Source organism: Crocodylus siamensis, chromosome 5 (genome assembly GCF_052110815.1).
Source record: "Crocodylus siamensis isolate JL-2025a chromosome 5, ASM5211081v1, whole genome shotgun sequence".
In the NCBI taxonomy this organism is placed as follows: domain Eukaryota; kingdom Metazoa; phylum Chordata; order Crocodylia; family Crocodylidae; genus Crocodylus; species Crocodylus siamensis.
Window position 1 is genome coordinate 51,969,302 of NC_143399.1, and position 70,180 is coordinate 52,039,481.

The 70,180-nt window shown below is 46.1% G+C and overlaps 4 protein-coding genes across 20 annotated transcripts; 2 read left to right on the forward strand and 2 right to left on the reverse strand.

Moving 5' to 3' along the window:
- Positions 1–10,236: 10,236 nt before the first annotated feature.
- Positions 10,237–17,282, forward strand: LOC149864097 (uncharacterized). Of its 6 annotated transcripts, none has more exons than XM_090049437.1 (2): positions 10,237–10,257; positions 14,381–17,282. In XM_090049437.1, exon 2 carries the CDS (start codon positions 14,494–14,496, stop codon positions 15,649–15,651), a length of 1,158 nt encoding a protein of 385 aa, XP_089905563.1. In that variant the 5' UTR covers positions 10,237–10,257; positions 14,381–14,493; the 3' UTR covers positions 15,652–17,282. The 6 variants fall into 6 exon arrangements, with proteins under 6 accessions (XP_089905563.1, XP_089905560.1, XP_089905561.1 ...); XM_090049434.1 differs by lacking the exon at positions 10,237–10,257 and adding an exon at positions 10,831–10,898; XM_090049435.1 differs by lacking the exon at positions 10,237–10,257 and adding an exon at positions 10,958–11,201.
- Positions 17,283–21,492: 4,210 nt separating this feature from the next.
- On the forward strand, positions 21,493–28,125 carry LOC149864098 (uncharacterized). 5 transcript variants are annotated; one of them, XM_090047934.1, is made up of 4 exons: positions 21,496–21,674; positions 22,023–22,173; positions 24,745–24,919; positions 25,881–28,125. In XM_090047934.1, exon 4 carries the CDS (start codon positions 25,987–25,989, stop codon positions 27,148–27,150), a length of 1,164 nt encoding a protein of 387 aa, XP_089904060.1. In that variant the 5' UTR covers positions 21,496–21,674; positions 22,023–22,173; positions 24,745–24,919; positions 25,881–25,986; the 3' UTR covers positions 27,151–28,125. The 5 variants fall into 5 exon arrangements, with proteins under 5 accessions (XP_089904062.1, XP_089904061.1, XP_089904060.1 ...); XM_090047933.1 differs by having other exon boundaries at positions 22,023–22,093; positions 24,712–24,919; XM_090047932.1 differs by having other exon boundaries at positions 22,023–22,093.
- A 4,628-nt stretch (positions 28,126–32,753) lies between these two features.
- Positions 32,754–47,296, reverse strand: ZNF648 (zinc finger protein 648). Of its 7 annotated transcripts, XR_016442406.1 has the most exons (4): positions 46,891–47,296; positions 42,642–43,996; positions 36,014–38,347; positions 32,754–32,987 (listed from the first exon to the last, which is right to left on the reverse strand). XR_016442406.1 is itself a non-coding variant. In XM_090047929.1 (3 exons), the coding sequence occupies exons 2-3, from the start codon at positions 43,924–43,926 to the stop codon at positions 38,118–38,120; spliced, it is 1,515 nt and encodes a 504-aa protein (XP_089904055.1). In that variant the 5' UTR covers positions 43,927–43,996; positions 46,891–47,296; the 3' UTR covers positions 33,565–38,117. The 7 variants fall into 7 exon arrangements, 5 of the variants coding, with proteins under 5 accessions (XP_089904055.1, XP_089904053.1, XP_089904056.1 ...); XM_090047929.1 differs by lacking the exon at positions 32,754–32,987 and having other exon boundaries at positions 33,565–38,347; XM_090047927.1 differs by lacking the exon at positions 32,754–32,987 and adding an exon at positions 44,543–44,688 and having other exon boundaries at positions 38,213–43,996; positions 46,891–47,295.
- An 803-nt stretch (positions 47,297–48,099) lies between these two features.
- On the reverse strand, positions 48,100–55,802 carry LOC149864100 (uncharacterized). Of its 2 annotated transcripts, XR_016442407.1 has the most exons (3): positions 55,517–55,802; positions 53,761–54,891; positions 48,100–51,756 (listed from the first exon to the last, which is right to left on the reverse strand). XR_016442407.1 is itself a non-coding variant. In XM_090047937.1 (2 exons), the coding sequence occupies exon 2, from the start codon at positions 54,760–54,762 to the stop codon at positions 53,818–53,820; it is 945 nt and encodes a 314-aa protein (XP_089904063.1). In that variant the 5' UTR covers positions 54,763–54,891; positions 55,517–55,801; the 3' UTR covers positions 49,177–53,817. The 2 variants fall into 2 exon arrangements, 1 of the variants encoding a protein (XP_089904063.1); XM_090047937.1 differs by having other exon boundaries at positions 49,177–54,891; positions 55,517–55,801.
- Between the last annotated feature and the right edge of the window lie 14,378 nt (positions 55,803–70,180).

Genomic DNA, 70,180 nt, shown 5'->3' on the forward strand with positions numbered 1-70,180 from the left:
GAGCCTTCCCGCGCTGTCTGAAAGGCCCCGAGTGGCCGTGGGACGTGGGAGCGTCCCCGCACTGGCAGGAAGGGACGGCTCCGCTCAGGTAGCGCCTGCTCAGCCTGGACGACCTCAGTCAACAGCCAGCATGGCCACAACATGGACCACGAGCTGGAGCTGCTTGTGCCCTGGGACAGGGGTGAGCTTTAGCCTCTTCCTAACATGACTCCTCTTCGTCCTTTGTCTTGCAGGGGAAGCAGTCAGAAGATCAGCTCCTCCAAGCCTGAGCCCGCGGTATCCCTTAAGAAAACCCGACTCCCTCCAATTAACAAATAAACCGTTAGTTACAAATTGACCCGCCTCTGGACATCATTGCGGACAATGGGTGGGTACCACCTGGCAGGGAGTGCGTGGTTGTCACCACACCGGGCCTCAGGGCCCGGAGGTGACAAGAGGGGAATGGCAAGTCAAAGGAAGTTCCACAAAGATGGTCAAGGGAACGGAGACTTTCTGGTTTGAAACAGGATGCCCCTTACTCGGAAAGTAAGTTAATAATCATCTGAAAAGGGGGCAACATGGCCATATTCCGGCATGAAGAGTAGAGTAACGCACAGCTACACACTGGGCTGATGCGAAGTGGCTCGTCTTTGCTTCGGACTTGGATTCAGCCGAGTCTGGGGGACAGTGATTCGAATCACAGTCCCGCTTTGAGTCCGCCGAATCTGATTCGGAGATTCGGCGGCAGCCATATCTCGGAATCAGCAGGCCAGGCCCATCCCCCACCCCTCTCCCAGCCCAGCAACGGCTGCCCCCGTTCCTGGCACTTGTCAAAAAAAAGTCCTGCTCACCAGGTGCTGCTGGGCAGGGGACGATCCCCACTGCCCGCCACCAGAGCCTGCGGGCGGCCCCCACTCACTGATGCTTAGAGGGCGGACAGTGTCTGCAGGCAGTCCCTGCTCCCTGCCACCACTGACACTGCCGCGGCCACCTACAGGCAATCCTTGCTCAGCCTGCCCTCGCCGCCCCATCACTGCATTGTGCCCCCCCCAGCTTTTGGGGGCATGCATTGTTCATGCTCTAGGTGTTGCCAATGCATGTTTCTATAGTTGCCATTCTCATTACAATAGTGCCCTGCGCTTCTGTGTACTGTCTGCTGTTGGTGAGTACCAAACTGGTCTTGTAGAAGTGGTAGAAATCGGTTGGGGGGTCTGTACAGCCAAGGTCTTGGAACATATCCCTATTTCTTACGTTGTAAAGTGGGTTTCTTTTATGTGAATTCGAGTTATGCGTCATTTTCCAGAAACACATGTACAGCATAAAGCTAGGGAAACCTGTACTGATATTTTCTGGAGTGATGTTGTAGAAATTTACTAACAAAATCATAAATAATAGTGTAGCAGGCTCAGTGCTTCAAGGACAGGCTGATAAGACACAGGCCTTGTCGCCTTGAAGTCTGAAGCAGAGATACAGGCCCCCCCCCATTAGTTAACACGCAGCCAAAAACCAGTTTTGAAACAATTAAGAGTTTTCCCACACTGACCTAACATCTTGTTTTCCTTCACAGTGGAAAATTCCCACCTGCGCACGCATCTTGTCTGTAAACTATAAATCGCCTCTAAGAGTTTTATTCGGGGCCTCTGAGTTCACTCAGAGTGCCCAGCATGCTGAATAAATTTTGAGATTGACAGTGACTCTGTGTCTTTGGGAATAGCTCCGCAAGGGGTCACGAACTCCTCAACAATGTCACATGAATATTGCTTTGTCACACACCATGTCAAGTGTGACAGCAACAGCAACTGCAGCTGGCCTGGCAGCAGTGGTGGCTGCTGTTCTTGTGCCCTTTCTAAGTGGACACCCAGGGCTGGTGCCCTGGTCACCGACCCCTCGTTTTGCTACTGGCCTCCAGTTTGGCATCTTGCATGGCACGGTCTAGAGAAGAGCCTGAGTGTGGAAACTAGCTGCAATGTGATGCCTCTACACATGCCTGAGGAGAAGCTTCCCTCCCACTAAGGCTGCCTGCTACTGTTTAACATTGACCTGGCATGGGCTGAGACTGCTGGCCTGACAATAGTGATGCTTCATCAAAAACATGTTTTGTTGTGTTTAATAATATTCTGCTGAAGTTTCCAAATTCTTTCCTTGAGATCATGACCTAGATGAAGCAGGCAAATCCTCTGACTACTATTTGCAAAGGTGATGAAGACAGGGCAAGGCTGTGCATGTAACACGCACTTTCAGTCCCACAGTGTGCATATGAGCCTAACACTGACAATAAATCAGCATGCCATTACTTAGAATAATCAGTTTTATTTTTTTTAACTTACAATATAAAAGTATCTTTAAACATATTTAGAAAAGCAGAACAGACAGTGTAGGATTTTCTTTCATCTATTACCACAGAACAAAATTCAAAAATAATTTTTTTAAGACGTAGTCCATCATTTAGAATGGCTGCATTGCTCCTTTTAGATTTATTTCCATGTCTTAGCATTAATTTGTTCTCAAGCCATCTTTGTCCCTTTCATTGAAAAGTAGAATAGAAATGTCTCTGTCTTCTCCTTTCAGCTACCATTGTGATGCTAGAAAATAAGAATTCTCAATATTTTTATTTCCACAAGCAAAATATTGTGTTGTCATAATAAAAAACGTTGTTGTCACTGCATCTTCAGCACAAGTGTGAACAAGACGGCAGGGAAACATGAACACACTTTCACCATATTAATCAACAGTCAAATTCCTTCTTGAACAAATCAATGCAACCTGCAGCCTAGTTTCCTTTTTGGGGAGGGGACGTGGACATGAAACTCATGACTGGTTTTTTATGTTATTCCTCCACAGAATAAGAAGGAATAGAGAAAAAAAATGCCTGGACATTCTCTTTGCTAGTATATACCTCAGTAAACATTATAAATATTGCTTCAAAAATGACATAGTGAAGTTTGGTTATGCAAAGAATGGCAGATCCTCCCTTCTTGTCTTCAGTTTAGCACTGAAATAACAGTACGTTATATGGCAAGTGGCTGGAAAAGAGCACTGGCACATGGCTGGAAAAGAGCACTTTCCCCGCCAGCTCTGCCATACGTGATTCCTCACCTCCACCTCGCTTCCCCCTCTCTTGCCTTCCCCAGCCAGCGGCTCAGGAGCTCCCTGCCGCCTGATTTACCTGCTGGCACATGCACCTGTGTCCTCCGGGGGGGCTTGAGAGAGAGGTGAGGGGAACATCCCAAACCTCCCCTGCTCATTCTCAGGAGGAATAAAACAAAATAGCCACGGCAGCACTGGAAGTCCTTTGCATCATCAGCCCGGCTGGTGCTGCTGCTGTCTGCTCCCTGCTGTTCCCAAGAAGCAGGGCAAGGGCATGTGGGAGGGAGGCAGCTACACTTCTCTCCCCTCAGCAGCAGGTAAAAGTAATCTTTGTAAAAATACTGTCCAGTGTTTGGATTGTGTTTGCTTCTGTTTCTCTTTGTAGGCAATTGGGGGTTCAACTTGTTAAAGATGTGTTACTACCAAGTTATTAATGCAATAAACAAAAATCTTCTTGAAGATTATTCTCAAAAGTGCCCATATTTTGTTGCTTTGATTAGTTTCCACTCTGCCTGGTATCTTTTCCACATTTCATCTGTCACCTTGCATTATGCTTCTTTCATTCATTGAGAAGTGAGTAGAAGTGAAAGTGTTTATCTTAGTTGAGTGTTTGGTATTCTTTCATTGTTGCTTTTATATTGTTTTTATTTTGGATTTTACACCACATTTCCAGAGCCATTTTATTGTCACTTCCTGCAACTTCACTGGTGTCAAAGGTCATGTGACATCACTTCCTGATGTGATATCGCTTCCTGTGAGGTCTTTGAATATGGCTCGCTGGCCCACTGGGTGATAAAAAGTTCATGATCTGGCCCCACATTCAAAAAGGTTGGACAGCCCTGGTTTAAAGTTACCCTTCTTCAGAGACAGAACTGATAGAAAATGTGCTGGGGGTGACATCCCAAACTGGGCCTACCAGAGGCACCTGCAACAGGTGATGGAGCCCCTGACTGCCTGGTAGAATCTGAAGTGGCGGGTCATTTCAGGCTCAGTCAATTATATTGTGTTTCTGGAGCAAAGTACCATCAGTTGGCTGTAACTTTTATTCTTCTCATGCTTTGCTGTTGAGGGTATAGATGTTGCTTTCTTAGAAGGGGCATCAGAACTTATTTTTCTACATGGCTTTAGAGAGGGCATTTCAGTTCTGCAGTGCAGCTGTTATTGGGTGAGTTTTCCTTGCTTGCAGAACTGAAGCTGCAGGGCTTCTGTACAAGTTTCAGCCTTTTGATGAATTTGACTTTTAAGATCAGGCCCCAGACTTTGTTCCTATATAAAGGTTAGATTATGCTGTCAAATAATTTCAGTAGTAATTTTATTAGAGTATCTTATTTATCCACTGGCTTCTTTTATCCCACACAAGACCTGCAAGCATTTTTTTTCTTCTAGCACTACAAAGACAGTCTGCTATTCCTTAACCGAGTTCAGCTATATATAATTTAACCAGTTCTGACTCTACATTCTCCAAAATAACAATTTTATTGTATTGGATTTACAAAGCTTTTTTGGGGGAAGACTATTATTCTTATTTTTTTTCAAGGTTGATCCATAAAGTCCGTATGTTGCAGAATATTTCTATTAGGTGGAGATTACTTCAGACAGTATCTTATGTGGGAGACATTTATGACAGCTCATATGCATAACGCAGGCAGCATACCTCTGAGATGGTTTAGTACTGAGTCCTGGCTCTGCAGTCTGCTCTGTTAGCTTTGGTAGCTCACTGATCTGTATTCTGAGAAAGGTAACCCTGAAGTTAGTTTGTTTTACTAATTTTTTTTCCTAGAAAAAATTAATTGTTCTCCTTATATAATTCACATGCTTTAAACTGCTGCATTTAACTGGGGATCAAATAAAGGGAAAAGTGATATGTATTTTAGCTGGAATAAACTGTTTTTGCAGAACATAGGGGAGGGCAAGTCAGCTAGAAGAGACCAGAAATATCCAGAATTAGGCTGTGACTGTCACCAGGCTTGTATTTCTTAAGAGAAAATTGGCATAGTGGGTAAACTGGTCAGCAGGTCATACCCAGTCATCCTCCAGAAACTGAAGCAAACCAAACAAAGAGCAGAATTGGGCACCCCTCCTTTTAAATTTACTATTGTCATTTTCAGCAATCCATCAAGTTGAGAATGATCTCTACCATAGTTCGCTGATGGTGACTTAAGGGTCCAGTCTTCGAGCTACAGATCCATCTGCAGAAGTTATAGGTCTTTCTGCATGGGAAAGTAGGCTGCAGGCTTGGCTTCCTCTCCTTTTCCTTCCCCTACTCTCCTTTCTCTGCTTCAAGGATAAGATGCTTTACCTTGAAACAGGCTGCTGCTTGGTTGATGTTGTAACACCATTGTGGTCTGTTGGCAGCCAGCTCCTCCCAAGTCTTGATGTCAGCATCCATTGTCTTGAGGTATGCCTGCAATGTGTCCTTGTAGAATTTCCTCTGGCCATTGGGAGATTTCAGGCTGTTACTAAGATGGGAATAGGGCACTTGTTTTGGGAGCTGGGAGTCAGGCATCCATATACGTCTGGTCCAGCAAAGTTTGTGCTTGAGAATCACCAAGTCAATGCTGGTAACCTTGGCTTCGGCAAGAATTCTGGTGTTCGTGCAGTGATCTTCCCATCTGAGTATTTTCCAGAGGTATTGTTGGAGATTTACTATAACTTCTATGATAAAGGCAGCCACATGGACTACAAAACTGATTAATATAGGACTAAGAGACGTGTGGACTTGATCTCAAGGTCTGTATTTGGATACAGACTGCAAATTTGCTTCATCAGCAATTGAGGATTAGTTTGTTAAGAACCCAGTGTCTGAAATGTTACTGCTATGGAGACTTTGGGCTATAAGTTTCTAATAACTGTGAAGCAGTTGGAGAGATTGGAGACGCTGCTACTCTTCTCAAAATCTAGGATCTAGTTGAGACCAACTGCATATTATGGCCATACTCTAGAGCAAGACACCCCTTGGTAAACTCAAGGCACCTTTTGGAAAATGTTGGCTCTTCATTTTCACTTTTTTTCCCCTTTAGAAAAAAAATGATAGTAATTTTTCTCTTGCAAAGACTTCAGAAGAGCAACAGAGCTCAGAATGTTTTTAACACTATGGACTCCTGTTTGAAATCTCTGGCCGTGTCCAGATAAATGCGGCCGTGCAGTATGCGGCACAGCAGATACGTCTGCGGTGCCACATACTTCACATTCAGATGTTTTCCATGCTGCAAGGAAGTGCTGCCCATGCTTGCACTACTTTGCTTTTTGTCCCTGCAGGATATCCAGGGGTCAGAAAAACCCGCTGTGAAACCCTGGTTGAGAATCACTTTGCTAGAGACTGAGAAATAATTTTAGAAAAAAAATCACTGGGGTACTTATGTGCATGTGCTAAAGTATAGCAGTATAAATATTATGTTGAAATTTTACATTTGAAAAATGTAGCAGTAAGAGTAACAAAGTGGTGAAAGGAACACCAGCAGATTTATTGTTGGTAAGCTTTTGTTTAAAAATTACTCATAGTATGATGAATTTGGCTTTGAATATTCTATGTGTGTATTGAAAATTTGTTTTTCCTAAGGAACTGTATAGAGTATTCTGTCTTTGAAAGGTAACCGTGCTCTATTTAAACCTGCTTTTCTGGGTTTTATGTACAAATTGTTCTGAGGTTTTACTTCATTCTGTGCTTTTTAAAAATGCCTGAAAAACTTTGGATTGTTTTTTAACAAGGGGTTAAGCTGAGGTGCAGGGAAATAAGGCATATAATAGAATTATATGAAATATTCCTCAACATCTTTTATCCCATTGTGTATATATATCCTGTTTATTTTCACCTAGCGTTTGACAGACTTTACAGATTTAATTTGTTTTCCATTGGTTCTGCCTTACAGCAGTATCAAATGAAGTCTACTATGTCCTTTTGAGCCATTAATTTACTTTTAAGAATACAGGGCAGACAATACCTTATCTTCCTTGTGCGTGCTTGTGGAGGGGTAGAGAGATTGCTTGTTTTGATGTTTAATTAAATATAAAGATCTGATTGATTAATTTCTTAATTGCTTAAAACAGACAACTGATTTATTCAAGAATTTTATCCTGGGATGCTACAGGTGTATATGTTCATTTTCCCACTTTAAGTATCTGTGAAGTATCCAGATTAATACTTTGCCCTGAGACAATCAAAGCTACTTCAAGGTACATGCCATTCAAGCTGCACATGTAAATGATTGTCCCTGCCTGTTCTGCTGTGAGTTAAAACCCGGGACAGTCTGTTTTTAGTTTTAATAAAAAACAAATTTCTCTTACTGTCAGATACCTTACTGGGCAGGGTGCATGTGGCTGTGTTTGCCTCTGGTTCTGTCAGGTCATGGGTGAGGATCTGGTCTCAGCGTGTGAGGGCCTTGTACCTTATGCAGCGAGCTATACAAATGTTGATTGGTGTTGTGGTACCTTGGAGTTTGAAGCAGTCACACCCTTATCTTAGAAACCTTCTCTGCCTGTCCCTCACCTGCACATCTGTGACTTGCCACTAGATGCCTGGTGAGCAAGGCCAAGAATAGGAGCTGTAGCTGTGAGTTGCTACTAGGGCTAGGGACAGACATTCAAAAAGCTTGAGCCTGAACTGATTCAATCTTTGCAGGTTAGTCTCACTTGCAATGCTTGAACTGATTTGGAGGTGGATAAACATTCCCTTTTCATTCCAGAAATGCAGGCACATGCCTGCAGTGGCTCAGCCAGGGGATGCTATAGCAGACTTCCCCTTACTTCCACAGAGCAAGGTGAGAGGGGTGTGGCCAGGCCCAAGCAGGATGCTCTTATTATTCCCATGTCCTGAGCTACCCAGCAGGGAATGTTTATCACCCCTAACTCAGTGTTTATCAACCCATTAAGAAAACAAAGCCTCTCTCCATTAACTAATGGAGCTCTTCTTAAACTAAGCTCTTCTAAGGAAGGACTTTAAGCTACCTATTGATTAGCTTGGCCTTTGTCTTCTCCCACAGCACTGACTGTAGCCAGCATGTGGTCTGCTAGCTAATACTGAAGTGTGTGCATAAGGCAGAGGGGAGTGGGGAATAATCCCTGCTTAGCATGGAGAAGCCAGGCAGATGCTCTGTGCCTGTAAGTCTCTGCCAGAGCTGCAGCCAGTGAGCAGAGGGGAGGGGCCAGCCCTACTGTGGATCAGAGAGCCTCACAAAGCCCAGCCCAGAGAGCATGCCGGGATGCTGGGGGAGTCTGATTTATCCTAAACCAGCAAGGGGTCTGGGACAGACATTGCATAAACCAGTTTGACCCAAATCAGTTAAGTCTGATACTACTTTCAACCAGGTTTATCTCAAACTGGTTTCAGCCATTTTCAAACTGGTTTATGTGCACTGAACACCTGTTCTGTTGCAGGTTTAAACCAGGTTCTGATCACTTAAACTGGTTTATATGTAATGTCTGTCTGTAGCCTAGAGGGCTGGTGAGCCAGGACAGGCTTCTATCCCTGCTCTACTGGTGTGGGTTTGAGAGATACTGAGATACTAGAGGACTTCAGCTAGGATGGCACATCTATGGGAAGTGGCCACACCTTAAAAGAACAGGAGCTGGGTAGACACATCAGAGATAATCCTGCCCTGGAGGAGCATAACTTTGAACTACATGAGTGCTTAACAACACTCTTAACAGGGGTGACTGGTGCATCCCGAGTCTGAGAGGTCACAATTTGCAGGAGGGCCCAGGCGTGGGACAAAAGCCCTATATCCACTCCTATACTTCTGTGCCACAGCTTAGTGCCCCTCCTAACATGTGGCAAAAAAACTGCCCTATCCTGAGCAGTGCCAAGTCGGGGGTGAATCTCAGGAGGGGAATGGGTGACTGGTGCTGCCTTAGGAGAGGGCACATGTCCCCAGCAATCCTGCTGACTGGGGGGGAGGTCCCCTGCCGCCAATCCCACTGAAAGGGGAGGTCCCCCCATGTCCAATCACTGCAACCGCTTCAAGGAGTGACTGTGGCCACTTCCAGGAGTGCAACGACACTCCACTCCCCGGCCAGTGCTTGAAGGGGGGGTAACGGTACTCCTGCCTGCTCCCCTTGCCCATCGCCTAAGCGGCAAGCGCGGCCAGTCAGCAGTTGCACCGGAACTCTCAGCCCCGCGCACCCCTAACTCATCACCACTGAGGGGGGCATGTACCCCGCCCCGTGCTCCCCTACCAGTTGTTTGTGACTCTTAGAGTGCTAAAGTGCAGACAATCCAGTGGTTAAGACAGAAGTGGGGAAAATAGAGCCTGCAGGCTGGACTGACCTGCCAACTGACTGGCTCCAGCCCATAGGCTAGTGCCTGCCAATTGTTTGTATCCAGCCCGTGGCTCCACATGGGGCTGAGGCCTCCTTGCTTCTGCCCAGGGTAGCCTATGCCACACCCCTGCCCATCCCAACCTGGCCAGCATGCACAGCTTCCCAGGCAACTCGGGTACTTCATTAAATCCAGCTCTCCCCACCTCCACTGGCTCCTCTTCTGCCTCCTCCTGCCCCTGTTAGTATGAGGAAGTGAGTTAGTATTGGGCAGTTTGTATGGAGAAGTGACGGTGGCTGTGGGGATGCATGCTGGGCAGCAGATGCCCAACCAGGTTGAGGGTTGGGGGCGAAGCTGCAGCCAGGTAGCTCCAGCCCTGTGCACAGGGCTTCAGCTCCTGCTCTCACTCCTGCCCCGCACAATGAGCAGCCACCTGTGGGTGACCAACTGGGTAGAAGGCAGCTGAGAGCTGGAGCTGGAGTCCCCTGTGCTGGGGCAGGAGCCACCCAGCTGCAGCTTCCCCCTGCCTGGAGCAGCGCAGCACAGGCAGGAGGATGAGCCAGTGGAGGCAGGACCTGAGTAGTACCTGGGAGGCTGCTGTCACACCAGGAGTAGCCCTGCCAAGAAGCTGTGCATGCTGCTTGGGGCTGGGGCCTGGACCAATTCAGGCAGGAGCACGGCACAGGCTGCCCCTAGTAGGAGTGGGCAGGGCTTGGCTCTATAGGGAGCACCATGGGGGCAGTGAACTGCACCTGCACCCACACTGCACTGCCCGGGTGAGCTCTGCTGCAGGGGCTCCCTCCTCCCGAGCAGCTCCTGGGACCTGGCTGCGGGCGTTTCTGCGCCACCATGCACAACCTCCCCGCCCCCGCAGCACACAAGGGTTAGACTTTGTGAGTGATGATGCAATCGCCTCTAGACACACGACTCAGAACAAGGTAAACCAGGACACAACATACTTATTGAAGCAAAATTAATTGTGTCACGATGGATGTTTGGGTTTTAGTTCACGATTTTTCACCTCTAACGTGTTACGGTGACATCTGAAGAGCCTGTACGGGCGGCGCCGGGGCAGCGGCCCCCGCGGGAGGACTTGCCCAGCCCTGCAGGGCCGAGAGCTGCAGGAGCCGCAGTGGGGCAGGGGCCAGCAGGGCCCTCTGGAGGGCTGTGGGGGCGGCTCTGCGCCCGGGGATGCGCGACGGAGGACGATGCAGGTGCGGGCCGGCCCGGGGCCGAGACTCGCTGCCACCGGGGCGCGGGGTGAGCCCCGAGGGGGCGGGGCCGCTGGCAATCGCGGGGGTTGGTGCCTAGCGCTGTCAGTCAGAAGGAGTGGGCGGTGCCTCTGCGTCACCCCCCGCGCAGTGTGACGCGGCAGGTCTCCGGCCCTGCCAATCACCCCGGGGGCGGGGCTGAGGCAGTGGATGCGTCACCCCGGGGGCGGGACGGCGCTGTCCGCCGGGCTGGGGGCTGGGGGCGGCCCGCACACTGTCACTCACAGCGGCGGGTGGGAGGGGGGCTGTTTTCCTCCTTCCTGCAGATGGTCCCGGCAGAAAATGGCTTCCGCCGGCCGGGATGGGCTGTGAGTGCCGCCCTCGTTGCATGCGGGAGCCCCGGGGCCGAGCCCGGTTGCTGAGGGCGGGGGTGCGGGTCCTGAGCAGGCAGGGCGGGGGTGCTGAATGCAGGGGTCAGGACAGGGGCACTGCGGCGCTGAGCTGACCTATGGCACGGGCAGCCCCCCTCCCTGTGCCAGTGTGGGCTGAGGCAGCAGTAGGGGCTGCTGTTGTAGGCAGGCTGCACCTGGGGCGGGCGGTGGCAAGATCCCATGGGCAGGCTGGTGAAGAGGACGGATGGCGAGTGGGAAGGAGCAGTCTTGCTGTAGCAGGTGGGGATTGACAGGCTAAGGGAGAGGGCTGGGAGGGAGGAAGAAAGCTGAGTCCCGCAGCGGGATGCGCTGGCAGTGCCTGCTAGGTTCTCGCCCTTCACTCCACGCAAATAGAAGCAGATACAGCCGGGGGATGTCCCTGCAGGTAGCTTGGGACTGATGACAGAGAAAATGTGCACTGGGTGAGCCTGGCCTCAAAGAAGGAGGGTAGAAAAACATTCAAGCTCCTATTTTTGGAGTAGGTTTTGCCTCCTAAAGTACAGGCTTGGTTTGTTTGGGGTTTTTTTAAGCTGGAAGAAAACGAATAGCATAGTATGAATAGTGACTATGAATAGCATAGTCAACAGCTTTTGGTGGGATTTGGATCAAAAGCATTAAGAGGAAATGGGGAGATGGCTAGGACGAAAGGAAGGAGGAGGAAGAACATACGAGAAAGCATTCATCGACGGGGAAAGTACCTTCCGCAAGCAAAGTGCTGCTGGGGTGACAGTGAAGGTTATGTGTTAGGAGTAAATATGAGACTTGCAGTGCTGGATCAGACCTCCTCATTCGTGTAGCCTAGCTACCGCCTCCATCAGGAGCTTGCAGCTGATATTTCAAAGGAAAGTGCAAGAAACTGCACAGTGGATGTGGGTACTCTGCCCCCTCCCTCACCCACAGATGAATTCCTGCTAATTTCTGATGGAGAGTAGGTTAAATGAGCAGTCTGGGTGTAGCTCAAGATTCCTGCTGCTGGGACACACGACTTTTCTAAAAGGGGCGGGCAAGGAATGTCAGAAATGGAAAGAAGGTGCAAAGGCAGCAGGACAAGTCTTAGGGCAGGTAGAAGAGAAGTCAGAACGTTTCTCTGAAACTGAAGTCTGTAGTCTGGGGGAATCTCTGTATGTTCAGTCATTCAGAAAACCAATACCTATTCCTAGTAAAAGTTGTTTCTCTGTAGATATTTCCACTAGGGGGAAAACTAAAAGAAATTCCGTTTGATTATAGTAATGTAACTATATGCCCATCCTGTTTAAATTAACCACCATTTAATCCAATACTTGTGCTATTAAAAAATTCAAACCAAGAATGTGGTGATAACCCTTTAGCATATAAGAATTTCTCAGCCTCTTAAAGAGTTGTAGTTGTACATCGTTTGGCTTTAAAAACAAGCATCTCAAAGGTGTACTTACATTAGGAAGAAAATGTTCTCCCCTTACATCCCTTCCCCATAACTCCAAAAAGTTAGTGCAGAAGTGACTGAATTTACTCTTTATGAAGTTGGCAGAGGTGGTCCTTAAAGATTCCTTAATAGTTTCGGACCCAACTCATAAACGGACCTGTTGGATTCAGACCGTGGTTATTGGCAAGATGAGCTCAGAAGTACTTGCCTTGGAAAGCAGCTAAACATGTAAACCTGCACATGAAGGATAATACTGCAGTTTGAGAAAACAGTGTACTCGTGCTAGCGAGCTCACTGTCACTTGGCCATAGTTTTCTAGTCATTTCTTTAGTTCCTCAAACTGTTTCCGTCTCTATGTGGCTTGGCTTTAATTTTTTGTAAGTATACCTCCAGGTTACCCCTCCTTTTCTCAATTCGTTAATTGTTCCAAAATGTGCTCACCCCGTAATGTCAGGTGATTGTGACCCAGTGGTCTAGAACAGTGGGGGCCAGCATTTCTGATGGGACTCTGGAGGCCACAAGTTAGCTTCATATCCTTCTCAAGTCCCACTCAAATCCCTTCTACTACCCAATCTGCTGCTCAGCTTTCTGCTTCTTTCCTTATGTTCTGTCCAATCTGTTGTTCCACTTTCTGCTTCTTGTCCTATCTGCCACTGTGCTGCTTGTCCATTCCCTGGTCTGCTGTGTGCCGCACAGAGGCTGCCTGTGCCAGGTATGGCACACATGCTATATGTAGGTTGGCCACCTTGGTCTAGAAGATCCTGGAGAGGTTCACAATAATGAGAATTATGATGATGGGCCAAAAGCAGTTAAGGAAAACAGACTGCATCTTTGTACCTCCATGTTTGAGAATAAATGACAGGAGATTTTGCAGTTTCTTTTATTCCCATCCACTTTCTCAGCTGTTCATTGCTAGAGAAACAGCTTTGTAGTCTCCCTACTGCAGTTGAAATTTGCTGGTATATTATATAAGAAATGTCATGGAGAAAGCCCATAATTACAAATCTTTGTAGTGTCACTCACGAAAAATAACTCTAGCAAAAAACCCCGAGTTTAATATAAATCTTCTGACAGGGTGAGCCCTGTGGGGGATCTTGGTTGTCCTCTGGGAGTTAGTCAACCTTCTATTTTAGGAGTTGGAATATCTCATTCCAGCTCATATTTAAAGAAGGAACACGTTGGTTTTTTGTTTAGGATAGACTGGGACTCTGTGTAAATTGCAAAGCAGTGCTAAAAGAAATGGACCAAATGATGCAGTAAGAAACTACATAGCCAAAAGGGGTGCCAATCTGTACAGAATGCACTTTAAATTATTTCATAATTTGTGTAAGCATGAAGTATAATTTGTACAGACAAGCAAGGAAAGATTGTATCTTTGGGGAATTCTCAAAGTAGGAGGGTACAGCTCTGTTTTTGTATCTCCCAAGATTTTTTGTAAAGTGTCAGAACCTAATTAACAGTGAATAAATAATAAAATGTAGTTTGTTCAGATAAACACACCACAGATAGGCAAATATTTTATTTAGTATAATTGTTATGAGGGGAAGAGAGAAAATAATTTTAGATTCCAGGACAAGAAGTTGGGACTAATAGGAAGAGATTAAAATGCAGAATTAACAGAAGTCTTATTTGTATAAATGCAAGCTGGGTATGAAGAAGTCCTGAAAGAAAGGTTTTTACATGAGGAGGGGCGGGGGGTGAGCAGCACAAAGACAGTGAAAGCATAAAGTGCAAAACATAAAGAGAACTGAGTATTTGAACTGGTTGCCCCTGGGACATCCAGATACATGTCTGAATTTAAAAATATATATATCTGTTTTGTGGTAAGACAGAAGAGACTCCCATATATTTTGAACAGCCTTTTACATATGTTAGTTAAAAGTATTTCCTGTATGCAAGTTTTTAGCAAAGCAATAGGTTATTCTCTGGTGAGAAAGTAGGCAAATTTCTTAGTGCCATCCCTGACATCAACATATGCAAAGGTAGCTAATAAAGTTGCCTCTGTTTCTTTTCCAAGGTGTCTGTAATTGGAACTGAGAATGAAAGGGGCCAATCATGAGAAGACATAGGTACTTGGTATTCTGGGCTCTACAGTTACTCATCAGTAAGTGCCCTCTATGATGCCAGAGGATGGATGTGGAGGTAGACTTGGAGTCTGATAATGACACTTGTGACACAGGTGAGGACCATTCAGATGATTCCAGTCAGACATCTGAGAGGGTGGGTCGCAAAGCCAGCCTCCAGCTGGAAGTCGAAGAGGATTATTCACCACCATCCAGTCCTGACTGCAACCCTGCTGGAACTTCAGGTAGGCAAGAGCTTCCTGTAGAACTGCAGTGTGAAGAGGAGGAAACTTACGAGACCTATTACCAGAAGCGTAATTCAACCACGCCTGGGGTCTTTGTCACCTCCAGCACCAACTTTGACCTGCAATGTGAAGATGAGGATCTGGAACTCTATTCCTCAGAGCACTCTGAGGAACCTCAGGGTGGACTAAGTGAGGATGATGAAAACATCATTCTTATTGATGCTTTTGATGAGGAGGAACTGGACCCAATCTCTGGAGAAGCTTATCGATGCAAGAAGTGTGGTACCTCTTTCCAGGACCTTAGTGAATTACAGGAACACCAGCAGATTCACCCAAAAGAGAATTCATACCAATGCCCAATCTGTGGCAAAGAGTTCTTCCGAACTGCAAACTTGCGAATGCACATGCTCATTCATTCTAGTGACAGGCCACACAAGTGTCCAGAGTGTGACAAAGGCTTTATCCGCACAGCAGATGTCTGGAGGCACCTACGCAATGTACACAAGATTGAGCGTTCAAAAATTTTGGGGAATGGTATGGTTAGGAACCCATGTTCTTCAGTGCACAGGAACCAAAGCAGTGGAGATACCTATCAGCAATGTTCAGCAGATCAAAAGCCTGGAGAAGAACAGTCTAAACCTTACATCTGCCCAACATGTGGCAAAGGTTTCCATAAACCTAATCTGCTGTCCAAACATAAAGTGATCCACCGGCAGGACAAGCCGTATGAATGCCAAGAATGTGGGAAGTCCTTTGTTCAGCTGCTCAGGTTGAAAAGACACCAAAAAACTCACTCTGGAGAACGCCCTTTCTACTGTGAGGAGTGTGGAGGGACCTTCACACGTCTAGCTTCTCTACAGCGGCACCAACGCATCCATACTGGAGAAAAACCCTATTCTTGTGCTTACTGTGCTCAAGACTTCACAGAATCAGGCTCTTTGAGGAGACATGAGCGCACGCACAAAGTGAAGACGGCTTAATGTCTAGAAAACGTTGCACTAGTAGGAATGTTGTTTCTTATCTGACTTAAACTTGTCCGTGCTGCTTGAAAAATGTTCCCACTCCCATGAGAAAAGCCGGTTAAGAGCCTTCTCCTCTAGGTCTGACTGGCATAACCCTAGTAAGAAGACATTTCATAAGTAACTGCATGATCTCTGCAAATAAAGACAATGCTGAGTGGCTCTGCAGACTTACTTAGCAGTTGACAGAGGAGATATCTTCATTGCCATTTTGTAATAAGCACACAGAAGTCTACTGATATAAGTAGAAAGTAAAGACCCTTGAAGGTATATGACAATTTTATAGCTAGTTGGACTTTCCCAGGGGGTGCCTCTAGGATTGATGCATTAAATGAAGGCCTTTCACATTCATGGTCTCTGAACTGGTTGGTGTTGCTGTCTGTAATGTGACTGTTCTCTGGCATTGGATTTGGAGATGTCATTGTTAGGCCTGCATAATACAGTCAGAGCTGGCCCATCCATGCCTTATCTCTGTGCATTCTCTTTTTTTTAATGAAGTATTTTATTTGGAAAGAAAGCATCACAGCACTTGTAAAAATGGACAGTTAACATCTACACTGCATACATATACCTACCGATGGAGATACTGATCCATTGTGTGTTTATACATAACTAGAGTTATATATGTATATTGGTAAATGGAGAGAGGGCTGTATGGCTGGTTGTGATGGTGCATGTGAATGATCTGTCTGGATCTGTGCCACTTGTGTCTAGCTGGAGGAGAGCCTTTACCCTGCCCAGCTACTGCATTACAGTAACAAATATTTGAGAACGTAAAATCAGAAAAAACAGTAATAAAAATAAGGAAAATACTTGCTGTTGGTTTCTGCAGTGTGTAGTAGTTTGAATTAATTTTCTTCTATCTCTATCTCTTACTCCAGAAGAGGCAGTGCGCTAGGTAGCATGCATTTTATCACAAATTCTAGGACTATTTTTGCAGAGATACTGTGAACGAAGTTATTTTGTGAACTTGCTAATCTGAGAAAAAACCTGCTTTGCAGCTTCTGCTTTCCTATAGCATCTTGTCTTGAAATTTAAAAAAAAATCTTTATAAATAACTTGCTGGTTTCTAGCTCCCTATTTTAATTACCTTTCAAATTCTCATTCATTGTATTCTCTTACGACTGCTGCCTCTGCACTCTCCATTTCAGCTCTGCACCTGCTGTTATTGGTAAGAACCTATTTTTTTTCAAAGACCTAAGAATGTGTAACTCTCTCCTCTAAATGGTATCTAATAAAAAATTAAAAATAGGAATAATCTTCTCATTCAGTTATAATCTCAGGGGTTACCTATAATAAGAATGAAATTGACAGATGTAATTACTATAGAAAACTGACTGTCCCTATGCAGTTGGTTCGTTTGACATAAAAAGCTCTACACAATGTAAAAGCAGGTAGGGATTTCAGTTAATGAGTATATAATCTGTAAAAGTCTATTTCAGCTACACCTCATCTGCCTGTTATTTTGTCGTCTTGCAGCCATGATCATATAAGCTATTCCTGTAGCAGGGTATGTTATGAACAGGGATCCTGGTTTTCTCTGATTTAAAAAAAAATCCCCAATTTTCAGTTAAAGTAAGCCCAAATCCACATTTTTCTATGATTAAAATGAAACATCGCTATATATATCTATATATTAGTGGTGTTTTATTTAAATCATGGGAAAACATGCATTTGGGGTTACTTTTTATTTTTTTAACTAAAATTGGGGATTTTTTTTAAATTGGAGAAAACTAGGATCCCTGGTTATGAGGAGTGTTGGAACATGGTAATAAAGTCCCTGCTCAGTTTTAAACTTGTTTTAATTTGTTTGTTAGTATCCTAATTTCAAAGAGTTGCCTGCTATCTTAGCCCTGTGTGAACTTTTTTGTTCCCATTAGAGATGTGATATTTTCATGGGTAAATTAAGTGTTTTGTTTTTTCCACTCCTAATGCTCCTCTCTTGTTCTTCATATTACCACCCTCTGCCATCCACCTGGTCACCATATCATCCAGCTCACAGGGCTCCCCAAGAGTATTGAAATTAGGCAGCCAGGGAGCAGTGGCAGTGTTCATTGGACCCATGGAGAACCCCATGGGCATGGGATAACATGGTGTTGCACACTAGATTGTACCAGTGTATAGCCAGATATAGGTGCATGGCCATAAAATAGGATTCAGCCTGCTGGGGCAAAAGGTTGGGTGCTCCAAGTAAAAACCATGTCAGTATCTATCAGGGAAAACATTTGCTACTGTCCTCTTTACTTTATCTCTGTCCTTTGCTGTATTTACTCTTTTCCCCAGGTTAACATGTATATACTGATTTAATGGCAATATGCAGGGATGTTTATTTTTAAAATTGAAAACTTTTTTAATTGAAGACCATGTCTAATTTTTTTTTAATTGAAGATGGTTCCTTATGTGCAAGTCAAGGGAAGTGACTCTTCTGCTCTATTCATCACTGGTGAGGCCTTACCTGGAGTACTGTGTCCAGTTTTGGGTCCCACACAAGAAGGTTGTGGGCAGTTTAGAAAGATCCCTGTGGAGAGTGGCAAAAATGATTAGAGGCATGGGAACCATGACTTGCAAGGAAATGCTTAAAGAACTAAGGTTATTTAGTCTGGAGAAGAGAAGCTTTGGGGAGTGGAGGGAGGGTTTGGTAATACTGTTTTTAAATACCTGAAAGGCAATTAGAGAGGATGAAAACAGACTATTCTCTGTGGCCATAGAGGACAGAACTAGGAGCAATGAACTCGAGCTGCAGCAGAGGAAATTTAAGTTAGAGATGAGGAGGAGCTTTCTGTAAGGGTGGTCAAGCATCGGAAGAGGTTACCTAGAGAAGTTGTCCGAGTAGATGTGATATCTGTTATTAGACCAACACAGTTGGTCTAATAACAGATACAACATCTACTCAGAACCGTGCCTGCCTAATGTCCTTAGACCAACACAGCTACAATAAAAAACCTAGAGAAATTGTGGAATCTTCATCCTTGGAAATTTTCAAGGTTCGACAGATACTTGGCTTGGATGGTTTAATGAGGGACAAGCCTGCCTTGAACAGGGGGTTGACTAGATGACCTTATGCAGTCCCTTTCAACCCTGCTTTCCTATGATTGTATGTGCAAATTTGTGTGATGTGACCCTAATGGAACTTTACTGCAGATTTTAATACATGCCTTTTTAAATGCTTTTGCATGCCATGGGGAATTATTACCGCTTTGTTTTCCTGACGATAAAATGGAAACATGAATAGTTAGGATCCTAGAAACTACTGCCACCCAACACTTAACACCTCTGGAAACTAGAAAGACAAGGCCATGTGGAATCATTGATATAACTGCTTGAATATTTTCCAGATCCTGTCTTTGGCATACACCTAACTGAAAATAAGCATTTGTATCAAATGGCATTCTATACCTCGGTTTATGAAGAAAAGAGAGGTAGTACCTATTTCCTTCAGTTTCTAGAGTAATCTTTTAATGAAAAAGTAGGAGGTACAGCTAAATAAAGGTATCATAAGCATAAGATTTCTGGACCAGAATTTTACAATGAATAGTTTAGATTTTTTAGCATAACACTTAATATCTACTATGCAAAGCCTTAAAAGAGTGGGAGACTCTATGATCAAAATGTTAAATGTTATATTCATATTCAAACTTGCTAATACAGTCCTCGTTTTGCAAAACTGGGGAAAAGTTATTTAAGGACTGGGGTTTGCAGTTGGTGACAGGTGAGGAAAAGAGCCCTTAGACTAGAGGAGAAAGGAAGCTCAAGATCAAGAAGACTAGAAGGCTACTCGCAGTGTCAGATTTGTCATGAGCTAAATCCTTAAAAAAGTTCACGGGATAAGAAGGGCTAACAGCTTCTCCGTGGACATCACAACGTGAATCTGAATGATTATTTTAAGATTGCATCATTAAATCTGGCTGACAAGTGGTAGGGCATTCAGCCACTCACTAAACCGTGATTCAAAGGGAGATGTGTGTACATGTCAATCCCGGGATATCTCTCTTGAGAAAAAAGCAATGTCTGTTCCTAGCCCAAGACACCTCTTATGTGTAAAGCTGGGAGTAACCAAGTTAGAAAACAAGGAGTATTTGTCCTAGGAGAAAGACATGTATTTGAACTAAATGCCCCCACTGAATTTCTGAAACGGCAGCCATGATATATTTAAGGACTGCACTGTTTTTTTCCCCCCTCAGAAATAGCAAATCCTACAGCCTGTAACCAAAACTGCATCCACCACCCTGGTCTCCTATCCTACTTCATGTTTCTCCTTTCTCTCGCTCTTTCTTCCAGTTACTGCCAGGTTCCAGCTACCTTCATTTCTGCTGCTGGCCCTTGGGGTGAAAAACCAAATCCATTATGTTTGTGGAAATGGCAGATTGTTTTTCTGTGTAATATAAAAAAATGCTTTAATTCAGTTTGGACTATGCCTGAGCTTTTAGCTACCTTGGCATTTTGAAATAGCTTTACCAAAGCAAGACTTTTAAAAATGCATAAAGATTAAGCAAAAACCTTTTATTTTTTTGGCATGTACATGCATTATTCACAGCGTTCTCCTTTTACTCTTGAACTAGCCCTTTAGGTGGTAGAATCTCCATCTCCGTCCTCGGAGGTTTTTAAGGCCCAGCTTGACAAAGCCCTGGCTGGGATAATCTACTTGGGGCTGGTCCTGCTTTGAGCAGGGGGTTGGACTAGGTGACCTCCTGAGGTGCCTTCAGACCCTCATTTTTATGATTATAGGTACTGCTCTGACAAATAACATGGCTGCATATCTTGAAATTTTGCCCATTGTCTTAAAACAACTCTTCATGTATTCTGGTGACTTAATTTGTGGTAACCTCCTCCAAAGTAAGGGCAGTCTGTGAGATGCATGCAGCATTATTACTCAGTCCTGTGCTGCCCTCTGGTCTCACCCCACAATTCCCAGGATTGGCTCTTAAGTCCAGTATGCAGAGGAACTAAAATGGAAAATGTTGTACTCTCTGCAGGCTCAACCCACCCTGGGAAGAGGATGTGGGAATTGTATCCAGAACCAGAACTTAAGAAAGTTGTCATTTTTGCCAGGCAGTAAGACATTCCTTCATTAAGAAATGTCATTTTTACCAGGCAGACCAGAATCAGAGAGGAGGGTTGGAAGGGATCTCAGGAGGTCATCTAGTCCAGTGTTTCTCAACCCATAGGTCCTGACCCAAAAGTGGGTCACAGGAATATATGAAAGGGTTGCAAACAAACTTTCAAAATGGATCAGTAAAATTTAAAAACGGATTCTGCTTTACAGGAGAAGTGTGGGAAGCTGTGGCTTTTCCCTTGCTGGCTGGCAGAGCTCCTGCCTGTGAAGGGCTGCTCCCTACCCCCGCACTGGGGGTAGCAGGTCAGGAGTGAGGGGCGCTGGGTTGGGACCAGCTACCGCTGTTTACAAATGGGTCATAGTACAAAAAAGGTCAAGAACCGCAGCTCAAAGCCGGACCCTGTCCAACTAGATCATCCCAGCCAGGGATGAGGATCCCAGCCTACGCGATCTCTCCCCGCACCCCGACGCTGCCGCCCTCGCAACGCCGGTTAAGTCCCGCTAATAGGCTGGGCAGAGGGCCCCTCCCGAGGGACATCCCCGGCAAGAGGAGCTGCCCGGGCCAGGCTGCCGCGGCAGGGAAAGGCCCAGACCTGGGCCCGGGTGAAGCGGGAGCAGAAGGTGCAGCGCTGCCGGGTCACGTCGAGGCTCAGGGTCCCGGCTCGGCCCGAAGCGCCGTGAGTCCAGCTGTGGCATCCCCAGCCCTGCAGAGCACCGCAGCTCCAGGCGGAAGCAGCCCCGGGCCGGCTTCAACACGGCCAATACGCCTGCGCCGCCCCTCGGCGCCTGCGCGCTGGTGCTCGGAGGTGGTGGCCCCTCCCGTCCCCGCCCCTGCCGGCGGCTGGTGCGAGGCGCCCGGCCTGGCCCGGCATGAGGGGGCCGCCCCGCTACCAGCGCCGGGCCCCCCTGGAGCTGCGGACGGCAGCGCACGGTGAGCGGCCGCGGCCTGCCTGGGGACCGTCGCCCTCTCCCCACGGGAGCGGGATGCGCGGGCGCTGAAGGGCGGGGCCTCCCTGTCGGGTGGGGGCGGGGCCTGCGGGGGGCTGGTTCGGGGGCGGGGCGTGGGAGGGGCTGGTTTGGGGGGCGGGGCGTGAGGGGCTGATCCTGGGGGCGGGAGGTGTGGGGGGGGGGCCGATCCTGAGGGTGGGGCGTGGGAGAGGGGGCTGATCCTGGGGCGGGGTATGGGAGGGGGGCTGAGCCTGAGGGTGGGGTGTGGGGGAGGGGTTGATGGTGGGGCGGGGTCCACCCAGCCCTCTACTCTGCCCTGTCCATCCCGCAGGCCTGGCGATGCAGGGTTCCCGCCAGCAGATGGAGCAACCGGCAACCAGTGCTGCCAGGCCGTGGCCAAGGGTGAGAACGTCATGAATCCTGTGCTGCTGGAGGCTGAGGGAGGTTGTTAGCGGCAGTCGCCCGAGGCAGGGCTGCATGGGGTAGGCAGTACTCAGCTCCTCACCCCGCAGATGCTTGGCTTGAGAGTGATGTGGACGGCAGCAGGCGTTAACACGTGCTCACGCTTAGTCTGAATTGTTGCACGGTCCTGCCAGCCACGATGTACAGGGCTGGAGCCGTCTGCACAGTTAGCCAACAGTTCTTTCGTGGGCCAAGCCCTGGCATCGCACCAGAGCCTTGAGTCAGCTGCATTGTGGCACTGGGCAGTGGCTCTTTCTTAATCCCACAAGAACCTTTTATCTCTTTGGAGCAGTCTCACAACAGCTGAATGCGTGCGACTTAAAACCGAAGCTCTGTCTTTGCTACACATCCTTTACTGCTCGAACGTGCAGGTGCTGGTGCTTCAAGTGCAGTTAACACGTCGTAAGTGTAACACATGTCAAGGCACTCCGATTAACATGGTCAGAGAGGCATAAGCAATTGTAGGTACCAGCTATTGCTTTGATAGAGAAAAGCTTATGCCTTTCTGAATGTGTTAGTCTCTAAGTTTCTACTAAGAGCAGAACCCTCAGCAACTCTGCCCTGAAAAACCGGACCTAATTCCTACAGTGGGGAACAAGCCATGTGCATCATTGGGTCAGGCAGGTTCAGGGCAAGTTCCTACAAAATGAAACAGTTTACCGCTTCGGAATATGTCCGGTGAAGTGTTTGGCTGTGTAGGAGGAGATAAGACAATAGCTTGAAGAGGGGAATGAGGAAATGAAAAGACCATAGAAAAGAATGCAGTAGGAGGGAAAGAAGTACATGTAGGGAAGCATAAGTATTCAACTGAAGGGATAATTGACAGGACATGCATATAATGGGGGTTTATGAAAACAAAGCTAGATTTATCTCCGTATGTAAAGAAAGTTTGTGAAGTTCTGTATTGATTACACGTGGTTCCAAAAGCATATCCATGGATGAGGATATATTGTCTCTTGGTACCTGGAGGTAATGTTTCAATAAATCAGGTTATCGTTGAACTTCATCTGTCACCAGCCAACTTAAAATGGAAAGTAATTTCAGTTACTTGAAATTCCCAGTTTTGGAAGCAATATAGCCACAGGAATGTGGTGCTGGGACCAGTTTGGTGAGCACTGTTTCCTAGTTCATGGCTGTCTAGCTGGTAGACCATGGCTCCTAAAGGGTTTGCATGTAACCTGTGGGTTTCCAGCTGCCACTTCCCTACCATCAGTTGCTCCTGCCCCAGTGGCCAGGAGTGAGCTGGAGTGCCCGAGCTGCTGGCAGCAAAGGGAGCCAGGCTGCCAGGCTCACCTGCGCTGCAGGTGAGTAGTACATGAAGCCAGGAGAGCAGGCATGGTTGGGTTCTGTGCACATGGCATGTATGGGGATGTGGGGGTTGGGGAAGGTGCCTGTGTGGCATTCATAGCCAGGGGTAGATCTAGGCTGCTTGTACTATGTATTCAGCATGGAAGGGGTACTGGGCTGCCTGACTTCCCTCCCCACTTCCAGCTGTGTACACTGTGCATGCAGACCACTCTCCCCAGGTGCTGTGTGGGTAGGGCCAGGCAGGCTGCCTGTGCTGCATGGGTGTGGGGGAGCTGTGCAAGCAGCCTTGTACAAGAAGGGTCAGGCAGAACACTCTTCAGATTGCATGTTGGGAGGGAACTGTAGAGCACCTGCCCACCTGTGTACGTCTGTGGCCTGTGTGGTGTGTGGCTCCTATGTCTGTAATCTCCAGCTTCCCGCAAAATTTAGATAACCCTGACTTAGATAGTCAGGGCACAGTACTGCACTGATGTCGCTATACTGCTTCTGTTTCCAGGGTTTGCTCTGATGTCTGCACAGCACTGCCTTATGCCATGCAGACATATCTTGGGTGACTATGAGACCACTCATCATCAATGGCCAGTCCTGACACATTGTCCCTCACTCCCAACCCACCTAGGCCCCTCAGTGTTTGGGGCAGGGGAGGCACCAAGCAACCACTTACAGACCAGAACTCTGACACCTTGCAAGAGAAAAGCCACAGTCTCCCACATTTTTCTCCATTTTTAAAGTTTGTTGACCCATTTTTAAAATTTGTTTGTGACTCTCATATATTCTTGCAACCCACTTTTGAGTCGCGACCCACGGGTTGAGAGACGCTGTTTTAAACTACACTTGATATCACCACATTCCTTGCAAGAATTTCATGTAGTTCAGAGAGATTCCTTTGGACCAGTTCAGACAGCTCCTGTCCAGTGCCATTTGTAAAGAGAGCATTTCCACGAAATTTAAAGATATTCTGGGTGGCCAGCTGCAGAGAATTCTTATGCCTATAGTGTGTATAGGGTCCGACAGAACAACATACAAGAATAACGGCCTTAAAGATTATTGTTATTTTTCTAATGTCAAATTCTTGATCAAAACACCTCATTCTGAGGAATGAATTTGTCTTGTATTACCATCCTCATCTTACTTTGCCAGCTTTTCACCAAAATTATTTGCCCATTGCAGCCTAGCCATTTCCTGTAGTTGTATCTGACTTGTATTATTTCTGTACTTGTACCTTTTTCTCTGACAAATTATTTCTCCAGAATTATGTCTCTTTCTTCTCTATATGGTGCCAGCTGATTGTTGTCGAGTGGTCTGGAAAGTCCTGAAGAGCTTCATAATTATGAGCTGTGGTGATGGGCCAAAGCAGTCACAGTGCTTCATTGTCTCAGATGACCTGTAAGGAAGCAGTATGTGCACATACAGCTTCTTTGGGCTCCGCCTCCACATACAGCTGCTTATTGCTACAGGGTTGGTTATTTGATCTACTTACTATTGCTGGATCTCTCTGCGTGTGTTATGCAATCAGCATCAGAAAGATAATGCCTGTGGCTGTTACACCTAGTTTCACTCATGGAAAATCCATTCTCCCTTGCAATGTAAAAACAGTGCTAATATTAACCTTCAGGTGGGGCATAAGGTGATGAACCTTAAGGTTTCAGTGTATTGAATTTGAATATCTCAATTCCAAACCTTCTTGAAAGAAAAGAGAAATCTGTAGTTTGCTCATGGGAACCTGGAATTATCTGATGTTTCTGCACCAGAATAAATAGGCCAAATAATATACAAAGCAACATAGTCAGTAAGGACTAGCATCTTGAATGGACACAGTTTCAATTATTTAAAACTTAAATTAGACTCCCATATAACTTGAATGGGCCAGAAGTGGGAAAGCCTATTTTAGGAAGGCATGGGGGAAAATCTAGACATGCAAGTAGCTCAAAAACCAACAACAACACATGTTTCTGCTATTTCCTCCATGTATCCTGACCAAATGTGCATTGCTGTTGGGCATTTTTGTGTGTCTGGGTCTCAGACCTAAGAGAAGTCATATCTGATGGCAACATAAATGTGGATAAGAGTTGAGTACAAATAAATGTGGGAATAATTTCTAAATTATGAAAGAAGGGGAAACTCAAGACCTAATTTCAGATAACCAAATACTCAGAGTAGAAGATGCATGCTAAATCTTTTTTCTAAGGTGACATCAGCCAGAAATGGTTTTATTATATTTTTTAATTTGCAGTAAGATCCAACTAAGTAAATAATTTAATGTTATGAAAGTTTAGAAACATTCCATATGACCATAGCCATAGAATGAGTCAATTTCTTCCATGGTGAAACTAATGCACATATTCATGATACTACTCTGTTCACCAGAAAAGGAGCTCTACTACAGTGATCTCTGAAATAATCCTATATTTTTTTTTAGGGAAGGCTGTGATATGAACTGTGGACCAGCCATGAAAGACTCTTAAGTTCCTAGTGAGCTTACACCCAACTAAGCCATATGTGAAAACAGTGCATGACATCACAGGATGGATGTGGAGGCAGACTGGGAGTCTGATAATGACACTTGTGACACAGGTGAGGAGCATTCAGATGAGTCCAGCCAGACCTCTGAGCAGGGAGCTTGTAAATCTAGCCTTCAGCTCAAGGTTGAGGTAGACTACTCACAACCATCCAGTCGTAGTTGCAGCCCTGCTGGACCGTCAGGTAAGCAAGAACTCCCTGTAGAATTACAGTGTGAAGATGAAGAAACTTATGAGACCTATTATCAGAAGAGAGGTGAGACCACAACTGGGGTCTTTGTCACCTCCAGCACCAACTTTGACCTGCAATGTGAAGATGAGGATCTGGAACTCTATTCCTCAGAGCAGTCAGAGGAACCTCAGGGTGGATTAAGTGAGGATGATGAAAACACCATTCTGATTGAAGATTTTGACGAGGAGGAACTAGAGCCCATCTCTGGAGAAGCTTATCGATGCAAGAAGTGTAGTACTTCTTTTCAGGACCTGAGTGAATTACAAGAACACAAGCAAATCCACTTGACAGAGAATTCATATCGATGCCCAGTCTGTGGCAAAGAGTTCTTCCGAGCTGCAAACTTACGAATGCATAAGCTCATTCATTCTAGTGAAAGGCCGCACAAATGTCCAGAGTGTGACAAAGGTTTCATCCGCACGGCTGATGTCTGGAGGCACCTACGCAATGTACACAAGATAGAGCGCTCTATGGTAATTTTGGGAAGTGGTATGGTTAGGAACCCATGGTCCACAGTGCACCGAAACCAGCATGGTAATGGGGACAGTGATCAACAGTTTTCAGAAAACCAGAAGTCTGGGGAAGAAGAGTCAAAATGTTATATCTGCCCCACATGTGGCAAAGGTTTCCGTAAACCCAATCTGCTATCCAAACATAAGGTGATCCACCGGCAAGACAAACCATATAAATGCCAGGAATGTGGCATGGCCTTTGTCCAACTACTTAGACTAAAAAGGCACCAGCAGACTCATTCTGGAGAGCGCCCTTTTTATTGTGAAGAGTGTGGAGGGACTTTCACACGCCTGGCATCGCTACAGCGCCACCAACGGATCCATACTGGGGAGAAACCCTACTCTTGTGCTTACTGTGGTCATTCCTTCACTGAGTCAGGTACTCTAAGGAGGCATGAACGAACACATAGGATGGACAAATCTTAGTGTGCAGGCCTCTGTGAATGCAGTCTCAATTATTTCCCTTTACCTGAATGAGACCTGTTCAGCTATGTTAGAAGATCTGCCCCATGCTGCACACAGAGGCCAATCCAGAGCCCCCTTCCTAAAGATGGCCAGTATAACCCTAGTAAAGATACACTGCTGCATAAGGAGCTATATGATCTATGACCACAAAGATGGTGCTGACTGTTTTTGAACCCATCCTTATCAGTTAAAAAAGGAAATAGCTTTCATTGCCATTGTGTAATGGAGGAGATATTTTAAGCATAGAGTCCCTTACAAGTGCTATGCATTGTCATAAATGACCCAACTGGTGGGTGGGAATCAAATTCAGCTTTTCTCAAGGATTTTATTAGTTAGATAAGTGATTCCCAACCAGGATGCCTCCTGATCCTTTCAAGGGTGCAATATTAGCACGTTTAGGTGTGCAAACGTGATTCACAAGGCAAACCCAGAAATTTCAAATAAGAATCCATAGCTTTATGAATATTCTACTCTGTTGTCGTCTTTTTGAGGTCTTTGCAGCAGAAGGATTGCTCTATTATTTTTTTATATTCAAAAAAAGTGAAAACTAAGAATTTCAGGGATATAGTGTATAGCTATATATAAAACTAAGAGCTGGCATTTTACACAGAATGCCACAAGTCTGTTGAGGGACACCTTGATTCCATCAAGGGGTGCATCAGGTCTGTTGAGGTTGAGAACCATTGGCTTAAACAGAATTCATCTGCAGTCCTCGTCTCTGAATTGGTTGGTATCGCTGTTTAAAATGGGATTGCTCTCTAGCACTAGATTTGGAGATCTGCAGACATTTGTGAACACTGCACAGTCCACTTAGTTGGAGTTGGCCCATCCACACTTTCTCTTTGTGTGTTCTTTCATGTTTTTTTAATGAAGTATTTTTATTTGAAAGAAAAGCATTGTGTCTGTTGTTTTAAAAAAGAATTCCAGGTTCTTAATAAATCAGACAGTTAACAGATGTGCCTATACGTGCGGCTTATTGCCTAAGGGGATATTTGGGGTTGTGTGTCTTTTTGATGAATGGGAATAGGATTGTGTGTACAGAATGAATGGTCTGTATGGATCTGTGCTACTTTGTGCGTTATGTAGAAGACAGTATCTGCCCATGTGATTCTCAGCCAGGGTGCCACAAGATCCTTTTGAATGTTGCATTGGAGTGTGAGGAGAGAAGCAAGATGCAAGGAGATAAGCAGATAACCTTAGGCTTAGGCTTGTGCCTGTCTGGCCACCTGCAAAGTTTTGCACTATAATATATTCGCTACTTTTTTATATTCAGTGCCTGTCAACCCATAAAACTTCTGGGGGGTGCCTTGAGTCCAAAAAAGGTTGAGAGCTAGTGATATACCCTTTCTGCCTACTGCAATACAGTAACAAATGTTTGAAAATTTAAACTCAGAAGTGGCAAGGAAGCAAAAAGTAATTCACCTTTTACTACATGCACTATAACATTATAAAATTTTAATATTTTTGGTTCCTTTATATATGAAGAATTTTATCCTAACAAATCACTGTTTGAGTTCATAGCCTTCCACAACACCTTCACAGAGGGCTCTGTATACTATGCAAAATGTACACTTAGAAGCTTAACTTTCATTGAGAATTAAGTGACTAGACTCAAACGTGTAAATAAAACTTTCCTGGAAGACTTGCCTGAACCTGAAATACTTGAAATAGTTCTTCCAAAAGAGGTCTCAATTGCCCAATATATCTTAGTGGTTTACTGCATTTGAAACCTAATGATGGCACTTAAAATGTTAACAGTAAGTGTTTCATTGCTCATCTAGCAGAAACCTCCAGTTCATATCCATTTCTCACAGTCCCAAATCTTGTGTACCAAAAGATCTTTTCTTTTACCAGCTGCCAAATTCTCTGGTTTTCGTTTGACAACTTACACACTTCACTGAACACATATTCAGTATAAAGTTCTGCAGCATGTTAAAAATAAGTGTGATGTACTGCAACACAACACTTAATCTGATGTAAAAAGGGATAATATACTGGTCCTACCTACTTGTAAACTTAGTGTAATATTGGTCTTTACATTAATCTGAATAAAGGTATTGTTTCACTGGACTGCTGTGGGAATCAGGCCAATATCTGTAGAACTTAGGTCAAACTTTCTGCAAAGGTCAGGGAACCTTTCTTATGCAACACCCTGCATCCACACAGCAGCTAATCAAAGTGTTTTACAAGACCTGATTGTATCACACTGTTGCAATGCTTTCTATGAGCGTCTTGGCTCAGAATAAGGGTGAAGTTACACATTACACTTAAACAATACTAAAGACACTTTAAATGCAAGTGTCCATATATTAAGGCTTGTTAACTTATGCTACATACCCTCTAAAAATTTCAAAGTTACACCACTTTAGGTGAAGCGCTGACTCTGGGCTGAGCTTCCTAGCTCATGTTAGGGTAATAGCAGTCTGCTCCACAGAGATAAAGCAATTTGCAGTCTTCCAGCATCCCAGGATGCACTGCTCCCAGAGAGCAAAGATAAGAGCACAGGTGTCCGGGCTCCTAGCCGTGCTCTAGTGGCAAGTGAGAGCTGTGCAGGTAAGCAACAGTATTAACCCTTAATGTACAACTGTTCTCAGCATGTTCTCATTTTAATGAGGCTTAAAGTTTGGCATTTGGTATAGTCTAAGTGCAACATGTAACTTCAAGTCTAACTGCTTTAACTTGTATCTTTTGACTGCAGATAGGAAGCCAGTTGTTACAGCTTCACCAGTTCAGTTGATCACTTTGAGCACCTGTACACATGTTGGGTGTCTCCTTCAAAGCTTGCTAATTAGTATGCTCCAGCAGCCTCCATGTCATGTCTATTCAGTGTCCCTACACTTCAAAATGGCAGTGGGGGCACCATTCTCATTAAAAAACTGGGGGACTGTGGTGTCAACACCTACACAGTCAAATGGGTCGCTAACTGGCTGGAGGGCTGCACCTAGAGAGTGATGATGGGTCATTTTCGACCTGGAGGGATGTGGGCATTAGGGTTCCCTGGGGCTTGGTCCTCGAGCCTGCACTGTTCAACATCTTCATCAGCAACTTGGATGAGGGGGTAAAAAGCACCCTGTTCAAATTTGCTGATGACACTAAGATGTGGGGGGATGTGAGTATGCTAGACAGGAGGAACAGGCTGCAATCAGACCTAGACAGGTTACAGGGGTGGGCGGATGAGAATGGGATGGGATTCAACACTGACAAGTACAAGGTGATGCACCTGGGGAGGAAGAACCAGCACCATACCTACAGGCTGGGGGACTCCCTTCTCATCAGTGCAGAGGCAAAAAATGATCTTGGAGTCATTATTAATGCCAAGATGAACATGGGCCGACAGTGTGGGGATGCAGTCAGGAAGGCCAGCCACACCTTGTCATGCATCCACAGATGCATCTCAAGCAGGTCCAAGGAGGTGATCCTCCCCCTCTATGCGGCACTGGTCAGGCTGCAGCTGGAGTACTGTGTCCAGTTCTGAGTGCCGCACTTCAAGAGGGATGTGGACAACATGGAGAGGGTCCAGAGGAAGGCCACTCGCATGATCAGGGGGCAGTAGGGCAGGCCCTACAAGGAGAGGCTACAGGACCTGAACTTGTTCAACTTCCACAAGAGAAGGCTGAGGAGGGATCTAGTGGCCTGTTACAAACTAGTCACAGGGGACCAGCAGGCACTGGGGGAGTCCCTGTTCCCCCGAGCACTACCAGGAGTGACTAGAAATAATGGTCACAAGCTGGCAGAAGGTAGATTCAGATTAGACATCAGGAGGTGACATTTCACTGTCAGGGCAGCTAGGATGTAGAACCAACTTCCAAGAGAAGTGGTGCTGGCTCCTACCCTGGGGGTCTTTAAGACAAGGCTAGATGAACACCTTGCTGGAGTCGTTTGACCCCAGTACTTTTTCCTGCCAAGGCAGGAGGTCAGACTTGATGATCTGCTCAGGTCCCTTCCGACCCTACAAACTATGAAACTATGAACTAAAGCTCATTGAACGAGCTTTAGTTCTAGCACCCCCACCACCAGTTTGAAGCACAGGACACTGTATACATGTGACACTGCATATGCTTTAATTAGAGCGGTTCTCATAGCCACTCCAATTAAAGTGCCCCTCACCTCTACCCCAGAGCCCATGTATAGATGCTCTAAAATTTCATTCAACAATGGAGTTCGTGTCCTTAGAAGAATGACCAATAGCCCATCTCCTAGAAATGTTATGGAAAGTTGGTTTCAAGGTTCCCCAGAATCAGTAATAAATCTAGGATTTTATGGTTTGCTACATGTTGATATATCAAAAACAGTGATGCCAGACAGGCTTGCTTAACTGCTGCAGGGACAATGTGGCAATCAAATGCTCTGTGTAGTCCATGTCACTGAAATTATCCCTCTCTCTAATATAGGCAAATCTAAACATATAACTTGCAGTCTTATGTATATACCAACTAATGTATTTGTTACAAAAATAGAGGGTCCTTCTCCAAACTCAATTCTGTGGTTAGTGCCAACAGTGTTAAATAAGGGCAGGGGGTAGTTTAGCAGTTGGTCTACACTCAGGTTTTCCCTGACTGAACTGAAAACTAGATTTAGATACATAGGTGCAGCATTCTAATGTGGATGCAGTATTATTGATAAAAAGATGTTTTGGTATCCAAGCCATATTTACCAGTATAAAATACCTTTCTATCTGTACAGATGCCTTTCTTTAAGTAGGTTCATTTAGTTGTCAGCAAGATCTGTGCAAAAAAGTGAGGGTAGATAAGTACTAAGAGGCTCTCAAACCACACTCAAGCAATTTGTGTCAGATCAGATGTGAAATTGTGGGTCTCTCTCACAGCACTGTACCAGTGTGCAAAACCTGCTGCTATAACTTATCAAAGGAAGCCATTTATGTCCGTCTTGAAATATCAACTAAAATTTGTTACTATTCTGGCTTGCCAACATTTTAGTTACCCAACTAACAAGTTACGTTATGAGTCAAATGGCAAACGTTTAATGCTATTAAAATATGTACATTAGAGTTCTTAATGATCCTAGGAGCACAAAGGATGATCCTAGGCTCCTAGGTTTCTAATGATCCTAGCAGCCCAAAGGAAGTCCATTCCCTTTTCTAAGGAAGGCAGCAAAAGGGCTGGAAGACCCCCTTGGCTCAAAAGGTAAGTCACTGACCTCCAGAAATTTAAAAAGAGAAGCTTATAAGGGATGGAAGTCAGAAATTACCACCGAAGAGGAATTCTCAGCAATAGCCAGCACCTGTAGGGATCAGATTAGGAAAGCAAAGGCACAAACTGAATACAAATTGGCAACTGGAATCAAGGACAACAAAAAGTCCTTCTTTAGATAGGTAGGACATTGGTGAAAAAATATGGGGAATGTAGCGCCCCTGATGAACAAAATGGGATAGCTGATAACCGACACTCAGGACAAAACCAAACTCCTTAACGAATACTTCACATTGGTATTCCTCCAGGCCAAGGGTGTTGGACTGCTTGACAGGATACAGCATGAGCAAGGTGGAGGTGATCACCCTCCCATAGTTGTCAAAGATCTTGTCTCTCAAGGGGGGACACCTAGAGAGGCTGAACATCTACAAGTCAGTTGGACTGGATGAACTACACCTGAGAGTGCTAATAGAACTGGCTGACATAATTGCGTGACCTGTGGCCAAACTATTTGAGGACTCGTGGTGCTTGGGAGAGGTCCCAGAAGACTGGAAGAGGGTCAATGTGTTGCTTATCTTCAAGAAAGGGGAAAAGGATGACCCAGGGAATTACAGGCCAATCAGTTTGAGCTCAGTCGCTGTTAAAATCCTGGAAAAAAATATCAAAGAATCGATTATGGATTAGCTAACAGAAGGCAGTATTCTAAAGGACTGACAACATGGCTTTGTTGCGGGCAGGTCATGCCTGACCAACCTCAACAAGGGATGGGGCCCATGTGATTCGTAGATTCAGCTGATTCGGCAGCAGCCAAATCTCTGAATCAGATGTGGCTGAATCAATTTGGGACAGTGATTGGAATCACTGAGTTGAATCACTGTCCCCCAAATCAGCCGAATCCAAATCGAAAGTAAATGCTAGCTACTTTGCACAGGCGCAGTGGGATGATACGTCTGAGACCCCAGACTACACATAGAAATTGCAGTGATTTAACTACATTAATATAGTTGAATTAGCGCATCTTTATGAATGAGCACTTGTACATTTGGCTATGAACTGAAGCAAGCTACATCATTACTAGTTATCCTCAAATCTATTTAACAGTATCCACAGAGGGGCTGCCCGTATCTCACTAATTGTTTTTGTTAAGTAGGTGTAACTCCTCTGTGTAGAGAAGTCCTTACGTTCTAAAGAATTCAGTGCACTGTTGTCTTGCACCTTGTATAGTCATTTACATAAGCGGGTTAGCAATACAGTCTAAATAATATAGCAGTGTTTTACATCCATTTTCCATTCACTCTATACTTGTGTAAATTACTGTGCAAGATACAAGGCAACAGAGAATCAGCCCTTGATTTTATAAATGCGTTGCGTGCCTGTACATAAAATATGTATAAACAAACAGTTAAAGTGTAAGAGATAATTTGTATGTTCAAATTCACAATTTTCATGGTATTTTCTAGTAACTGCACATTCAGAATAGGCATATATTTTCCAAACTCAGACCCTAAAAGTTAATAGTCTTACTGCACAGTGGTGGCCTAGCTATGTAATTGTATTCTCCATCCAGGAGCTGTTAATAGACTATGTAAAGACTTCAAAAGAATCCTTGATTCTTACAGCAGTACTCTAATGTATTATAATATACTTATATAATTATAAGTATTCTAATAGCTAGCCTGAGGAAGTACTTTCAGCCCCAGAGAGGGGCAGCTAGGAAGAGACTGCAGTGTTGTGGGGCAGAAGACCCTGGAGGACTCTCCCACTTGTGCCAGTGTGCATCAGGCAGCAGCTGAGGAGTACAAGCAGCAGGTAAGGGCGATCAGAGGACTGCTGATCAACCCAGATACTGAGGGGCGGGATGTTGGAGCTACCATCCTGACCGCAGTTGATTGCCGCAACAAGAGTAAGGTCAGAGGTGGCACGGGCAAGTTGGGAGCCAGGGAGGGGCTGCCCAGCATAGAAGCCTCCTGTACCAGGTCATTCTTTGTCCAAAGACCAAAAATTAATTGATAAGTGAAGTGACCCAGCGGGTATTTCATGGACTGAGCACTCAACCTTGGCTCATAGATGAGGAATTAATTGATGGAAATATTTGGGTTTTTTTGTTGGTTATGACCAATTGAGTCCTGAGTTGATTTGTTTTGTTGAATTTGGCCCTTGGTGAGTGTAAGGACAGTTGGCATGGGACATTGACCCCAAACACAATGCTGGCCCAGTCAAATTAAGGCTGGTTGGGGGGAATTGGGTAAAAAAAGAAAAAAAAAATGATGTAAGTTTGCATGTGCCTTCTCTGTCAGCAGAGAAGAGGGTTTTGCCCCCAGGATAAGTGTGTCACACAACATTGAGGAAGTGGTAACAGTGCGGTGTAGGGGAGGTGGAGCCCGATGAAAACACTCTTTTGGCAGGCCCAAGGTATAACCCAGTGGAACTAGCTTCCCAACAGAAGTAAGATCAAAGTCTTGGCAGGTGAGAGAATAACAACAAAAAGCAGCTGCGTGATCGCGTGGCTCCTTTCACCTTGCTGTCACTCATCAGGAGGGTATCAGGCCAGAGGAGACACAGGCCTTACAGCACTTACCCTTGATACTCCTATAAACAGGGACGATCATGCAGCCAAACAAGTCAACCATTGAAAAACAATCTAATGGAGGATAGGGTTTTCAATCTGATCTTGAACACCTCCTCATCTTTTCCCCCATACATATGAAGTGAAGCTTCATTATGTAGGGATCTTATCCCAAGTTTGCACTGTTGTGCAAAGTCTCTTTACACTTATAGCAAGGGTTTGATTTCTTTTGAAGGCTGAAACTCAATTGCAGAAGAGTCGTTCCAAAGAGAAGGGAGCTAGCCTGTTCTCGGTGGTGGCAGATGACAGAATGAGGAGCAATGATCTCAAGTTGCAGCAAGGAAAGTTTAGATTAGATGTCAGGCAAAACCCTGAGAGGTTGTGGAATCCCCATCCTTGGGGGTTTTTAAGACCTGGCTAGAAAAACTCTTGGGTGGGATGATCTAGTTGAGGATGGTCATGCTTCGAGCAGGAGATTGGCCTAGATGACTTCCTGAGGTCCCTCCCAACCCTAATTTTCTATGATTTTTATGCAATTTGGTTTGATGATTCTTGCTTTTTTAAGAGTTACAAATGACGTGTGCTCCCTTTTTATTTTTGAGAGGCAAGGATTTTCCATAGCTTTTATTAGACCAACTTGATTAGTTAGGAAAACTGTTGAACAAGCTTTGGGACATGAAGTACCCTTCTTCAGGTCTGTAGCCAGTCTACCATTTTATTTAGTGAGGACAGGAAATCAGGTGAGCATCCAACATTGTTCTTACCCATCAACTCCAGACTTCAAATTTAAATGTAATGGGTGTCCTTATCTCTTGAGGGTAATAAATAGCATTTATATAGTAATGCACACATTCAAAAGCTTTGAAATCATTAACTATACTTGATTTCATCTTTGTCTCTTTTTCTTTTTGAACAAGAACAAACTTACCTGCTTCCTAGACTCTGTTCACCACCTTTGTGCAAAAACCAGTTCCAGGAGCCTGAAAAAGAAGGCTCTTTCTAAAGTACAAATATATCCAGGCTCTGACTTGTGTACTGAGACAATCACATAGTTCATTGAATCCACACGGCAGCATTTTCCTTGGTACAATGACATGTTAGTGCTTACCATGCTACAAACCATGATTGTAGTGGGGAAATCTGGACACTTATGCCACACTGCCACAGTTGCTGGTGCCCAGTCCAGAGACTTATGGGTGTTTTTCACATGGTGTCATGCACTCTATGAGAGGCTTCCTTCAGAGACCTGGAAGGTAGGAGCACAGGAAAACCTGGGTACAGAGAGATGGTTAGTTGGTGCCATTTACAAAACTGAAACATCATGTCTGAATCCAGATACAACCTTACAACTATGTCACATCACTTATTGTGATCAGGACATAGGCAACTCATAGGAAGGGCACCGGGGGGAGATAGGGGGACGGGAGGGGCACATGTCTCCCTGAGATTGGCCGCTGCTGCTGGCTTCTGCGGGCGGTCGCCTCTTGCCCCCCATCCCGCTGACGCCCACTAATTGTGCCCCGCCCCGAGTCTTGGGAGGCACCAGTCATTCATGGATCCGAATGAAAATGATATATAGTCAGGAACCATGTCATCTATGTTGCGGCTGGTCACTAAGCATAGAACCAGCATTGCTACCACCTGGTTACAAATCTACTTAAAAACCTGCCCCTTTGAGCCTTTTATAGCCGTGCATACCAAGACACAGCAGTGGGTTATATTTGGCACCTCGTGTTCATGTCTGTAAACTACAGAAACACAACTATGGTTACTCACATGTTTTCATGGTCTTGTGCACTTCTGAACATGCTTAAATGCATATGCTATTGTGGACAATCTTAGAGATTGAAAGACTGTGTGTCTGTAAATACACCCATATTTAATAAGGCACACAGCAAAACATGTCAGCTGAAAGCATGAGAGCCTGATTCCTTTAAGGCACTCATGGGGATGCCTGAGTGGTAATAGGTATAAGGTATATTAGGTTGAGACATAACAGCTTTAAATAGCTTGGGCATTGGGGAGTTCATAGGAACACAAAACAACATCCCCAAGCCCTGGATACATTATTTTCCTCTTGGTCCACATCATATCTTACAGCATCTGTTTGTAATGATCATAAGCAGCAGCCTTTTCAAGTGTGAAAAAAATTATAACTAGATTCCCCTTCCACCCCCAGCCAGTCCTTGGCAGTGATTACACTGTTACAATACAAGCACATTTATTATTATTGCTATCATTTACAGATATTTACATGCCTCAAACAGCACAGTGTATCCAAGTAGTCCAGTCAGGGGTTGGTTCTGTGCAGTCCCCCACCTGAAGGGCATGAAGGGCAGAATTAGCAATCCATAGACAATGTGTTAGAGGAGGAAGCCAGGAGCGTTCCTCCTCAGCAATAGTACCTGGTAACTCAGTTCTGACCTATGGGCAAGAAAGAGCCTCTGTCATCATCCTCCCACCTGGGAACAATTAAAGTTATTTCTTGGTAGGGTCTGGCTTCCTTTCTCGACCCTTGTAAGGGGAAAATGAGGCTTGTCTTCATCTGTCATGGCCTCTTTCTCTCCCTCTCTATTGAGGAGGCATTTTTCTCTTGTGGAGGGAAATTGTTAGCAGTTTTCACTGTTTCCTTAATGGAAACTCTGCACGGAGTGGTCAAGTTAATCTGAGGTTCACCATGAACTTTCCTTTCTTTTAACCCTTTTTTTCCTTTGATGGTTTATTCCTGTTGATTCCTGATGTTCTTGTGATCATTTGCTCTATTCTCATCAAGAGTTGCACTCATTAAGAAGAGTTATCAGTCTAAGCCTGTTTTTCTGTTGTGCAACTCATGCAGCTTTGCTCTCAAGATAAACACATGGAACTATAGTAAAACGGCCTGAAGGATCCCACCATACCTTCAAGAATAGACGGAGTCACTTTAGTGCCCTTCTTCCATATATTTCCAGTTTTGTATAATATGCCATCCCACAGGATCTTAATTCTTGAGTACAGCAAAAGAGCAGAAACATAAAGGTGCAACAAAGGAATACAGAGGTTAGAGCAGTATGCATCCACTATAGTGTTGGCCTTCATTCTTGGGCTACTGATATTGTGCAGGAGGTAGTATATGTCTTGCAGCATCAGATTCCCCTTGCTCTCTTCTAGTAGATGGCAGTGATTCCAAGAGGTTCTGCAGTGCCTTCCAGCTTCACTTTAGAGCCAAAAAGTAGTCAGTAATGGCAGAGAGAGGAAATAAATGAAAGCCCCTCTTCAGTGAGGTGAGCTGATAGTTGTCTGAGCAGAGCAATGCACAGCCAACTAAGGGACTTAAGTTCTGAACTCAACCTGGAACCTTTAACTTCTGGTGCAGGGGAGAAGACTGGAGCTCTTCTAGGTGTTGTGTGCTCTTTCTTCCCACTGAGTGGCTGGGTAAAGAACTGCTGCAGATTGTTCATCCTTTCTGTCACAAAGCAGAGACAGAGAAGTGTTGGGGCAGCTGTAATGAGAAAGGCTCCATATGTACATCTGCAAAATGTGAAAGAGGAACGTGGGCGGAGAGGCTCCCTAGAGTGACAGTACAGCACTGAAAAAAAATTACTAGCTGGCGGTACATGCACCAGATGAAGGGACTGTTGCTTACAAGATGCAACTCCACAAAGTACACAGTTTGGGAAAGGAGCTAGGATTGTTTTACCAGGTTGTTTCCTTGCACCCTATTTATGAGGCAGCATTGCTTGGAGGTACCTGATAAATTTGTCCCCCTCTTTAGCTAGTGGAAGGGACAGAAAGTGCTTTGGCTATTATCTGACTGCTCCAGAATCCTCTAGCTGTTGCAATAGGTAAGTGTCTGATACATCTTGCCTAGTTTCCTAGCTGCTGCAAGGAGGAAGAGAGCAAGTGCGTTTCCCACAATCTCTTTCTTCTCCCTGCTGAATGACTCCAGTGGAATCTCTCTTTTATTCCATTAACAGCTTTCCCAAGAACTGTAAAATTGACAAAATTCCTGACATTTACACTGCTGCCCACCAGTTTCTGAAAGAGCAGTGGATCCCCCCTGCCCAGCTATCCAATAGAGCTCTAAGAAGCAATAGTGCACACATTCATGTTGCCTCTCTCCAGACTGGTTTGAATTCTGCTGGTTTATCTTCACAACCAGAAAGACAGATATTCTAATATCCAGTTGACTTTGTGCATCTGCTTAATTAGGGGACCAAATTATGCCAACTGGTTAGTACCAGTTGGCCTAATTTGTAGTGAAATTTCACCGCCAGTGTGAAATTTTGCCGCCAGTTTTGTTTCAACGCTGTTTTGACCCGTTTCAAGGTCAAAACAGCAAAATCAAAATGAACAGATGTAGTTGAAACAGCCTCAAAACAAAACAAAGCAAGTCACAACATTTTGCTGTTTTAACGCTTTGCCCATAGGCTATAATGGGGAAAATTTAAACAGCCTATAACTTTGTCATTTCTGGCCTGATGTGGATGAAACTTGCTGGAGTGGTAGCCCTGTCTGAGGGCATGAATCCTGTCAAGTTTCAAGGACATAGGTGCAGGGGGTTCAGGGAAACTGCACCCCAAAGTTTTGAAAGCAAAACTTGTGTCATGTGTACATGTTAAGCCACAGTGGGGTCAAAACTGCAGGCATGCTAGCCCCTGTGGAGGCCACAAAGTCTGTTAAGTTTCAAGGAGCTCAGTTGTGTATTGAGCTGGTCCCTGAGTGAATCATGATTGACGTAACACAGTAGCTAGCTAAGATAACGAGTTAATGAGCAAGAATTAACACCTAGGAAACCACACACTAAGGAGAGGGAAGAATCAGTACAGAGCTGGAAACTGCTTCTGCCCAAAGACAGACATGGTCAGTTGCACAAGCACCCATGTTGCGAGTTTTGCCTGTCAGCAGCTAGAGGTGCAGGGCCCCAGATCCCCCCTGCACCTATCTCCTTAACAGCTGGCAGGCTTTGTGGCTGCATCAGGGGCTACCAGCACAGCCTCCAGTAGTTTCCCCACCCCCTGTGCCCCAAGACAGACATGGTTGCACAAGCAACCATGACATGAGTTTTGCCTGTCAGCAGCTAGAGGTGCAGGGCCCCAGAACCCACACGCCCCTGCACCTATCTCCTTGACAGCTGGCAGGCTTTGTGGCCGCAGCAGGGGCTAGCAGGCTTGCAGCTTTCACCCTGCTGTGCCTTAACACACACAATGTCACCCATGTCACAGCTGTTTCAGATTGAAACAAAATGCTGGTCGAAATGGAACACTGCCATTTCGCACAGCCCTAACTGGTACCTAATTAAGCAGACTCAAAGTCAACTTGCTATTAGAGTCTTTTTCTGGTTGTGACGTTAAACCAGCAGAATTCGAACCAGTCTGGAGAGGGGACTTGAGACATCAGCTTAATCAGGAAGCTACGACTGCTTAGTTGAGATTGCAGTTGCACATAAGAGCCTTGGGACATACATGTTATGAAAGCAGAAACACCAGGAATTATGAATACTACACATGCAGAACTGAGCAGTGGGAGGCTGCTGATGCACCCGCTGATATAATTTATAGAGCTGTCTTTGGTTAATCTAGTGTCTGATCCTGTGCTATTAATCCCAGGAATTGGCCATGTCTGTATTTGCCACCAAATATCTCTGCTTTCATTAGAAAACTGTTGTATAAAGCATCAGGGAACATATCACTTATTCACCCAACTGGAGTCAGCACAGCTACAAATAGTACTTTCTTCCCTCTGCCTCCCTTTTCTTTATTTTTCCCTTTCCCTTCCCCTTCCTATCCTTTCCTTTTTTTAACAACCGACTGGTAAGATCATAATGTTGTCAGTGCTTTAGTTTATAATTATCCTATAATAATACATATGTACCATATACTTTTGCATTTGAAATTTCATATTTGTAAATGGTGCCATATGGCAGGTATCTGGAAAGCAGCTTATATCAAGAAGTTGTACACTGGGACATCTTTTTAAGGAATGTATCTCTATAACAACATTGCAAAGTGCAATTCTGCTTTGAAAAGTCTCTCTCCAAAAATGACACTATGAGATTCCTTGTTTATAGTCTGTTGGTGAACTCCATGTCTAATGTGCTCAATTAAAAGTGTTGTATTTTGTAGTTGTAGCCTTGTAGATATCACCTGGGCTCTCAGTGTTCAGAACATTTTTTTTTCTTCTTGTGCGTTTTTGCCAGTAATCAACAGTAACAAAGATGTTGGCCATGAAACGTGTCCCAAGTAATCCTTGTTCTAGTCCATTTCTTTCCAGGGCCTTTCACTGGTGAATTGAGATCTTGCCTACTCATCACTTTAACTGGTTTGTTTGTTTGTTTAAATTAAATCAGTGAAATCTGTGTAATCTCTGCATATAGAGTAGCCCTCATTAAATAATTTTGCTAGTGAAGCATGAGCTATGATAGACTACAGTTCACAGTTCCTTAACTGAGCTGATCTGGAGGGCAAACAGGTGCAAAAAAAGTGCTGTTTTGTCACTGAAGTCTGCAGATGCAGTTCTAAATCAACACAAAAGGAGAAGCACTGCCTTTTTCTTATCTAGTCACTTTCAGAATAGGTCTACATTTAGGGGTACAGAAGAATGGGCATGAGATCATCTGGAAGAAAAACAAGTTTGTGGCATATCAGTCAGTGAGTGATGGGTTCTCAGACCTTGCCCATCAGGGAGATCTTGGTAGAGAACTGAATTGTATGACTGGACAGATGAATAAGGTGTAAACATTCTTTATAATTGCTCTCCTTACTCCCCTGCCCCTATTACAGGTAGGCAAATGCAGCTTTGATTGGGGTCTTTTCCTGTGCATTGGTGAAAACAAATTCTCTGGTTAGCAAGCAACTACTTTTGAGAACAACCCCTGGTCTATACTGCTGTACACAGTTCACTCTCCTACTTATCTCTACCTGGTTTAGCTCATTTTTGTGGCATTCAGCCCTGCATTGGGAGATCGTCTAGTTCAAGAAGCTTTATTTTATGCTGACACTTATTGCTCCCTGGCTTGTCTGCTGCCTTAAAAGAGGAGGAAGAATGAACCTCCAAAGCCTGGTTGACCAGGATCTGCACTGGCTTGCCTTCCCATCTGTGCCCCAGTTTCATGGGGTTCAGTGGGGAAGGATGAGACCCCTCCAAGCAATCAGGAGAGAGAGAGAGAGAGAAAGTAGTATCCAAAGCAAAGTGCTTCTCTAGTGTAGGGAGAGACTAATCCTGCTGATGGGGAGCCAGCCTCCTTGTGCTGGTGGGGGAGGAGGCGTCCTGCCCCCAACCCCCCTCCAGAGGAAAGAGGCTCATTCATTCATTGGAGGAGAATGGCTCCCCTTTCCCGATGCCATGCTTGGCCTGGTGGCGGGCAAGGTGTGTGGACTGGGTGAAGGCCTTGCTGCACTGGGGGCATCTATAGGGCCTCTCGCCCGTGTGCACCCGCGCATGCTGGGTGAGCTGGGAGGCATGCCGGAAGGCCTTGCCACAGTCTGAGCACAGGTAGGTTTTCTCCCCGCTATGGATTTGCTGGTGCCGCTTGAGAGTGGAGGAGCGGGCAAAGGCCTGGCCGCACTGGGCACAGGAAAAGGGACGTTCCCCAGTATGGATGCGCTGGTGGCGGATGAGGCGGGAGGACTGGGCAAAGGCCATGCCACACTCAGAGCACTTGAAAGGACGCTGGCCTGTGTGCAGCGTCTGGTGCTCGAAGAGATTGGAGGACTTGGTGAAGGCCTTGCCACAGACAGAGCAGGAGAAGGGGCGCTCACCAGTGTGGACCCGCTGGTGCTCCACCATGCGACTAGCCACAGCGAACTCCTTGCCACAGTCAGGGCATGGGAAGGGTTTCTCACCCAGGTGGGTGCGCTGGTGGCGCAGCAGGGACAGTGGCTTGTTGAAGGTCTTGCCACAGTCTGGGCAGGGAAAGGGCTTGTCATTGCTGTGCATGTTGCGCTGGTGCTTGCGCAGGTCGGAAGAGCGCACAAAGGCCTTCTCACAGTCCAGGCACTGGTAGGGCTTCTCGCCTGTGTGCGTGCGGATGTGCTTGCGGTAGTCTGAGGACCAGGTGTAGGCTTTGATACAGAAGGGGCACTTGTAGGGGCGCTCACCTGTGTGCAGCCGCCGGTGCTGCTGCAGGGTGCCCTGGTGGGAGTAGGCCTTGCCACACAGCTCACAGGCATATGGCTTGGCCCCACTGTGGGTATCGATGTGGCTCAGCAGGTTGCTGGATTTCTTAAAGGCCCGCCCACATTGCACACACTTGTAAGGTCGCTCATCTGCCTCGCTGCCTGTCACTTGAGTTGCTATCTGGATCCGCCTCATCGCAGCTGCCTTCAGGGCCCCGACACTGCCTGCCACCTCGCCCAGCTTTCTGGTGGCTTTCAGGGGCAGCCGCTTCACTGCTCTCCTGCCTTTCAGGGAAAGGTCTTTGCTGCCCCCCGGCTTGCTGGAGTCCACACCCAGGTTTCCTGGGAATGCCCCTGCCTCGGCTTTCCTGGGTGTGTAGGTCTGAACGTTTTCTGTGCCGTTGCACAGGCTGTCCCCAGAGGGGTCAAAGTCACTGTCTAAGGTAACTACAGTATCCACGTAGTCTCCAGAGCTTGGCAGCCTCCTGCTGAAGTGCTGGATGCCTTTGCTCATTGGCCTGCTCGGCCACTTCTGGTATGGTGTCTCCTTACCAGTTTGCTCGCCATCCTCCTCACTCTGGGTGCGAAGACTGACCTTCATGTTCAGCTGCTTGGCCACGCCATTGGCATTGATGAGTGTGAAAGTCTCATAGAAGACTTCGTCTTCCTTGCACAACAGGTCCTCTGGCATGTTTTCTCCATGTGCAGAGCTGCTAGACACAAAATCTAGTCTTTCACCGTCCTCCCGCAAGCCATCCCCAAAATAGCCACTGAAGCTTTCCTCAGCTTCTTCATCCTCCTCACTACCTTCATCCTCATTTCCATGTGGCAGGTGCATGCTCCTCTTCCTGTCCTCATAGGATCCCTGAGCCAAACTGGTGCAAGGGTATTCCTCATCTGGTCTTTCAGAGCACTCTATACTTGTCATGGTCCACAGCTACTTCAGAATATCAACTTTCAGGATGCTTCAGCCTGAGGCTGCTCTCAAGATAAGTTACCTGCATTTTGAACAAGAGAGGAATGAACAGCAGGTAAGAATGTTTTTGAAGAAGAGCAAGCATCTAGGCATTATTGCTACACTGTCACTCAAGGGGACTAATTGGGCCTGGAGTTTACTGTGGTAGGCACTAAACAAAGAGGGGTGGCATTATGATTGCCCCAAGGAGTGGGTTAGAGCTGAAAATGGATAAAATGACAGACAAGCCACTTGCCAGGAGTTATCCTAGCTACACAGCTAGGTAGAATTTCTTAATTTCCTACTTATTATCTTCACATTTTTCTTAGACATTGTCTACCCAGTGGACACACCTACACAATCATTAATGCACTGTGGTTACTGAGCATTTAATTTACAGCCTGTAATAACAGGTACTAACTGAATACGCAGTAACCAGCGCTACAGCTTTTTTGAGACGCTACTGCGCAGTAGACTAATTCTGCGGCACATTTACGCATTAGCACAGCTTTTGCCATGACACACTAATCCACAGTAGAATTAGTCTGCACATTTAACATCTCGTGTAGATGCGCCCAGTGTTACTGACCTTGGTTTGACTCAGGGCTTTGTTGATTTAATTCTGAAGCTGGGCAAAAGGCAGGGCAGTGTGACTCCTTATAGCAGGGGTGGGCAAAATGCGGCCTGGGAGCTGGATGCGGCCCTCCAGGCCTTTCTATCCAGCCTGCAGGGCCCCTAAAAAATTTAGAACATTAATATTAGTCTGCCCTGGGCTGCCTGTCATGTGGCCCTCAATGGCTTGCCGAAACTCAGTAAGCGGCCCTCTGCCCAAAATATTTGCCACCCCTGCCTTATAGACTACCTTGTTCGGAGACCCATGAGATATAAAAATAGGCTACAGCCTACTTTATCAGATGCTACGAATGGACATGCAGAGACCAGGGGTACTAATTAGAAAGGAAGAAGGTAATTTAAATAGAAATATTTATTTACTGCCCCTGCTGTCTGCAAGCCCATTCATGAAAGCTCATGTCTCTCCTAACAAGTTAGTCTTTAAGGTGCCATATTGCCCTGCCTTTTTCTTTCCCATTTTATAGTTTAAGACCATTGCCTCTTTTCTGTGTTTTTATAATACGTCTACCAGTATTTGTCTACTCTTTAAATATAGAAGCACCAGGAACTAAACTGCAGATGCTCTTAATTATGTTGCTGTATTATGATACTAGAAATCAAGCCACTATTACTCTTGCTTATCAAGGCGCTAACCTGGCAGACTGTGCATTAAGGAACCACATCTCTTTTTTGGAGGTCTGACATGGGAGGACTAGGGATCAAACAGGAGTCTTCCTGTGTTATGGAGAGGCAGATACTATGATGACAAGATACTGACAGGGGCTGCCTGCCGATTCCAATTTTTCTTTTAGAAATAAAAACAGTAAGTGGGCAAGAGATCAGAGCAGTGTGTCTTAGAACCTCAGGAGCTCTCAATTTGCCACTTTTGCATGCTAGAATTTCTCCTCCCCTGTCTTAGTGCAAAATGCAGGTCAAAAATGGACTGCAGAACAGGCTGTTTAAGCTGCCTGCCTACTTGAATTCTGTGGGGTTTTAATTACTCTGCAACCTGAATATGCAATGCCTCTAGCTCGGTGTTTCTCAATTGGGTGCCAAAGCACGCCAGGGTGGCTTGCAATCCTTTCAAGGGTGCTGCAGAGTGTCACACAATGTTAACACTGCTAGGTGTGCAAACATGATTGACAAGACAAAGCCAACATTTTCAAATAGAAATCCATAGTGTTAAAAACATGATGCTCTGTTGTGATCTTTTTGAGTCCATGGCAACAGAAGAATTGCTCTAGTATTTTTTGTAGTCAAAAAAAAAAAAGAGTGAAAACTAAGACCTGGCATTTTCCTAGGGATGCCTCAAATCTATTGAGGGATGGCTCAAGTCTAAAAAGGTCGAAAATGACTGCTGTAGCTGGAGGCAGAATCTGTAATGGAATAAGTTCTTGAGACTCAAATTGTACACCGCTGCCGGGAAGGGTGTAAGGAAGGACTGAGGAACTCAGCCATTTGAGAATCTGTGCTTTCATGAAGCTCGCAATTTATTTGCAAGAGATCATGCATATGATTTGGGACTCTGCAGTTAGAGCACCAGGTGCAGTGGCACACAGCAGTGCTGAAATAGTGAGATATTAAGCCCCCAGCACTGTACAGTGATATGAAAAATATGGCTTGGCTGACGCAAATGAGCAATCTGTCCTGCCGGTGGCAAAAGTAGCCCTGAACTGTGGAGGAATGGCAAAGAAATGCTACTCCCCACTGACAGTGGCAAGTACAGAAAATTCCTCCTCTGAGATGCAAGCAATGCAAAGACGCTGATATTATTGAAGTGTCAACAAAAACAGCCCCCCTCACTTCTTTCTTTTGAATTTCAGTGCCCCAGAGTTTCCTCATTTACTGGGACTTTTTATAGTCAATTGGCAACAACTCCAGCAATTTTAATAGAGCTTCTTAAATCTCCACTACTTTCAGGGATTTGTGAAACTCTGGGCAATTCTGAACAAGTTCTATCAGTACCTATGATAAACTAGGCCAGGAGGGAGAACAGGTTGTTCAGGTCCCTGCATCCCCCAGGTGCAGGGAGATGGAAGAGAATAGAGACCTGCACAGAAACTTAAAGACGCTCATTTACAGGGTAAAGATGACCCTGCTGTCCTGATCCCCAGCAGCCTGGAAAAACAGATTGAGGCTCCAACACAATGTGTGGACTGTCTGACTGCAGCAAGTACCAGATGCCAGGCCTGGAGGGCCCAGCTGCCTCCAGCCTGCCCCTCTTTGGGATTTTTTTTAAATAGCTCCCACTTCTCTCTCCCTATTGCTTTCAGGGCTTCCTCTCCCCCTTTCCCACTGAGCCCAGGTTTAGTTGCAATGACTTACCTTGATATTTGAGTACAGGAGTATGGGCTGTCCCAGCCAGCTGGCCCCGTGGGGTTGTCTGCTCCAGCTTACAAAAGAGGAAAGGAAGGGAGTTTGGTGCATAGCAACACTAGCAAATGTGCCTGTGTCTGTCTCACCCTTTTGTGTCCAGTCTAGCAGCTGCAGAGCCTCAGGAGGTGGGGCCTGTTCAATATACACAACCTTCCTGCCTGCATCACAGAGAGCAGCCTGGGAAATACAGCAGGGCTGCCCTGTCTCAGTGCCTGAGCTGTTCTTCCAGTTTACTCTTCCTCCTCCCCTCTCACAGATTCTAGGGATGGACGACACCAAAGTAGCCTAATAGATCACCACACTCTCAAAGCAGGATTGGTCCTTACAGCAGTAGCTGCACTCAGTTTATCCACTGTGAATTTTAAATGTGGTTTCCACTTCTGCTAGATTAGCCCACCCCCTGTCTGAAAGCTCTTCCTGATAATCAGCCTAGATGCTCCTATAATGATTTCACCCCATTTCTTTGTTATGCTTAGTTGCATTATACTAAATAATTTCTCTTCTTTCTTGATACACATTTCAGATATTGCATCCCCGATTTGTTTGGTCATTGGCTATAGTATACCCCAGTACCTCCAGCCAGATCATTGCAGTGTGTGTGTTTCCAGATTTGTTTTTTTGTTTGTTTTTTGAGGGGGTTGGTGTCCAGTCCTATAGATCTGTATTTTCTCACTCTTACTGCTTCTGTCACACATGCTACTTAGCTTTCTGTCTATTGCAGCAGCAAGCTTTTCCTCTTGTTTATAGGAATTAAATAGTTTTACCCTTTGTTTAAAAGCTCTGGAGCCTTCTGCTTCCAAAACTTTTCCTCTCTAAATATGCCACTTTGTACACATTCATTCCAGGGTGAAGAGACAATGTGACCGCAGCTTCTTTTCAAGGGGTTAATGCCAGATAATACAGTTTACCTTCAATCTAAATTATAGCCATGAAACTCCCTTCCATTCCTTGTTTCAAAAATACTTAACTTGCTCTCTAAAGAGGTCTGCTGGTAGCACTTGGTATGGGACTGGCTATGGATCCTGGTCCCTTTCACTTCCAAAACACAGATCAGATATGGCTCATTTTGGTATACATTGAAATTACATATCATCCAACGGATGTCCAGTGACCTTTCATTGCTTCAGTCCAGTTTTTAATGGTTATGTATCAGGTTGTCACTTTTCACAGCAGTTTTATTTTCCCTGGGGCAAACTTGTCCCTACAGGAAATGACCTAAACCATAAAACAAAGAAATACATAAACAATAAATGGTTAAATCAAACCCTGTGGTCCTTTCCCAGATCCTGAGAAGGCAACCCCGGCTCTGTGCCGTCTCCTCTGCACCACAGCCTTCCTTCTCTTCCTCAACTCTCCTTTCTGGCAATGTTTGACTTCCTCCAGGCCTAGCCACTCATCCCTATCAGCCAGCCCAGTCTTCCAAGGCAGGAAGCATATTCCCTTCTGCCTGCAGTTGGGCTGCAGCCCCTGAGCCATGCACCCTGTTACAGGCCCTGAATTTTATTCTGAAACCCACTCTGGTGGGCCCACACTAATTCACCTTCTTGTTTGCAAGATCCTACAGATACTGATCTCCCTTTTTGTTCTGAGAAGAGGTCCCTCCAGGGCAGCAAGTGGGTGGGACACAGAAGGAAGTTTACGCCTAAGCAGCCTGTGCTTTACCTGTTCTCGTTAAGAGGTTTACCTCTCCAAAACTGAAGAACCTGGCACCTCGCACATGCGCTATGCTTTTTCAGATTGTCTTATAGCATAGAAAAGGGATTGTCAGATTTAGAAATAAGGAATGATGAGGTTTTCCATGCTCAGTCAGCAGTTATTCCATTTGCTTCCAGCAGGGACAACCACCCAGTGCTTCAGAGCAAAATGGAGCCTATCTTCCTAGCTTTACAGAACACCAGCCAATTGTGTAATTATATGTGTGAGAGACTGGGTGGAAAACCAGGCTGGTCAAAAATGGAAAGTAGGTTAATCAAAAGTTACAAAACAAAGCTGACTTTGATTCTAGTGTTTTGGTGAATGATTCCTATTTCAATCAAAAATTTCATCTGGACTTTTCAGATTTGGTTTTTATCCTATTTCCAATTCAAATAAAATAAAAGCTGAAAATTTCACTCCTATTCATTTTCTTCAAAAATGACAAAAGCATCACTTTTTTGTGAAGGTTTTTATTTCTGGAAGTCCATTTCTTTTGGATAAAAACTTTCCCACCTTTTGAACAACTTTAAAAAGTCCCTCCCTGAATTAGCTTGTAATCAGTTTGAACCATGAAATCTGGGATGGGATGACATTCATTGTTAACTTATTTTTGCAGTACTTAATGTGCTATTATGAAATTAGGTAGCTCTTTAAAAATCTAGTGAAAGCACTGTCAATATGTATATGCGAACCTCGCCACTCACAGGGGATACGTTCTTGTATCCCCTGTGAATGGTGAAATCTGTGAATAAGTTCATGAATGCAGTGCCCTTGGCAGCTGGGGGGGAGTGTGGCTCCAGCAGGAGCGTCGCAGTGGGAACCTGGCGGTGGCAAGCGCAGAGCTCCCAGTTAAGTGTATAAAGTGTATTTAAAATGCAGGTTCAGCATCTATGAATATCTAAAACCACGAATGCTGAACCCATGAATAGCAAGGGTTTCCTGTGTACTGGATTTTTAATGGACTTAAGTGCTTACAATTCTTCCTTTTAGGTATTTTGTACTCCATAAACAAATTGCTTATTACTTTGTCATAAATCATACCTGTAATTCAGTGATTCTCAGTCTGGGTGTCAGGACCCAGCCCACTGCCCAGCCCCTCTGCAAGCACAGTAATAAATAGTTTTTGAATTAAGATCCTGCTCAATTCACAAAAATTATGGAGGGGTGCCTTGGGTCAAACAAGTTTGAGAACCACTGTTGTTGCATGCATCATTTCAAAGTCATTATGAACTCATTTGTACAGAAATATATTTGGGGAGGAAAAAGGAGTTAATCCTAACAGAGATGGTTGCAGAGGGCATGGAAAAGGCCTGGGGATTTGGGAGAGGACTATTTAGGGACAGAGCCTATGGGAGGGGTGTGTTATGAAATCCAGTGGTAGCTGGATGTGGGAGTACAGGAAAATTGTCCTTGTGCCTTGAATGGGAAACTAGGGGACCTGTAGAAGTCTGAGTTTAGATAGGAAGAGGAATTAAGAGAGGTGATTTATAAAAGGAGGGCATGTGGGACCTGGCAGTGGCTGAGCACAGAGGGACAAGCTTGCATTCCATTTCACCACAGCACTGGGACCAATCCCACATGAACCCTTGCACGCCGTCAGGCACTTCGCATGTATGAATGCACATACTCATCCCCATGCAAAAACACACTACCATATATACACTTCCTTGTATACAGGCTGTGAAAACACACACACACAAACACCAGCTCTCTCAAGCTGCCAATCTCCCTGCCAATCAGGAAGGTTTAACTTTCTGCTGGAGCTCTGGTCCCCTCTGCACTGGAGTTTGAATTCCAGCACCTAGGCAAGCAAAATAATTTAATAACTGCAGGCCAATGACAGGTCCAGCACACAACACATGTTCATTTCAGGAGAGATGAGGTTTAGAAAGACACAAAAGTGTTTTTTAATCACAAATGTAACTTTTATTCTGGCTAAAGAATCAAGAGATTATTAACAGGTTTCCTTTCATCACAGTGCTGTGGGAGTGTTCAGTACACTTGCTGCTCTGCAGTGCTTGTGTTCCTGGCAGCTGTACCCCAAGGAAGTGTTTTTTTTACGTACTAAAATAAAGATACGGTCTTCTAACATTGCTGATAGTTTGTTCAGGCCCGAGCACTTGTAGTGAACATGCAGAGCCACACAGGCCAGCGAAGGCTATTCATCAGCCCTCAGCTTATTCCATGTCCACTCCCATTCACTCTCCTGCCAGCAGGACTAGAATAGGAGGTAGCTCCTTACGGATCCAGAAGAGGAAGCTGTACGCAGCATGATTTCTTTCTCTTGCCACTGCTGGCCCACCTCTAGCACTGGGGTCCTAAAGATCCAGATAATGGTTCTGTAATAGATATCTTACGTTGTTGCTGCCTTCTCGTCTCCTGCATCTGCATGAATATTTCCAGCCTTATATATATATATATATATATATATATATATATATTATGCAGCTTCAGTAGACCAGCTTGAAACTTACTCAGTTTCAAACTGCAGCTTTAACATGCAGGACAAACAATCAGTAGGTAATATTCCTCCAATACACCTCACAGAAACTGGGAAGTATATTCTGAGTCAGTTTTTGCTGAACGGAGTAGAAATGTCATGAAAACAGGTCACTCTCCCTCATAGTAAATTCCGATCCCAGATTCCTAGGTTGGATATTTCTCAGGATTGGAGATTTCTTCCAGTTAAAAAGGAACAATTGATTTTCAGTAAATGGCAAAAACTGATCTTCGTGTTTATTCAGAGGACTCATCTACAATCAACTGTAGTGGTCTAAGTGAGAACAGAGACTCATCATAGCTGCCCTGGAGGCTCCTAGCATCAGGCTAGAGACCCTGTTTTTCTAGTACTGATGGGGTTGAAACATGGATATGGCTCTGAGTGGTTTCAGATACAGTGAGCTGAGTGCCAAACAGTAGAAGAGAAGTAGCCTCTTTGCTGGCCTTGTTGAAAAGGTACAGAAGGAAGCACTAGCTATATTGAAAATCCAACACCATCTTTTTCCAATTGCTTTGAATGCAATTGAACAGGAAGCTGTTTTTCAGCAGATACAGGGAGAGCTCAGGGCTTCTTCGGCTGGTAACAGCAGGGCTAGAAACTGCTGCTTAATTTCTTCAGAACTGAAAAGGAAATAGTTAGTGCTATGTTAAAGTCAAAATCCCTGAAAATTATGCTGCTTCCCCACAAACTAGCCCTGCCCCCTTGTTCATCACATTACATTGAAGAGAGGTAGGTTTTGGTAATACAGTGGAAACTACTCACAGTAAATTGAAATGCAATGCACCACCCCCAATTCCCTGCACTGTGAAGTTTTGCCTCGTTCTAAAGCATTTCCATGTTCAAACTGCAATTCTGGCTACTGTAACTCTCAGTTTATGGTGAATTTATATGCTTTGTGTATGGGAAACAAGTCACCTGTTCATGAGAGGACTCCCAGAAGCATGTATTTTCAGTTCTGCAGCATTGGTACCAATCAAAGACTCTGGACTCTTCCAACCAACCTTCTGATTCTCTTTTCCCTTCCTCATGCCCTTCCTTTTTCTAGGCACTAGTGCTGCCTATTTAGGTTCCTCCAGTCACCATTAGCACTTCTGAATTTGTATCTAATCAGGCCCTAAGTCACTTTGCTGCTCATTTACCCTTTTCCCCCTCACTAATCTGGGCAAAATGGAGACAGAATAAGGTTTATACTTTAGATAGCATCAGAGCTGGTCAAAGTCATTCATATTAAGTCATTGTAAAAATCTGGCCTACACTTTCTGAATGTTTATATTTTTGACAATTTTTCTTCAATGCTGATGAAGAAGAAAATGGAGAGAAAATATTTTGACTTTTTCCTGAATTTTTTCCTTGTTTTAGATTTTTAAAAATTTTTACCAGAATTTTCAGTTCAGAGAGACAAAATGGGTGTTGTTGAAATGTTTATCCTGCTTTTTAACAATGTATTATTTACTTTTGTCAGCTCTTTTTCTCTCTCTGACAGACTACAACTTTTCCTGAACTTATTCAGAATCACCGACCAAGTAATTTCTGCCAGTAACCCTTGGTCTGAAGTTCTTTGGATTGGAGAGACAATGTGATGTGCCCGTGGTAAGTTTCTGTTTCTTACCTGGATGAACATAATTCTTAAAATTAGGTTTCCAGTGTCAATATACATTTGAAATTTAGTTTACATGAATCTTTTGCAACAATAGAATATGCTGTTCTAGTAAGTATTCATCGTATTAAATCACTTACTACAGTAAGAGTTAAAAGGTAACATTTAAAGGCATATGGATAAAATCAATGTTGGCAGTCAACAAAAATATTTTTCAGCATTCACCCTATTCAAGAATAGTTCTAATACAAACTGCATGCAATGGTAACAGCAAGTCTCTATAGAAGAGAACAGAATTTGAGCCTGTACCTCTGAAGGATAAGAGGTACAGAAATAATCATCTCATATTTAGGTTGTGGTTTCAATCCAGGCAGATGTTTTACAAATGCCATGCAAGGATCATTTTGACAATCAGTGTAATGTAGCCACCTCTAGTAGGCTGCACTAAGTGGCACTATATAGCAGTTTAGAATATGAATTTAAGAACACAAGATTAATCTGAAAGTGCATGACACTGAGGGTAGTGTTTTAGATGGGCCACTAAATTGAAATTTGGCATAGATATTAGAAATAACATCTGCACCCTTGTTTTGCAGAAAGTGCCTTTGGATCTTTAATGACCACATGTAGTTAGGACCTCAATTAATCCATTTGCTTGACAACGGCACAATGCCCCTGTCACCAAGCTAGGGCACTGGTTCAATAGTGACCTAGAAGAATGCCAGACAGGGTCCCCAAATCCTCCCTCTCAATTGCTTGTGCTTTCTCTGGAGGTTCTCATTGAAGACCTGGTCCTGCATGACCCACCTAAAATCATAGGCCAAGAAAGCAAGGCAGTAGAGCAAGAGGATGGAGAGATTCAGATCTGAAATGTGAGACAGGCAAAAGGTATAACAGGAAGTGATGTGACATAGTTGTGATACAGAGAAGGGCTCTGGTCTGTACTAAAGGAGACATATTAGAATGTGGGATGCTGGCCAGTGTATATGGAAGGGACCCTAGATCTGCACCCACAGCCTTAATATACCTCTGATATCCAATGGTGCAGATGAGTAATGGTGCAGAGTTGAACACAGTCCTAGGGTCAGCTGGATTCTTTCTGCGGAGCCAAGTTCAGAAGGGGACAGTCTTGAGGCAGAGGATCTGGGGCAGGGAACCCCAGCTTTGCAACATTTCGCCTGTCCTCCCAGCACCCCCGCTCGTGCTCCCTCAGCTCCATCTCTATCTGTCGGCCTTGGGCGTGCATACGCTGGTGGGAGCGGAGGCCTGAGAGCTTCGGGAAGACCTTGCTGCACTCTCCACAGCGAAAAGACTTCTGGACGTGGGTCTGGCGGTGCTTAAGCAAGGCTGTGGAGCGGATGAAGGCCTTGCCACAATCAGCACAGACGAAAGGGCGATCATTGGTGTGTGTGGCCCGGTGGAAGGTGAAGCTGGACGACTGGCTGAAGGACTTGTTGCAGATCCCGCAGTGGAAGGGCTTCAGGCCCATATGCATCTTGCGGTGCTGGAGAAGGGTGGAGGGGTCGGAGAAGGTCTTCTCACAGAAGGGGCACTCGTAGGGCCGGTCGCCGGTATGTGTGTTCTGGTGGATCAACAGTGAGGTGGAGCGAGCAAAAGACTTGTCACACACAGAGCAGCGGTACGGCTTCTCGCCGGTGTGCGTGCGCTCGTGCCGCCGAACCATGGAGGCCTGGTAGAAGCCCTTGCTGCAGTAGGAGCATGTGTAGGGCCTCTCCCCCGTGTGGATTCGCTGGTGCACTTTGAAGTCCGACTTCCTGGCAAAGCTCTTGCCGCAGTCCCCACAGATCAAGGCCATGGCGCAGGCACCAGGGCCTTCTGTGGGCTTGTGGTCTTTCAGCGCAGGGCCAAGGTTACTGACTTCTGCCACTGCTGCCAGGTTAGCAAGGACCCTCCCAAGCTCTGCCCTGCTTTGGCCACGCTCTGTAGGGCTTTCCAGCATCACACTGTGCTCCAGACTCTCCGGGGAAGGCATGGCACAGCCTGCATGGCTGATGATCTCCACGGCCATCTGCCAGCAGCTCTTCCCTGATCTGGCTGATCCTGCTCTTCTTGACTGGGGCAGGACACGCTTTCGGGGCTGTCGGGCATGAATGGTCACCTGTGCCAGCTGCCCGCGATTCCCAGCATCTCCTGATGCCTGAAAACAAAGCCGCAAGCACAAGACGAACATGTCTCTCAAAACAAACGAGGAGCCTTCCTTTTCAGAGTCTACCCCCTTCCCAGCCATCCTTCCTCGGGCCTTGAGCCTCATTCCTCCACGCAGCTCCAAACCCAGCCGCCGAGTGGCCAACAGCCCGGGGAGCCATCGGGCAGCGACAACGCGCATGGCCGACGTGGACCAACCTGCTGCAGGGCTTCGCACCTCGGTGGCTGCACAACCCAGACGGTCGCATCCCCCCCACAGATGGGCACCTGGCCCAGGGTTTCTGGCGGGCTGGACACCCCTGGTGGCAACGGGGCAGAGGTTTGGTCGCCTGCACCCCAGAGGGTGGACGAAGGCCGCCCCCACCTTGCCTGGAGGGGCGGCGGCCCCGCGGCCCCCACGAGGGTGCTGGGGGACACCCCCCGGCAGGAAGAAGGCGGGCCGCCGGCGGGATCCCCGCGCCCGCAGCGAGCTCCGGGCTGGCCCGCAGGCCCCGATGCCGGCCCCGCCCGCCTCGCTCCGGACCCCGGCCCCGGCCCCGGCCCCGGCTCGGCGCTCCGCGGCTCCCCGCAGCCGCCGGGCCGGGCCCGTCGCCCCCGCCCGCCGGGCGATGCCTCACCTCGGCCCGCTCCGTCCCGCCTCGCCACGGGCCGCTCGGGGGGCTCCAGCCTCCGCGCCGGGCCCGCGGCCTCGGGCTGCGCTGCCTGTGCCCGCCGGGCCCCGCTCGGGAAGGAGGGGGCGCCCCATGGCTCCGCTCCCCGCCGCCGAGGGGCACCACCGCCTCCCTCAGCTCTGGGGAGGCGTGTTAGCGAGCCCGGCCCGGGACCGGCCCGCGGCAGGGCAGGGCGCCAGGCGTGCCCAGGGGGGCGTGTGGCAGAGCTGACAGATCAGACACGGGTGTGCGGGGTGGGCTGGGCAGGGTCCGTCCCGCCTCAGGCAGGGCGCGGGCCTGGATGACCTCCTCCGCGGGTCCCCTCCGGCCCTGCTTCCCTGGGCAGCAAGGCTGGGGTGGCTGGGGACAGGCAGTCAAGTCCCCAGGACCCAACGGGGTGGGCCCCCCGGGCCATGGCCCCACCAACTTTTTCGACGTTAATTTATGCAGTTAAGGAAAATAACTCTACAGTTTTAACCAGAAGGACAATTGCATGTTTGTGGGTTATATAAATGATTGTGTAAAAAGTTGGTGGGGCCATGGTCTGGGCAGCCCACCCTGCTCCACAGCCTTTGTGCAGCCCTACTTCTCTGGGAAGCTACGGGAATAGGCAATGCTGGGATCACCGGGGAGGGGCAGCCAAGTTCCCTGAAGTTTGCCGAGCTGAGAGCATTCAGTAAATGTGGCAGCTGGGGGAAATCCCTGCCCGTGGAAGTTGGTGATGCTGGCAGAATTTCACCCTAGGGCTATAAAGGGGTGGCAAACCAGCGTGAAGACTGCCGTGGCCTGGGTGACTACCAGCTGCTTTTAGACCACATAAGATGGCCAGGATCTTCTGTCAACCACCTACACAAAATAGTTTGAATGTTGGTTGTGGTTACTGGTTACCTCCGTTCCTGATCAGCCTGAGTCTGAACTAACCATTGTGCTGGTAGAGCCTTTATAGCAGGTGTGGCCAAGCTGTAGCACACGTGCCACAAGTAGCACAGGTGGCCTCTGCTGTGTGGCACGTGGCAGATCAGGGAGGAGGCAGGCAGCACAGCAGTAGATAGAGCAGGGAGCAGGAAACAAACCAGAAGATCAGGCAGGAAGAAGAAAACAGTCGCACATGAGGAAAGAGAAGGGGATCTGAATGCTCTCGGAGGGCTTCATTCGTGGCATGCCTGCTGAAAACTTTGGCCCCTACTGCTTTATAGTGTACTGGAATGACTGAGGTCAAAGGCAAGTAATGTGGCAAACTACTGTTTTTTAGTTAATCCAGCTGTTGTTTTGGTCCTCTTTCTCCTCAAAGATGTGTGCTTTCTCCATATATCAAGCCCCAAGTCAGCAAAGCATCTCCACTCAGGATTGCTTAAGCCCCTACGTAAGTGCAGCTGGGACTTTAGTTTGAAAGGGGAAAGGGCTGCTGTTTCTACCAGCTCAAATGTAAATGATTGATGGATCCTTTCTTTTTCTATCCCATGGGATCTGCTTGCTCTTGAGCCAGTCTTAAGTGATGGTCCCCACAGCTTAATAAGACCACTTCAAAAATGCACCCAGCTTTCTTCATCATGGTTTTTCTCTGAACTGCTTTTCAACAGCATGTTGCCACATAGTGTGCAACATCTTTTCCTCTCAGGAGACATTTAAAATCCATTTTTGACAATGGCACTTTAGGCCCAGCAGTGAAAACACAGAAACTCAGCAACCTGATGCTGTTTAAAAAATGCCATGGTTTTTAAAAATATATTACATATTGCATTCCTTTACCAGCAACAACAGTAATCCAACACTTTCTTTCTGAAGGTTATACTTTTAATGCTGTAGATAATACACATAATGATCTTTTTTTCCATTTCACAGCACCTTTCATCTGGGACTCTCAAAAGCAGTTTTGAAACATGATATAGGTACTTTAAAGTTAAAATAAATGGGTAACATCCTACACTACTTCTGGGACATAGATATTGCCATATTCATTTTAGCCATGATTAAGCCAAGTACAAGAAGTACAATGATTTGATCTCATTCACCTAGTGAGTCAGTGGCAGAACTGAGAATTAAACCCCAGGAGTCCTAATTTCCTGTCCCTTGTGCTATAATAATCTTACCCATAAGTAGAAACTTTTTGTCCAGATAGACATAACTTTGTAATTTACTGACTGTAGAAAAAAGCGCTGTACGTCTAAGGTTCATTTCATCCTCTACTGAAATGTCACTATCTCAAGATGGAATCTAGTGACATACAATACTATGAAACAGGAAACCTAGGGGAACCTAGCCAGACTTGAAGGGAGAATTTAAGATTAAAAATCTAATTACCAGTTTGGAATATGACCAGGTCATTCATGTTAATACCCCCAACCCTTTTGAAAAAATGCCAGGGGATTTTTCAGAAATATTAGGTAGAACGTTGAACTTGGCTCTCATCTACAATTTCTGTGTAGTGTGTATAATAGGTTAAAATATGCAGAGAAGTCCAGTTAAAATATCAAACAAAATGTGACTAAAATCCCTATAACAGCTGATCTGTACATACCAAACAAACCTCAGCATCCAGTGATCTTCCTATCATATAGCACAAAGTTAGAAACAGGATCTCAAATTGACCATCAATCTGTTCCAGTCTGGCACTTGCAGTGTTTTCACAATGTAGGGTAATTGCTTCTGTCCTAACAGCACAGGGATCTGCTTCCCCTGAGAAGTTATGCTTTTCTACTGCCTAAAAAATTTCATGTGTTAGGATCCTTTCTTCCCTGTACCCTGTCTTTACCCCTCATGGGGTGCATCTACACAAGATGCTTAATGCGCAGAAGACCAATTCTACTCTGCGCAAGCACGGCAGGCAAAAACCATGTTAATGTGCAATGGACTTAGTCTAATGTGCATTAATGTCACAAAAAATTATTCATTGGCACTAATGTGCAGTAGCACACATTTTGGCGCATTAAGTTAGTACCTGTTATTACAGGCAATAAACTTAATGTGCCATAATTACAGGCAATTAATGAACATGTAGATGCACCCAGGATATCTGTAATATTTTACAGGGATCACCTTATGTTGCTTTCACCAAACAATGGGGTTTTTCATGTCAGTCTGAAAAGCCACAGCCCAGACTGGTCAGACTGAAAGGTACCTTAGAAATATCTCAGATATATTAGATTAGGTGGGGCCACTTGTGGCTCATTCCAATGATAGACTTAGCACAATTGCCTCCAATATCCCTTACCATCATACCTCATCATTTGCTTCCCAGCTGTTCCCCTCCCCACTGAAAAGCAGTGGTAGAGTTCCAGTTCTGTGAATGATTTGGGCCACATTTAACCTTTACTGATCTTGGCTTCCCTCAGCAGCAGAGAATTTGTCAGTTTGCTTTCTTGCTGTCCCCCAGTATAGAGGAACCTTGCCACTGTAACCAAAAAAGACCATCCTATATTACAGCACCAGTGACCTCAATGGGCCTGCCATTAGATCACAGTGACCTTAGAGAAGGTGCCTGGCATATCCCATGGACTGATGCACAGCACAGCTTTCCAAGGGACTCATGCCCCCAGCACTTCTAAAGTCTGTGGCTGTGGGACCCCAAAGGTAGCTCAGTTCCGAATAAGAGAAGCGAGGAGCAGGGGGGAAATGATATATAAATGCAGTCTGGTTAGCAAAGTCCTCTGTAAGTGACTGATCATGCCAAGGACACCTAAGAACTGTGTCATCCTTGACTGAAACATAGCAGAGTCAGGATATAATTTAGCAGCATCCGGCAGGGCTGCACATCAGAAAACCAAGATCCTTGTGACAAACCATGAGTCTAACCAGATGTGGTGGGGTTTATACAACAGGAGCACCCAAAGTCCCAGTTAGGATCAGGGCTCCATGAGGTGCTGTGCTGTTCAAATACCTACAAAGACACAGCCCTGCATTGAATGAGTGTTTTCCATGTACTCAAGGGGTGGAACATGGAGTTGGCTCCATTGAAAGAGCAGAGAGCAGCTTCTGTAATAACACCCAGCACCACAGAGCACAGGAGGACACCGGATTAATGAGTACGGTGCTCTACATTGTCATGTCTAGGACTGGACAGCAGGTGGTAGCATTGCCTTACCAATGATCAGAAATGGTAGTAGGCAGTTGAAAAAAGAAGTATTTGAGTCTGAAGTCCAGCAGAAGGCAGGGTAGGTTTGGACCTTATAAGGAGTGTCTATATCTGTTCTTTAATGTGCAGTAATTTGTTTGACTGTGCATTAAAGCAGTGTTTAAAAACCCATGCTAATAATAAAATAAAATAATAAAACCCATTCGAATAAGCTACTGCACATAAAGCGTCACTAAAAAAAGTGCACTTGCGCTACTGCACATTAGTGCAGCCTAATGTGCATTTATTTACTACCTCATATTGGAGATCCGAAATTTAATGTGCATTAGTAAAAGCATTAATGCATGTGTAGACACCCCTAGAGTAGTTAAATCACAGATATAGATTTCATAGACATTAGGGCTGGAAGGGACCTCAGAAGATCATTGAGTCCAGCTCCCCGCCCCAGGGGCAGAAGATCAGCTGGAGTCATAGGATCCCAGCAAGACAAGCATCCAAATGTCTTGTTGCCAAACAAAATGAATAAAAAAAAAAATCTCCCAGCCACAAGACACCCTCAAAAGCTCCCCAAAATGCAGATCAGCATCTTAAAACTGCCTTTTGCTTTCTAACTGTGCTTGTGAGCCAGCAGCCACCATAGAGGAGGAAATACCAGGATATATACCATAAGCTTAAGTAAGCAGGGAGCAGATGCTGTGAAGGGACTACTGGAGGTCCCTGGGAGAGAGTAGAATCTGTGCAGGCAGTCAGCGACCCTGTGAATGATTGGACACCTGCATTTGTGCATGTGTCTTTCACTGCCTGTGCCGGAAGAAGGGTGACTGTGCCCGAAAGCTTTCCAAGAACTTTTTTCCAACTACTCAGTTGGTCTAATAAAAGATATCACATCTCCTCAAAGAACCTTGCCTGCCTATGTTTTTCACAGAGGCTTTAAGAGCTGACCACAGGGTCTACAGCAATGACTATAGGGAGGTAGGGTGAGGAGTGATTTTTGTTTCATTATTTTCCCTATTTTGTACAAGTCCCCATCCCAGGCAACCTCTTGGAAACACCTCTGCTAAGGGTGCGAGACCCCCTGACCTCAGCTTCCTCAGACCATTCCATGACTCTGCCAAGCGGCTCCTGGACAGTGACAGACATTCAGTAAGAGGCACAGCTGAGCAGGGGATTATTTTGAACAGCTCTGATGCTGAATGGGTAGCAGATGGCTCTCAACTCAGCCCCAGGGCACAATGCTTTGAAAGTCAGTGGAGTTTCGCTGATTGACAGCAGCAGAGGTTCTGGCTTAAATGTTTACGGCTCATTTAGACTGAATTTTAGAAGCATTTTAGCACTGTAGTAAACAGAAGATGGCATAAGTGCTCTTAAGCTGGGTCTACACTACAGAGCCTCTGGAAGCTGGCTATCCCAGCAGAGCTGCGTCTCCTACTGGAGAGAAAACATGCCAATGAAAGAGGCAAGGATTGTTGTGGGTGGTACCTTTTATTGGACCATCATGGCTACAACATTACTTCAACAGTACATCATCAATGAAAGGCATCTGTTTCACATCAGAGCTACAACTCTTCCACTGAGGACATAAATTAAGCCTCTTTTGTTGGCCTACTTGCATCCACCCCTATATTAGTGAAGGGAGGTGATGTTCTCACACTCCATAACCAGCATACATAGCCATGCCAGCCAGTCTTTACTGGCTAGGCCCCCTTCGGTGGGCACAGCTATCCCAGAAAAGCTGTGCCATATGTCAGTATCATAGGACCAAGCCCCATGAATGAAACTAATTAAAGGGGTGAAGGTGCCATTTTGCTGAGCTATAACCACGTCTGCACTGGGAACATTGCCAGCATAGCTCTGTTGGACACAGATCACTCCTCTCCATACCTGCATTGCCAAAATACTGTTGCAGAGGAGTGGCCAGAAAAAGGATGAATGATTGAGCCATTGCGTATCTTCCTTCTCAGTTTGCAGATCAGTGTGTTCTGTCTCTCCAGTCCCTGGTGAATGAACTGTGTGAGTCTGCCAGCTGAATGTTACCAGACTAATAGCAGTCCTAGGCTAGCGATTATGTAAACAAGGGCAGGGGAGTTCCCTGGACTGACTGCCCCCTGGCTCCATGTGTGCTGCTGAGAACTGTACCTCAAGGACTTTGTATGCTTACATCCACTCTATCTGATGGGAAAAGGGCCAGAATAGTGGCCATCACTTTTCTCTTTCAAATTTTAGCCGCTCCATTATCTCTGTTATCAGGCTGGGCTGCTGAGCTCAGGGAAATGGACCAAAAAAGAACATTACCCCAGCAGGACCTGGCTGGTCTAAGCAGGTTCCCAGTGAGGGGCCAGGCAGCTGGGAGTTCCTGCTTTGCCCAACCTAACATATTTCCATGCATCTCAGTGACCCAGGGCTGTAGTGGGTGAGGCCCTCACTAGATGTGCTCCACTCTGTGAGCTACATTCATCCCTCAAAGTGCACCACAACACCAAGCGCCATGAGCATATTTAACAGGGGCTGCTACGACAGGTCAGACTAGGTTTGAGGAGTGTTCTAAAGTACACTTGAGATGACACATTACAACTAGATCATGTTAAGAGTACTTCAAACTGGAATGATCACACATTAAGGCTCATTAACAAGTGCTAAGTGCCCTTTAGGTGTCTTAAAGTTATGCCACTTAATGAGAATATTATCTTTGAGGTGTACTACCTAGACTGAGTTTAATTAAATTCTGGGTGTATACCTGAGATAAAACTGCCAATTTGCAGTCCTCCAGGATCCCAGAAGGAACTGCTTCCAGGTATACTAGCTATCATCCAGGACTCTATGGCCCTGGACTGACAGCTGGGTGGGGATAGGGTGAATGAGGATGGAGAGAAAAGGGAAGAAGTGGAGTAAAAGAGTCAGGGGGAGGGGAGCATAGGGAATGGGTAAGGGAGCAGGATTGGAGGGGGCAAGAGGGAGGGGGAGCGGGTGGGTGGAGACCTGCCAGGTAGCTGAGCCCTCTGCTCCCCAAATTATCCCCTGTATCCCCAGATCCCTCCCCTGCCACCCCAACTGTCTTGGCCCTTCTACCCCCTGCAGCTCTGATAAGCCCAAGAGTGGTGGAGGTGCAGGTGAGGGGGTTTCCCCTCCTTGCCTGCTCCTGGCATCCCCAGAGACCATGCAGTCCATGTGTGCTCGGGTGTGCCCCCCACCAGGCCCTTTAAGGGACATGGGGAGCCCCTTTCCTCCCCTTCTCCCCAGCCTATACTGTAGCTAGAAAGCCAGTGAGCAGGACAGGCAAGGAGCAGACTTGCAGCCTCTATCTCACACTCCAGCTTACCAGGCTTTTAGCGGAAGATCTGAGCAGTGCACATTAGAGTGGGTATTAACCCAGAATGAGTGACTGATCACTAACACTAGTTAACCCTAACACAGACTAACATTCCTTAAAATTAGCACCTGCTAACTCACCCTTATATTCCTGCTGTCAGGGCACCTTTGCCACCTTTGGCTTTGGGTGCAGGACTTCATTGGCTACACCCCCACCTACCCTGTCTCAAATCATGCCCTCAGGGGCTGCAATGCAAATAGTGCTGAGCTGGCTTTGAGTGCACTGGAGGGTCCTCCATATCCTGGGCATTCCTGTCTTTCTCACAGCCTTTGGGCAGAACCAGGCCTAATGTAATGTTTAACCGGACCCCTTGTATTTCCCCCATTAAGGAATGGGGCAGCTGAAGTCAGCAAGTGAGAAAGCTTGACATCAAGTGAGGTTCATTCCTTACAGCCTCCTTCCCTGAGTCAGCGTTCCTGATGCCAAGAGTTGAAAGAGATGAGGAGATAAGAGGAGTTCTGTGGGGTAACAGCATATCTCTTAATTGAGTGCAATACAGAGATACGGGCTGTGCTCTCTCAGCAGCATCGGGGTCACAGGCGTTGCCAGGAGAAAGGGTAAGATGAGAATGATGATGTCATTTGTGTTAAAATGTCTTTGGAATTTGAGAAACCCATGTGTTTTTGTCAGGGCTCAACCGTACACCCAGTATGGCAGAAGGGGGCACCTTACTGTGGAGGTGCCAGCTTTTGGACATTGCTTAAACCTGAGGTGTTGAGCACTGGGGCATTGGAAAACTCAAAGCATCCTTCACCAGAAGCATTGACCACAGTGTCTTGGCCCAGCTCCAGGTGGGTTAATTACATTCTACTTCAGATAGTCTATAGCCTCCACTAGAGGTTTTTTAAATATATAGATTATTTGTCCAAAGCTGTGTGCCGTGTTAGTGTGTATAATGAGTGATTTCATAGGACAAAAAACAGTGCAAAAACAGGAATGGGAGTGGGGGTCATAGGTTCATAACAAGCAGTCTGAGGCTGGGCACAGAGCAGAGAATACCAGCCAGCATCCTCTGGTCCTCAAATGAGTCCAAGGAGCTAGTGAACATCACGTAGTGAAACCCTGTCCAGAAACATGAATGAATGAGGGACAGGAAGACAGCTCCACAGTCACTGGGAGTGTGTGTGGGGGGAGGGGGGGAGGCAAGCCAAAACTTTCTTCCTGGTCAAGTAGATGGCTAGCTTAGCAAGGGCCAGGAGGACGTTGACCAGGAGGTCCCAGGACTTAGTTGTGCCATGGAGGGGAATGCATAAACATAAAGGTGTGGGGAAAAGTGCAGCCAGAACCTCAACAAGAGGTTCTTGAGGCAGTAAAGGGCCCACAACCTGGTGAACTCAAGGTGCATGTGTGCCAGGGTCTCCTTCTGCTGGCAGAAGGGGTAGGTAAGGGGTGTCCATAAAACATGCCAGATGCATACCTGTGATGACATCTCAGTGTAGGAGCTGCCAGCTGAGGTCCCCAGTGGTTTGTGGGATGAGGGTGGAATATAAGATTGTCCACTGGGGACCCTCACCCTTGCTGAGGGTGTCCCACCACTTGGTGTCTGGGCAGGACATGATGGCAGATTGCTCACAGCATGAGTATGTAGAGCTTATGGTGATGGGCTTTGCAGAAGTGGACCATGGGTGTGCAGAAGAAGATGCTTTGAGCTGGGTGTCCCTTTGCTTAGGCTGCCTGCTCTCCCCTCCTTCTCCTACCTGCTCCAGCTGTCACAGCTCTGTCTCTGTTTCTCTGTGTGTGCTGACATCCTAAGCTGATGCAGCTGGGGAGGCAAGGGGAGTGCTGCTATGGATGGCTAGAGCACAGGGCACAGATTTCAAATCCCTCTCTTGTTATTTGCCTTGCAGTTGTGCTAAGGATGTCTCTCATCATGAGCCAGGATGGCAGTGCACACACAGACCACAAAGCCCTGCAAGGCTGATATGCTCCAACAAAACCAGAAGCAGTGACGTTTTGATCTAAGATGATTCTGGAGAGAAAGAGGTGCTCTAAAGCAGTGTGTCTCAACCTTTTAAGTAGCAAATAACCCCTAACTTCTGAAAATTTTAATAAGTACCCCAACACTCAATTTTCCAGATGTCTGATCTGGTGTGCCACCGTTTACATCAGGGGTGCACAACTCAAGTATGTACCTGGGTTAGAGGTGATGTTGGCCAAAGGTAGGAGGGCTGAACCCAGTGCTGTGCAAAGCACAGCATGCCAAATTATTACTGGGAAATTTAAAGTGCTGTGCAATGCATGGCACAACAATCTTTTTGCCATAGTTTTGAGAGGAGGAAGGGGCGAGAGAGAGAGGAAAAGAGGGTGAGAAAGAGAGAGTGTTGGGGTACCCGCATACCCTGTGTCTCGCATACCCCCAGGCATACACGTACCACAGGTTGAGAAACTATGCTCTAAAACCAGGCCAGGAAGCTCTAGCAGAAAACAAGGAGCATCTGAGGAAGAAAATAAAATCCCAGTTTTTTAGTCATGCACAAAATCCCATTTGCCCCCTCTCGGCTTATTACTATGGACTGTTCACCCACAATTCCTGGAAGGCTGAATGGCACAGATTAAAAACAGTGTGCTTCACATTAATGGTGACCTTTGCCTCGACTGTAGATAAGGAAGGTATAATCTCTGTGGTTGGGTGGGGGGGGATCACTTTCATTTCAAGAGCAGAAGATGAATATCTTTCTGAATGTGTCCTGTGTCACGTAAACCCACGCAGGGCCAGGTCCCTAGCAGGAGTAAACCTGTATTACTCCACTGGAGTCAATAACCTAGTCGTGCTTATCTCTTAAGGTGGATTTTATTGAACTGGGAATGGACTTTGCTTTCAAAACCAATTCAGTGAAAAACCACTTTCAGGCACTTCAAGCCTAATTGCATTGCAGGTGGCTTGGTAGGATGAAAAGTGGCTATTCTTTGGTTTTGGTGGCACCCCACACCAGCTGCCCAGCTGAGCTCTGAGTAATCCCAGGAGACCACACAAAGCCTAAGTAGAGGATCCCTCAGGGAAGTCAAGAAGTTCTGTACATGGCAAGTATGTAGGATGGGGCTTCTTAGGGTCCAGTCTGTGCCCTCTTGTTCAGCAATATGGATCAATGAATCTAGTGCTGTGGCAAGGAAGTTTGGCACCTGGGCCAAAGCCTGCAGTGGCAGCCCACCCTTGCCCCACGCACAGATTGAGGGGTACATGCCTCCCCCCATGCTTGCCCGGGAGTCCATGCAGCAGCGGGAGCCACCCTCTCCTGTCCCCATGCCCCCTCCCCAAATGAGCCTCTCACAGCTCTGTACCGCACCCTGCCCCATCTGGGTTGCCTGTTGGTGCCCCTTCGCTTCGGAGCCCAGGGCGGTTGCCTTACTTGCCCCCCCTCACCCCTCTTGCTTGATACAACACTGAATAAATCAATAGGCATTTAGTTGGCACTAATCTTACTGGTTGTTATATTACAAGGCAGGGCCTCATTGAGCAGTGCACTACATATACACATAGCATATGTCTCCGCTGTAGTCTGAAGTGTAAACACAGGCTGTGTAGAGCACCTGAGCCAACGTAAGTGCTGAGAGCAGTGTAGCCACAGCAGCAGGGAGCTCAGCAGGTACTCAGGGTTCCTGGCTATCCTGCTACTGATACCCAAGCTCCATGATTTAAAGCTAGTTTAGCTATGTTTGTGAGAGCCACGGTCACACCTTTGCCTGCAGGGCAGACATACCCAGAGCAGAATAGTCCCTGCCCCAGAGAGTCCACAATTTAAATAGATATGGGAAGAATGGAAATCTCATCTCCATCTTGCAAAAGGAGGAACCGACTTACCAAGAGTGAACCTGGAAATCAAGAGCAGAGGCAAGAACTGAATCCACATCTGAATCTCAGTGTGGTACCTTTATCACAAGATCATCTTTCCTCTCTGACTGACATAACTGGCAGGCCATTACTAGCCAGCCTCCCAAGCTCTCCTTGGTCTGTGTTAGATTTGCATTTCCTAGCATAATTTTTAGTTCCTCCTAGTTCTGAGCTTACTTGCTTACTTTTTTTCTTTCTTTCTTCCTTTCTTACCGGGCGGCTGAGTGGGGCATGTCTGCCTGGCCAGCTTTCTACTGGGTCAGGCCAAGATGGACTCTTGAGGATTCAAGAGTCACTGCAACTGGCTTCCTGGGACCAGCTCAGACAATGCCCTGAGGCTTTTCGGCCTCCTGGTGCAGGCGTGCTTCTTGCTGGAGGTTGAACATGCTGTGCTCTGGCAGGTGGTGCCCGCTGTTGAAGCATGCTGGGCCCTTGAGGGGGTGCTGTGCCACATGGAGGATGGCTGTCTTCAATACGCGCTCTGATGTCATGACCGGTCTGAGCAACCAGGCAGCTCGGTGGCGGACTGCGACTCCAAGCTCGTGCCACACCCTGGGCTGCTTTTTGCTTTTTTCTTTGTGTGGGAAGTTGAAGGTTTTGTCACGTGTATGATTGAATAGAGCAGGGTAGGAACTGTTTGTTTATAGGGGGCTTTGGTCTGTACCACCATGTGGCTGGTGTCCTGACTGCATAACAGCATGTTAGGCACAACATGTAATACAGCAAAAGTGTCTGCCACAGTGTGATGCTATGAATGTACTGAAATGGTGCTCTTGGTTTGATGGTAGTTTGTTTGTCTTTGCTTTGTATATTGGACCTGGACCTTGGAGGGGCCAACTTTTTGTACTCTGAACCCCTGAATAAAGTAGGTAAAAAGTAAAAAAAATAAAGTCTTTCTTTCGTTCTATAAATTCTGAGGTCCTTCCCCACCTTTTGCTGTGGCAGAGTCCTTTTGTATGTGATGGGAATGGTGCCCAAGGAAGCACTTGAGGATTTGGGTAAGGATGTGTTGCTGTACATGGAACAGCAAGTAGCTGGGAAACATCTGAAGGAACTGTGCAGCTTTCGTCTGACCAAATTTGTCAGGTGTAATCACTGACAATCCCCAACCTGGGTGGAGTCTCCACTTTACACTTTTCTCTGATGGTGCTATTCTTGACTCTTGGTCCTTTATTACTGCTACATCTACAGCACCAATGCTATTTGGGTCCGATACACAGCACTGCTGTCAGTGTCCAGGACTGGTTCTCCTCAATCTGCTCCTTGCACTGACTTCTCCCCATGCTCTGAAGGCCTGGCGGGAAAGTACTCTCCATGCACATGGGAAGGTCCCAAGCTGAAGGGGCATTTTGGGGGTGAGGTTATGAAGCACTCCTTAGTCCAGGCTTTGTTTTCCTCCAGGAATTTTTTGTTTGCTTATGATCTCAGTGACCAGGTTGCACTGCTACCCTTCTGCCACTTCTCAGAGGGATGTTCCCTTAAGATAGTGCTGAGAAATCCCACATTTGCTGCTGGGCATTTACAGCACTGTGAGAGGAGGGAGAAGAAATTATGTTAAAGTCCTAATAGCTTCTTAAGGTCACAATAACCTCACAGGCAACCAGGGCCAGTCGTGCTCTTTCCATCACCCTTGCTCAAACAACTGCTGTAACAACTGCAGTTAGCAGAGGTTCTAAGCCAAAGGAAAGGTCCTTTCTTTACTTTGTTGCAATGCTCTGGCTGGAAATCCTAAACCCAGCCTATGTTCCTGGCCAGATTCTGGTGCACCGCAAGACCAGCCCTGCATCCGGTTTCTTCCAGGATCTTGGTCTCTGTTGAGGCGGCAGGGGGCACTGTCTGCTCACACAGGGAAGTAGGACAGCTCCTATTCACTGAATTATTGACTGAATCCTGCCAGCCCCACTCCTCATCTCCCTGGTAGCAAAGTAATGGAGGGGGACAAGCAGTGGAGGATGGGGTGCTCCGGGGAGACCAACGTCAGTGTGGCTGAGTGGACAAGCTGCCTCTAAGCCCACAGATTGTAGGGCTGCCACTGTTATGGAAAGAGGTGGAGCTGGAAAAGTAACTAAGAAAATAAGGAGGCACTCAGTGACTTGAGCAGCTGGTAAATTTAGATCAAATCAAAGGAAATCCATCCTCCTCCAGCGTGTATGGGCATGCCATGGAAACCACCTGCCAGGCAAAGGTGGGACATCCAAGACAAATATTGGAGCTGCATTATAGAACAGACTGCCTGATTTCATGACTGATGATAGCACAGGATTATAAAGACAATTCTGTCTCCTGTCTCTGGTGCAAACTGGTTGCAGCAGGAGGTCAGAAATCTAGTCCCCACCCTATCTGCAGTGTGCTCCATTGTACAAACAGTAGTTGTGATATGGTAACTGGATTTTTAACTGTTACCCAAGGCCACAGTGGCTTGATCTGATATGATCTGACCCAATTCATCCTATGAAGCCAGATCCTAAATCAATACAAAGCAGCATAGTTCTCTGGAAATCCTGGAGGTCAGGATTTTCACTGATTTATGGGAACTGGACTTCGCCATTATTTTTAATGGCAAACTGCTGCCAGTGCCATGCTCTGGATTAGAGGTGCTCTGAGATGCAAACTGATTTATTTCTGGATATTTTTTATTCTCCTGGTAATTAGTAGAATAGGGCGTTCCCCTTAAGAAAAAATAATCTTATTGCAAAATACTATTGTACCCACCCTTTCTTCATTCCCTTCTCTGCAAAGCTGATACTTCGTGGCTACCTTTAGCTCACACAATCTCTCTTGCTCTCTCATTTGCCAGAGGCGTGGAGATGGGGATACAGGATATACTGAATGTTAGAAGTATCAGGGACTGTTTTGCCCCTTTCTAACTGGAATCCATGGAGGACTTTCTCTTCTAAGCAAAGGGTGAGGAGGTGGTCTGTGCTTAATGTGGCAAGTCATGGACCCCTCTCATGAAGAATATTACTTTGTGAAGTGCAATTCTCTTCCCCCCCTGCTTGAGTCCCTGGAAAACCATTAACACCAGCGGTGGGTGCTCTCTCTTCCTCCTAATCTCTGCTTTCTGTGATTCAGATGTAAAGCTGAGATGATGGCTAGTTACACCATGTTGATAGTTTTTCTAGGACTTGCAGTAAGTGCAACAGAAACTGGCCCTGCGAGTGTGGCTGCACAATCCGTGTATGCGTTAGCGAGCAACTTCTTACCTGAGATGGTCTACTTAAGTCGGGGGGGGGGTGTTGCTTACAGTAGTGACTGCCTCCCATTATGAGTAGTTCTCCTAAAACATTTTCCCCCAGATATTCAGCTGGTGCATATTGTAGTACCTCCCTGTGCAGTTATGCTGATATACCCCATCTAAGGGTA

Bases quoted from the DNA above. Each gene is read 5' to 3' on its own strand.
- LOC149864097 (XM_090049437.1), top strand. From the start codon at position 14,494: ATGGATGTGGAGGTAGACTTGGAGTCTGATAATGACACTTGTGACACA.
- LOC149864098 (XM_090047936.1), top strand. From the start codon at position 25,987: ATGGATGTGGAGGCAGACTGGGAGTCTGATAATGACACTTGTGACACA.
- ZNF648 (XM_090047927.1), bottom strand. From the start codon at position 43,926: ATGACAAGTATAGAGTGCTCTGAAAGACCAGATGAGGAATACCCTTGC.
- LOC149864100 (XM_090047937.1), bottom strand. From the start codon at position 54,762: ATGGCCGTGGAGATCATCAGCCATGCAGGCTGTGCCATGCCTTCCCCG.